The sequence below is a fragment of the Amblyomma maculatum genome, chromosome 6 (assembly GCF_055883805.1).
Source record: "Amblyomma maculatum isolate TAMU_Amacu chromosome 6, ASM5588380v1, whole genome shotgun sequence".
NCBI lineage: Eukaryota > Metazoa > Arthropoda > Arachnida > Ixodida > Ixodidae > Amblyomma > Amblyomma maculatum.
The window spans coordinates 142,032,952-142,105,040 of record NC_139349.1 but is presented as its reverse complement, the minus strand read 5'-3'; the positions used below and the strand labels follow the sequence as shown (position 1 = coordinate 142,105,040).

Here is a 72,089-nt window from a genome sequence, read left to right as displayed (position 1 = left end):
ACAAAGCGGCAAAGATATGGAGCAGAGCATGCAGACCCTTTTTTTAAAGTGCTTCATATGACTGCTGAAGTTCATGACACAGTTGTACCCACCACAGGTATAGAACTCACTCAGTAACATCTGTGTAAAGTCTTTGCTGCAGACTGGTTCTTCGACCGTATGGACTGAATTTTATCTTTTAAGAATCTTAGAGAAATTCTGGTAACCAAAATCTTTTGTTTGTGGCGGTGTAGCACATAGTGCAACAGAGGGTGGACAATGTTATGAAGGGCACCTATTAAAATGTTTTGACTGTGAATATGATATTTTATGGCCCATTCGGCATGATACTCTGTTACTCATTAAAGATTAATTACTTCTGCCATTTCAACACCACTGTCGCTGATCTAAAAACCAATGGTTATAATGCCACAACCGCCTTACCTCACTATTATTTTTCTACCTTTATTCAGCGTGGACCAAAGAGCCTTCGCACCCTATAGGTAGCATGCCCAACTTGCAATCTGAAGGTCCTGTGTTAGGTACTCACACCAACCAAAATTTAAACTCAAATACACTGTTGCTTCACTTAGTGGTCTGGTCCCATGCTACTGCAGCTGATCATGATGTATTAACTTTGACGTGCCCAGGGCAATTTGTATTAAACTACCTAGCCTGCTCTTCTGCTCAGTGCAAGATGCAGCCGGCATGAAAATCAGCAAATGGCATGTCTTATGTCTCATGCTATCACTTTAATAATACATCACCAAAAGGCATGCTGTGGGCTACACAAGCATTTTTTTTGTGTATCAACTATAAGGTTGCAAGATCTGTTTCGGGGACATTCTCGAAGAGCTACCCACTGCAGCAAAAACAACAGAAGGTGCACAATTTCAACAGCAAACTGGCAAGACCGGATGATGTAGCGAATTTTTGCCAGCTCTAGCATATACTTTGCATTTTTGTCCTTAAGAGCACACTACAATTAGTACATTTCAAAAGAACAAAAATTTACCTTCTCTGCCTCCACTTCCGGAGTTTCCAGCCTTCTGGTTATTTTTCTTAAATTTTTGACCATCTTGTATGAATCTGAAGAAAAGAGAAGGGGTATTAAACTTCCAGTAGACACAAACTCAATCAGTGAAACATTACAGGAAATCACTCCCAGGTGGAGTAGTTTGAAAGCTAGCAAAAAGATTGGTGGCTGAAAAACAGAGATGTGACATAAGTTAGAAGTGCAGAAATAAAAATGCTGTAAAGAAAATGATGACTTTATTTACCTATTGATTACAATGATAAAGTGAAAGGGGAGAAAAAGCCGAGCATGGTGCAAATTGCCACCACCCCATTTCAAAGGGGACGCTTATATTCCACACAAGTAATTCCCTGAGTGCAGCCATGGGACTACAAAGAAAGCTTTTCTTTGTAGCCAAATGACTATGCTCAGGTGGATGTTATATACTAATTGCCCCTGATTCAAGTGAATAAGGCTGATGTCTTAACCATGCACTGCAGTTTTTTTTACAATGACTGAATACAAAGATTTGGTAAATACAGGAGGAGGTCCCAAAGCGATGGCTGCACAGGGGACCTCCTTTTACAAGCATGCAAAACAAAAATGGTTCAGTGCAAACAACAGCGGGTGAAAACTGCAACTGTTATGTAATATAAATGTAGAACACAAAGAAATACAAGATGTCATAAATGTAAACAGAACATAAATTGGGAACATGTTATATAAATGTAAAACAGAGGAAACAATTGAATGTGGGTTAAGTATTTCTTATCAATGAAAAAAAAAATTTAGCGCGATAGCAGAAAAGTACGAAAACTACGCTTAAAAGCATGAATGTTAGATGATTACTTTATTGTGAATGGTAATGAATTCCACAAAAATAAGGCAAAGAAATTAACTGTGGATTTGGAAGGTATCCAAAACAGGAGAATGAAGAATGATGCTAATCTTTATCTGAAACTGCAACTTGTGTTTTTTTTTCTAGAGCAGTACAATGGCAGTGATCAAGACGATGCAAACCTAAATGCACAGGTTGCAAGTGGACAGTTTAACTAGTTCTCTCTCAAGGCATTTATAGGTGATGAATGAAATGATAAGGAAATCTAGAAGTGAGCAGCGAGACAACAATAGTAGGTGAAGCCTTTCATGCATCACTTAAAATCGATTTACAAGATGGGCCAAATCACGAAATCCGAGAGTGGACGAAGCGTCACGTGACTTATGCTAGCAGCCCTGCAATGGCCCCGCATTTCCTCTCGCAGATTCTGGAGAAAGAATGCTGCATTTTCAGAAAAACTAAACTTTTCTGTGCAGCAACAACAATCTACAGAAGAAACTATGCGAGAAAAAAGGAGGAAACCAGCCTTTGTACTTGCTATGAGTAAAGCGGCCTATAGACATTACGCACTAGTGATGGCATGTAGCGACCGCCGCATGCGTTTCTGCCGTGTTTGATTGTAGTTGTATTGAGAAACGGCATAGTATAGGGTTGTGTGGCTAGTGGATTAATGCTCGCTGTCGCCGATAATGGTGGCATACTGCTGAGTCTCTTGCTGTGCGCAAAACTAAAATAAGGTTTTTCTCTTGTAGCCTTGTGTTAATCTGTCACATGTTTCTCAAGCTTAAGCGCACTTTCGAACAACGTCTCACCTAAACTGTAAAATGGTATCTTATTTAATCTGCTTTTAAACATTCCAAATTTGGGCTCGATGTCAGGCAAAGTATATCCCCTATGGTGTTTACATTTGTGTGTACACGGATTTTGCATAGCATTTTTGTGTAAACGGCCTGATAGAGTGTTTGCTTATTGTGCCAAGTCATCCCATGTTTTACTGCTTCGTGCAAACAAGCTGTCAAGAGATTTTTTACGTATGTCTATGCATCCAGATAGAACACTTTACGCCACCTCAAAGGTGTAAAACTGTTCTGTTAAATTTGATTTCGTTTGTGGGGTTTATAGTCTTGCAGCGACTCAGGCTATGAGACGCCGTGTGGAGGACTCCAGAAACTTCGACACCCTGGTGGTCTTAACGTGCACTGGCACCGCAAAGCACACGGGAACCGTGCTTTTTGCCTCCATCAAAAAGTGGCCGTCGAGAGGATTCCATCCCGCATTGCAAAATTTCAATCTATTTACACATTCGATTCACCAATGAATTGAATATCCTCGACTATGTCTGGGCTTCAGCTACTGATGTTTATATCCTGAACATGTTTTACAAAAAATAAAGAGCAGATGTATCCATGGCAGCAACTGCTTCTGCCAGTTAGCTACCCTCGTCTAGCGCAAGTTCATGATTGTTGATGCACTGTTAATTTTTTTTTTTCATTAGTGCAAGATTTTTTTCTCTGGGTTATATAAGATAAATCGAAAAGGAGATCCAATTAAACTTGGGCCACGCTGGTTTTGTTTTCTGCCATCAATATCGCTGAATAATGCACAACTTTTTTTTTCGGTTTACTTTCATGAAACTGAACCAGTGGCCACTATCCACAGAGCAATATCGCTTGTAGCGAACCTTATTGCGCTTACCAGTAGATGTGATGTTTGCTATTGCAGTTATCTTAGCAGGAGAAACAAGGGTTAGCGCACACATGCATCTTCTAACTTTATTTTGTCTACAATACCCAGCCCTAAAAATGCATGCATGACATTTTCTATATGCTCATGATGCTAGGTACACTCTACTACTTCACTGAATTGCTGCTGTCAAATAATGTTTGCTGTTGTGCAACATGTGCAAAAAAAAAAAACACTGTCATGCCCCACAACTGCACAGTGATTACATTTGTATTCTTTCAGTTTTCAATTCGACATTAGCACCGCATTCCCGGTTTATTCAGACTTCACAAAATATTCTACATTATATGGCCTGTATGTGTTCGCTACTTTTTAGAAAAAGATTTAGTGAAGAATGTTGCTAGTATCGCATATTGGATGACAATGCAGTGCAATCAGTTTTTGCATTCAAAAACTTCAGAACCTCCATCCCCTCCCAATTTCCGAGCCACTGAAAAGAAAAGTCAACTACTTTCCAATGCTAGAGACTGGTACAGACCCCAGTAGGCTATAATGGATGATGCCTGTCACTATTGAGCCCATTCATGACATGCACAACAAGGAAAAGGTTAAAATACTTAAAGCTTAGGATTAAATAAGACCGCCTGAGGTTCTTTGACGTGCAGGCACTGCGTGGCAGATCAGTTCAAAACAAAAACAGCATCAGTTTTCATTTCAATCTGTGCAGCTCACTTTCCACTATAAAAAAGTTCAGTTTGAAATCGTTATAAAAATCCTCAGTAAGTCAATCCCATGAGAAAGAGCCAAGTGGAAGTGACCGTTGACTCAATAGGTCATTAAACCCAATATGATAGGGGTTAAAATCATCAATTGAGGAACGCAACATAATAAGTACAACTTGGTATACAATTTACTGTGCAATAGTGGCTTTTGCATTTTTTTTTTTTTTCAAAATTAGGTTGTGTATGCCAATGATGAAAGCAACCGTAGAAGGCATGATAAAAAGGGCTTCAATTTATAGTATAAAAGCCGTCCATACCATAGTTGTTCTCAGCCACTCCCAATTTTCTTCAAGATTTTCTATATATACCCGAAGCTGCCGCAATTCTTCTGCCGCAGCACAACTGCAACCAGGCACCTACAGAGGAAATAACTTTCATCAACTTTTTTGTTTGTTCTTTTCATTTTAAAGCAACTCACCAAACATTACTCAACTACACTAGTACTGACATAGTGGATCACAAAGATAGCATGAATGCCTAGGCGTGTCGAGTATTGAGTGCTAAATCCGAGACCATGCTAGTGTGTGTCAGTCACCGCAAACACCCCATGCAGAATAACCTCGTGCTAAATTGTAAACTGACAACTGTAGTAATGTTAATTTTTCTCAAGGTAATCTGAACACTGCCATTTTTTTATTACTTGGATGAAAGCCTGACTGCAAAAAACCAGTGTCCTATAGGAAGAAACTAGTATTCTTTTTTTTTTTTCACGGCGTTTTTGGCTGGGGTTGCCAGTGGTTGGCTTGATTCATTGGAACTGTGATGTGAAGACACTGCTTCTGCTAATATAATTGAGGGGAACACTGGAATTTCCTTTAGCATGCTGGTGTGCCACTAGTACATACCTCATGGCTAGGAATAAGTACTTTACACATTAGGACTGCACTTGTTCCAGTATCACATTGCAAATAGCCAGCTGTCCACAAAATTCAGCCAAATTAAAAATACTGTGCAAGTGTTCTTTTTTTTGGAACTCAGTTAACTTTCCACCCAATAGAAAATGATGCCAGTTTTTTGTTCTTTCGAACACTAATATGAACGAGTCAACAATTCTTATGTGCCCATCCTGCAGCATTGTACTGGGCCCAGAATCAGATATGATGCTGAGATGCTTGACTGCAGTGACACTGGGTTTGCCAATGGGGAGTGGCAGCTAGTCACAAACAAGTAAGTGGTAAGGCCACAATTAGAATGTGTGACAGCAGAACCACAAAAGGTTTACCTGGTAGACAAGTTAAAAGAATACAAAACAACACAGCAACGTTTATTTAAAAACAGTACTCAAGACATGTCAGCATAACTGGGATTAAAACATCAGATTAGAGCCCTTTCAGTTGGATAAAGCAAAAAATTGAGCAAGGCTTAAACCTTTGCACGGAATATACACCAATTAAATGAACAGGCAGGCACTGTAAAGCCGAGATACCTCCAAGCACCCCCTATATTTCAAACAGAAGATCGCTCGTTTGAAATAATCACCTTTAAAGCATCGACTCACCCGTTGCTTCTTTTGAGCCGGCTCATCACAAGTCTGAGGCTGCTCCACATTCTTCGGGCCTGTGTCGTACAATAACCAGATATAAAAATTCGAGGACACTTTACCGACTAAAGTGATGAAAGGCCTGAGTGCTGCATTCTGCTGCGCGACTGTTACGCATGTAGCGATGAATGTTGCTACGAGTAGAGCGCGCGACTACTCTTTCACATTCTGCAAGTGCATTTGTTCAGTGAATTCTGCTTGAGAGCGACGAGATCGCGCTCCGTGTATCTTCGCAGTTCTACGATTACTGTTGTGAGGCTGATTTTACTGGGTGCACGGCATTAATTAGTAATAAATTGTTTTACATATGCATTTTGTCATAATGCTAAATTTTCTTCATTGTAATAGCATTTTCTTCCAGGAGCTTATAGCTGTATATGTGACCAACTGTACTATAAATAAATGTGCATAAAACAACATGCAAGAAAAAAAAGCCAAAATTAACACGTCAATTTTAACTGTACACATATTTTTCTTATCTCACCGAAAAACAAAAAACGATATTTCGTTGGAAGAAAATAATATTAACCGAAAAAAACCCGAAATTGTGTTTGAAAATAAACACCGGAAAAAAGTGAACAGAGTTCTCGGAAAATAAAAACCGAAAACTCTAACCCCTAATATTTGCTTGTGCATATGTTTAGCCAGCTAAATGTACTTGTTTCACGTGTGGCCAATCCCCCTCGTGGGTATGTGCCATTATCTGAGGGCACAACAACAACAACGTAGCGTACGTACTCGTCTCCTCAGCAGGTGCGGCGGGATCCCCACAGCTTTCCAGGTCCTCGCCGCCTGTATGTATGCACAATTGCCAGGTAATCGCAAATTATATACTGTCTTAAACGAAGAAATGCTACCTGGACTAAAGGCACATACCCAAGTTTTTTCCACTTGCGGCAACATTATTGATATTTTCTAGCGATGCCGCCGCTAGTTTTCCTCGGCGCCGCTCCATCGTTTTGTCCGTTCCTGCGCAATACAATTGCTAGCTTATGAGCATAACGTTCCCGTTCCCGAATCCCTGGACGAGCAAATACTTTTGTGACACTCACCGAAGTCCAGCAGTTAAGCAGGCACGGGCGCCTCGCCAGCCTTCCATACGATGTCCGCGACAGTGCCGCAGATTTCTTTGATGGAGTGCGGCTCTGTGAGGAGCCGCACACCAATTCTTGCATCGACAAGTGCGCGCACGGGATAAACATCCCATTTGTTATCTTGCTGCCACTTGACAAGTATGTGTGTCATGATGGTTATGGCACGGACCGTCGGCACAGATGAACAAAATCAGCAAAGCAAGTGCACAAGACGACGATGGCGCTGAGCCTCACCAGTGCGAACTCCTTCAGTTATCGTGCCGAGGGAAAGCGCCGAAGGAAAGGGGGGAGGGGGTAACGAGGTTTGGCGGGTTTTGAGGCAGTGGAAAATCCGCCTTTTGCGCGAGGATGTGGCGCCGTCATGCGGGAGCGGGCGGGAAACACATTGAGCAGCAGTGTAGCAGACGACGCGAGAGCGCACCATACGAAATGGCCACGCCAACGCTGGTAGAAAGCGAAAGCTTCCCTCCTTTTTTGGCCTCGGAGCGGAAAGTAGTGACAGTGGTTGCAGCATATCATGTTCACGCAGTATGGGGGAAGGTAGAGCGTTTTCACAATCCACTCATAACGCACGTACGCATATACTATCTTCGTGTTGTAAGAGCGCGTAGCGCGGGCCGTGTTCGACGTGACAGAATGAGACGCTCTCAGCGTGCAGGTTTTCGGCAGACAGGAGAGCGTGGGGGCAGAGAGAGAGAGGGATCTCAAAGGGCAAAGCAGCCAGGGGTTTGTTGATGCTGCAGAGCTAGGTGGAATCGTCTCCTGTGACTTTGAGCGGCGCATATGCGCGGGGTGTCTTGAGTTACCGAGCACAATGCGGTCACCGCGGCGCCGGCATGGTGCAATGGGCGTCGCTTCCTCCTCGCGTCATCTACAACCGTGCAGCTATAGGATTTCATCCACGAAGATCGGCAGAGAGTCACATATACACACCCCGTGAAAAGGGCATTGTCCCGGCCGGAATGCACACCTGCAGGAAACGCGCTGCATTTTTCTGGCAATGGATGATTCAGAGCTGTAGCCGGTTTCTGGCCTCAGGAGTCAGAACGGATGTGGTCGCAGTGGTGAAAAGGTTCTCGGTGCGCAGAGAATGGTCATTCTGTTGTGAAAGGATCTCCAACGTTCATTTCTGCCTCCGCCGCGATTTCTGCGGAATCAACAACTTGGTGACACATGTGAATCTCCTACATATCGGATGCGCACCTCGGTCAGGAACCAACCCTGTTCTACGTCCAGAGCGATCCACTCTGCAAGTGAACGAGCATGAACCCTCCAGGAGACTCATTTATTGTGCCGGGCGGTTTCCTTGCCGTTGCAAACGGTTGGACGAAGACGACGATTATCAAGCTCCCTAACGAAGTGCATCTGATTGCGTACATTAAAGGAACAAAGTCCGGATGCTTTGGCGTGCACGAAGGCGAGCCTTTAATTTAAAACAAAATACTGTGCGTCGTGCAAGTGCGTCATATGCTCCGAGCGGCAAAAACACAGATACTACAGGTATGTATGCATCTAAGCGAAATAGGCATGATGAAAAGTACCTACTGGAGTTTTCACCCAGGCTGTAGCGCACCAGTGATAGCTGCAATGAGGATTTCTTCGGTGCGTGATTGCTTCAGTTGCACCAAGGCCTGAAGGCGATGTATTTTGTCCCTTCTTATCTTTATGTGCGAAAGGGCTAGGTACCTTAGATATCACAGGCGGCTGTGTGCGCTAGGCCGTAATATTTAGCATGTTTTATCGTGACTGCCACCTCACTAACAAGAAAAAAAATACGGCGTTTTAATGCACTGCCGTTCGCGAGCCTCATGACCAGCTCAACCACTCGGCTCGCTAACGGCGGTGCATCACAAAAAACACCCTTTTTTTCTTCTTTTTAGTCAGGCGGCAGTCGCAATAAAACATGCTAAATATTTCGGTCTAGCGCACACAGCCACCTGTGATATCTGCGCTACCCAGCCCCTTCGCACATAAATAAAACAAACGACAAAATACATCGCCATCAGACGCGCCGAACAAATGCTCATTGCGGCTATCACTGGTGGGTTACAGGCTTGGTGCAAACTCCGGTAGATACTTTTCATCATGCACATTTCCTTTAGATGCATACATACCTGTAACGAAGTGTTTTTCGCACAGTCGAGAGCACGCAGTCGGCTGCCAAGGTCGCCCATTCACGTCTTGACGCTTGGTTGCCCTAATCCAAGCTTCACGCCGTTGCAGGTCGCGGCTCGCCGAAGGAAACCTAACAAAACGCGTCTTGCATCCCGGCACGCCTCGAGAGTGGCAGCCGTAAGCGGCACAGGTGGTTGGCATCGTTTTACCGAGGCTGTGGAAAATTCCACTTACTCCCCGTTGCGACAGTAGAAACAGTAGAGACCTTTGCATCGGGAGAGGGTGTCGGTGAAATTCCTCCTCTCTGGACAGTCGGCAACAGGTTTCGCTGTAGCTTCTACAGTGCTTACGCGGGGTGCACCCGACCGTCCAGTGAACAATATGGCAGCGCTCATGGAGCCTGTGAAGAAATGACGAAAGTTAAAGCACACAATAAGAAGAGGGCAGGGAAGAAGACGTGAGACACACTGTCCTCGTCTTGTTGTGCGCTTTAACTTCCGTCATGTATCACCAACACGCCCAAACAACCATTTTGCTGAGCGTGTAAAGTTCGCTGAACCTTCTGATGTGTCATACGGTCCTTTCTTCCTATCGCTCCCTTCTATACTTCACCTCGTTATCCTCTCTTATCCACTTTTCTTTCCTGCCGGCCGCCGAGCACTTTAGCTCAGGTGCTTCAGATTTTTTAGACAGCAGTTGGCGCGGCCGGCAACATTCTTTTCCTTCTTTTTGATTATTTAGCAATAATAAACCTCCACCACCACCAATGGGCACGACGTGTCCTGGTCACAGGGACTAGCAATTTGAACCGCGGACGCACGACAGATGCGCGGTGCAGCTCTATTGTTGCCGGCGTCACCTGCCGCTGCAGAGCGTTCGTTCCCTTCTTGTCTTGCCTTCCTACCATAGCTGTCACTCCAGCGCGCAGCTTTGGACAGTGTTCAGTGTTGAATGTCATATCGGGAACCAGTGGAATTTTTTTTTTTTTGGTATGCATTCTCGTATTGCTACGTGCGTGTCTTTCCCTCTGCTCAAGTGCATGCAATGGCATACATTGACCATATAGCCATTTTCTCCTCAACCAGGGAGGAGCACACCAAACACCTGCAGGTGGTACTGGAGCAATTCTGAAAAGGGCAGGCTTAACTGCAAACGCTGCCAAATGCAAGTTTGCACAAGGAAAGGTAAAGTTTAGAGCACATCACTCGAGATTTCAACACTCAGACATGCCACTGAAAAGAAAGTACAATCAGTACCTAAGTGATCTATCATGCAATGTTCCAATTCGTTCTAAATACCGTCTCAATGTAGCTGCTCGTGATAATCAGTCACAAGCCTCAACGAACGAAAGGCGAAACAGCTATTATTACAAGCTGCTCTTGATGATTCAGAATCTTCTTCTGAAGACCTGAGCGTCATCAGAGGACCCGATGCAGCGCAGGAAACTCTGTCACCTTGTTCTGCATCTAAATATGATGAAAGTGCATTTCCTGGCCGTGACGACTGTTTCGCTCAAGCGGATGCTGAACCGACCCGGCTGCACGACAGCGCGAACAGTACTGACGTGGATTCATCAGATTTATCAAGCAGCGAGGACGAGGAGGACACAGCCAACGATGCTGTACCGTCGATTGTAGAAAGCGACGATGACCTGGTATGATGGTGCTTTCTTCTGTTTGTCGCACTCCCCGTAAGTTAAGAGTAGAGAGCGGCAAAATAATTGCTGACATATGTTTATTCCTTCTTGGCAGCAGGGAACTATACGAGAAAAATCCTCTCCGCCTCATTCTCATTCGAACTATTTATTTATTTATTTATATGAAGAGGTACCTCCCTATCATCGAGTAATTGGAGAGTAGAATGGACTGAGACCCTTGAATGCAAGCGAACATGACAAGTGAGTAAATGGATCTGGGTCTTTTACTTTACACAATGCATGTTAGCATTCTTGAATAAACAACAGTCGCGAATCAATGTCAATGATGTTATCCCACTCATGTTATCCCACTCTTCGGGTGCCTCGGTTAAAATGAAGGGAAGTGTTGGTTCTGCAGAATAATAGTCCAACCATCATTAAAGCGGGATTCATTCAATGTGGTATGTACTATGAAGAGAAACTAGATTGTGAAGCTTGTTCACTCCTTGCCCCCCCCCCCCCCTTTCTGTTTTGTGCGTGGCAAATATTGTCGGGTGCATTTTGCAGAAAATCTAGTCCACTGACTGTGACTTACGAGGTTTCGGTTCTTCAGTGTAGACTCCTAGGTAGCGTTCTAAATTGAAAAGACAGGTTTTGCTGATAAATCACTGCATGCAGGTTTGTTATGCAGTGTATGCATTCATGTTTGATACTTGCCATTGGCTGTTAAAGAGCTTTAGTGCATGAAAGGTGAGCATTTCATTATGGGCAAAAAAATATGGGGGCCAAAAATGAAATTTTGCTGGATTTGCAAAGCAGTGTCTGAAATTACCCCTTGTAGAAAGGTTATTTCGGTGCAAAAGAAAAGTTACATTGTAATTAATGATAAGCAATTACAAGCATTTGTTAATATATTGACATAAAAGATGGTGCTTTAATCGCGCCAATCATATATCAACCCTTGACCTTGTGATCATATCTTTATTGTTAAAATAAATAACTGGAAAATAAGAAACCTTATATTTCTGCTATGCTTTGGTTTGCATTATTGTTTGAAACTGTTTGAAGGTTTCGCGGCAATAGGGCTTATCATCTCAAAATGTATTAAGATATGAGGGACACTGCAGTGGAGGGTTCCAGATAATTTTGACCACCTGAGGCTCTTTAATGTGCACTGACAACACTAAGTACACGGGCACTTTGCATTTCACCTCTATGGAAAAGCAGTTGCTGCAGCTAAGATCAAGCATGTGTCCTTGGGTTCTGAAATCAGAAGCCCAACCACTGAGCCACTGCAGCGGATTTATATTTTTACTATGATATATGAGCATACCCGCGCTATGAAGAGCCCCTGTTTTTTTTTAATTGCTTACTGTAGCTTGTGTGCTTTATAAGAAATTCAGTTCGAGAAAAAGAAGAATGAGTTTTCAGTTTCTCATGGATGAAAAGAGATGTGTTTCTAGCTCAAGCAAAAAAAAAAACACTTGCACGTTGGAATTCCAGTGCGGCCCTTAATAGATATCAAATTTATTGTGATTCTTTGCAATTTGTGAATAGGACAAACCACTCTACCCGGGCTCAATGATCACAAAAGCTGCAAGCATCTTGCTCATCCTAAGCCACAGCCTTCGCCATGATGCCTCAAAAGAGGCAACTGAGAGTCTTCTACATTTGATCTCCTGCCATCTTCCTGAGAGTACAACGCTACCAACCTCCAAGTACACATTTTTCAAACACTTCGCGAACATGGATGTTAAAAGGACAAGACATTTTTATTGCAGCAATTGCTACAGTTATATTGGAACTGCAGAGGAAGGTGCACAGTTTATGTGCAATGAGTGCAAAGCTGACCACAACAGAAATGCACTCTTAAAGACCTTCTCTTATTTTTATTCACTGGATCTTGAACCACAGATCTCTAATATATTAAAAGCAATGACAGCTATGCCAAGTCAAACCCCTTTGTCTTATGATGTTACAGATATCACAAACAGTATAGGGCATAGTAAGCTTCCACTTGGGGTTGGTGACATCAGCTTGACATTTAATACTGATGGTGTCCCACTGTTTGAGGCAAGCAGTTTTGGGATCTGGCCTCTTTTGGTTCAGGTCAATGAGCTCCCTTATAAGGAAAGGGTTCAGAAACTCCTCCTAGCTGGACTTTGGTTTGGTCCCAGGAAGCCAGCTATGAACACATTTTTATTGCCTTTTGTGCAAAAAGTAAATGAACTTTCTTCTACTGGTATGCTATGGAAGGACAGCAAAGGAAATGAGAGGAAAACAAAAGTCTTTCCAGGTCCATGTTCTGTGGACAGTGTTGCAAGATGCGAATTCATGGGCATGACTCAATTCAATGGTGAACATGGCTGTGCTTGGTGTGAGATCACTGGTCAGGTGGTTGCCAAGGGCAATGGCCACTGCCGTGTGTATGCTGCTCCTGAGACTATCCCTACTCTGCGTACCCATGAGTCATTCCTTTTGCATGCGCAGAAAGCCAGAACAAAGCCTGGAAAGGTAAGTTGTGGCATGAAAACTACCAGCATTCTTACACTACTTACTTATTTCAGCTTTTGTTCTGGCTTTGTGGTGGATTATATGCATGCTGTTTGTTCTGGTTTTGTGAAAAGCACCACAATGCTCTGGCTGAAATCAAAAAAGTGTCGCCACTTTCAGCTTCGAAGTTGTTTTCAAGAGGTAGATGAAAAACTGCTCAGTTTACGTCCTGTATGGGAGCTTTCCAGGCTTCCAAGGTCGTTAAAGGAAGTTCAGTACTGGAAGTATGCTGAATGGCGGAACTGGTTGATGTTTTACTCTCCTGTTGTACTCTATGGTTACATTCCTACCAGAAATTACAAGAATTGGGTAACATTTGTTGAAATTATGCACTACCTGCTGGGTGAACGTATTTCATTTGAAAAGCTTAATCTGATGAGGGCTGAAATGATAAGATTTCTGAAAGAATATGAAGATTTATATGTGCTGTGCTACATGACGTACAACTCACACTTGCTGCTTCATATGTTTGACACTGTTCAAGAATGGGGACCTCTATGGGCGTGCTCCATGTTTTCATTTGAAGGAATGAATGGAAAACTGGGTAAATTCGTTAGAGGGACAAGGTATCCTGAAAGACAAATTGTTGACAAGTTCTCCCTTATGCAAACCATGCCTACATTTTGGCAAAAAGTTACTGGGAAAACTAAGGACGTTGATCAGGTTTTTAGGTCTCACATGAAAGGGTACAACTTGAAACGACACTTTGTCCACAATGGAGCCATTACATTCTATGGAAAAGGTACACAGAAGTCCAGTGGCTACCATTACAAAAAAATGAGTATAGATTCACTGACCTTCTGTACTTCTCAACTTGATAAATCACGAAGAATGAACTCTTTTGTTCAAATGGGCAGCATTTACGGACGCATTATTGATATTGTTGCGGTCTGTGATCGAGGACATCAGGTGTGCAAATGTGTGAGAGATGTTGTGCTCTGTCTTGAAGTGTACAAAGTATGCAGTAAGCTGTTCAGCACAACTTATGAGGATGAGTACATGGTTAAGGTTGAAAGCACTGGTGAAAACAAGAATGTGCCAATGGCCTCAGTTCGCAAATGTGTGGTACTGGACTCTGGATCAGCCACATATTTGTGCGTATTAAATGAAAAATATGCTCTTGAAGCTACATAAAGAAAATTATTCATCATAAAAGTAACATGCAAACAGTGAGGCATTGCTGTACAGAATGAAAATAGGGAGAGCACCTGCCTCGGCACAGCATTAGCGACCCATTTTGGCAATGAGAAATTATAATAGTTGTTTAAAATTGATTTTCTAAAATAGCTTGCCACATTGCTAGGACAAACTAGGGTAATGACTTTCTGAATAGCTTGCCACCTGTCTAGGACAAGTTAGGGTAACTTGATCGAAAGCACTTTTGCTTTTCAAAAAGTGTAGTCATCAAACACAATGTGGGGGCATTTTCAGTTATGACTGGGGCGGACAGTGTCCCTTGACTATTTTTGTCGTAGTGTTTGTGCCTGTGTTTCAGAACTATCACTGAGGTTCATTAGCATGAGGAAACAACTACATTTAGCTCAGCGAAGTGTTTGGCTTAATCTGTTATCTTTTTTTTCAATCTGCATGAGATGAAACCAAATGAAGTTCATCACTAACTAGAACAAACATGTGAATGGGTGTGAAAAATGGTTCACTCTGTGGTGTTATGGTGTGAGGAGGCATTCATTATCTGAAATCAATGGCATGACTGCCTTCTAAAGTTATCTGGTACTATTGTGTTCAGCTGTTTTGTTCCTTTTCTTGCTGTGAAATCATTTTTGTCCTTCCTCTTTTTAATATGTCATGCTGAATTGTCTTGCTTTTCATTTCTTTATTGTGGTGAACATGATTGTTGTTTTCTTAACATGCAGCTGTTGCCTTTGATTATGTTGCTTGAATATAGCCTATGATATGTTGTCTTCATCTATCATGTACTTCATTTGTCATTGTGACTAACATGATTGTAGTTTTCTTTTTTGTAACATGCGGTTTTGTAATATAAATAGTTTTTTTGATGGTGTATGCATTCATATATAACATTTCTGCATATGTTTATTTCTCTCAGTGCTGTCATGTATAGGTACCTATAAGGCTGTATGTGTCTCCTTACTTTAACTTTAAGGTCCCGAAGGAAATAAATATATTTATGATTTTATATTCCTTGAATGCTATGCTTTTCTCATATTCTTGCCTAATTCTAGGCTGCAAATTCACAAATAGATATTTTTGATCTGCTACTGATGGCCTAATTAACTGCATACTACTGTGATAGTTTCACATAAAGAAAAAAGTTTGGCAGTTGAACTGCCAGTCTAACTCAAATTGAACTTGACATCTGATTTTATTCTTATGCGGAGGTACAATGGTATTTTGAGTGATTACTTTGTAAACATAGCATGTGAGAAAGGAAATGTAAATTATATATTCCTGTCAAAGGATCAATTTAGTGCTTAGTTTTGAATGTAAAACAATGTTTCAATCATTTCGGGCAACCTGCCTGTCCTGTAGAAATGCAAGGGCATGTAGCATTCATTAAACTGGCTGTTTTAAAAATATGCTGTTTCTCAACAATTATGCATACATCCTCCAAAATCTTCAAGCAGTAATAGTAATGCACATGTAGTGATCATTGTTAATAATTTCTTTCTATATTGAACTGCTCAAGTTGCACTGTGTTTCAAATTGAAACACACTGTGTTCTCTCAATGAGTGGTAGCAATGACCGAGAAAACACATCATACTTCCTGCTGACTTTTCACATTCTGTGCTTACACATTAGGAGTTCACAACAAAAAAACTTTCATTTTCAACACAAGAAACAATAATGTGAAATGTCAATTGAAAATGTGGTTTATGGCTGTTGCTAAAACACAGAAGGTATTGGATGTCTGTTGAGTTTCTTTGTACTCGTTAGGAAAACATTAAGACCAAACCAGAAACTCAAAATTCATTTTCATAAGGGTACTCCTCTCCAATCCAATCTAATTCCATCCAATCAAGTGGAATCTAATCTAATCTAATCCAATCAAAACCAATCCAGTGTAATCATATCCAGTCAAATCAAGTACAGTTGATTCCAGTCAAATACAAATAATCCAATCTTGTCCAAGTCAATCCAATCCTGTCCAATTCAATCCGACCTCGTCCAATTCATCGTGCTCAATGCTGACTACACGCTCCCCCGAAGTGCGCCGCTCACGAGCCTATCATCACTAATATAACCTCACGCTAGAGGAGAATTAAGATGCGCTATTCCCGATCCCGGGCGTGGAATCATGTGTTCGTCAAGGAGGTCGACTGTCTCCATTGTTGTTTGCCTTAAATCTGGAACCCACTGTCTCAGTATAATTAACAGCGCAGCTATTCGTGGTTTCTCTCTGGCTCAATGTGAAGCTAGGATTTTAGCCTACGCCGATGACATCGCCCTCCTTTGTTCTGACAAAGAGTACGTGAGTGTAATTGCACATTTCTGTGATCTGTCAGGCGCGGCTCTTAATTTAGATAAATCTAAGGGCTTTTGGTTGGGCCATTGGGGCACCAGGACCAGCAATTTTGGGGGCATACGCTGGGACTGTAGCCCTCTTCAGTACTTCGGGGTTCCGCTGCACCAAGTTCGCAACAGTGCAGCCTACTGGGTTTCACAAATTGCATCTATGCGGCGACAAACACAGGCTTGGATGGGCAGGGAACTCTGTGTTTGCTAGAGCACATGTATGTTACAAGTCCTGCATTGTACGAGGAGGAAGGTACAAGTAATGCACAGAATATCTGCAACATTTGTGCGGCCTATGCGGCGTGACAACTTCTTCCTTCCGTTATAGTCTGGTGGAGTGGGCCGTGTTCACTTGTTTGTGTGTCAACTTGTTTACCGTTTTTTCTTTTTAAAATTGGCAAACCACCCGTTTCTTGTAGCTGCGCTCATTAGGTGTCTTAGTCCTCATTTTTCTTACTTACTCGCAACGACTGGGCAGGCTCGTGAGGGGGTTGCCGACACTTTCAATCTTCTCACTGTGCGTTTCTCTTTACATTACCTATATAGCCTCTCGTGAAAGCAGATGACCCAGGTTCTCACGAAGCAATCTTATGCAAGCAGAGACGACTACTTTGTATAACTACTGTGGGAAATTAGCTAATTTTTAGGATGTCAAGCTAGCCGCAGTAGTTGATTGCAGTTAAATCGAGTTTGTTTTGGGGCAATAAAATGCGAAGAAGAAAGTTGCAGTTGTAACCGATTACTTTTCTGCAATCTTCGGTTACTTTTCTGGGGCAGCAATTGATCACGTATTTCAGTTATCAATGACAAGCAGTATTTGAAGTCGTAATCAGTTACTTTTCTCTGTAAGAGGTACAACACTGAAGGGTGCGCATCGACATTACTCCCTCCACAACTGGAGCGCCCTGTTTAATGTGGACCCTAGGTGCAAACAAAATATCATTGCGATTGGCAAAAATGCTGAACGTAAGTCATTCCAGTTATGGCGTGTAACAACACTGGCACTCCTACTGTTAAAACGAAGATGCTTTCTATCGCAATAGCCACTCAACAAATACAACGAAGTAAATGGCGGCCAGAGTTTTCCTAAAGTTGAAGTGGACCAAGGAAACGCATGCGAATGAAGCAATAAGTGCACATGGCGCCAAGTTTCTCGCTGCTCACCTGAAGAAATGGCCTATCCACAGGCGAAATTTTCTTTTGTGCCACCAGGATTAAACATTGCGCATGTAGTATACTATCAGTCCCGAAGTATAGCTCTATACGTAGTCTCTCGGTACTCACCTCTTGACCCATTTCGGGACAGTGTTTCTCGGCCTACATGGCGGCGTTAGACGGGTTGCTCGTACTGTGGCTCCCGTCCGCGGTTTTTCGTGTTTGTGCCGCTTCTCCTTCTTCCACTCGTTGCTCGCGATCGCCAGGTCCATAGTATTCATCGGCGTCCGCGTTCTGCATGTAGGATGGCGCAGTTCTGAACTATGGCATTCTCATTTGTTTTTGTTTCTTTGTTTTTTGCATGCGGACATTACCTACGTCATTTACCTGCGCCATTCTTTGGTGAAAAACGAAACAGGTAAAAACGAACTGAAGCGAAAGTTTTCAATGAAGGGAAAGAGCTCCACTGAAGACTATGTAACAGGAGCTGGTTTCGCATCCCCGGCATAATGTAGACAGCGGATACGTATCGTATCTAAACTTCGGTTCCTATATTAGTACTGAAAATGAAGTGAAAGTAAATGGTAATCCTGTATTATGTATTATTTGGTCAAATTTTAAATAAACCCAGCGAACTGCGCAGGTTTTTATTTCTTTCAATTATCTTGTTACCAAAAAGGGTTATTGGGACCGGGCGCCCGTTGTATGGCGCCACCGTCGATGTATGGATGGATCGAATATAGGAGCGTCCCTTTTGAAACGGGGTGGTAGCAGCAGCTATCATGCTCATTTTTCTCCCTATATCTTAATTATTGATTTAGATTAGTTAACTAAACCATCATTCCATTTATTGAATTTTTGTTTCGAAATTACTAACATTATGTCAATATGTATTACGCCATGGCCTCCGAGATCACCCTCGCGAGCGTGTTTCTCTCCGGCCGTTCCAATCGGCGCGCACCCCAGCCAAACGTTGTAAGTTTGTTAGTTCCTCCAGGCGCCACCAGGCGGCAGTGCGCGCCTATGCGTCGATGCGTCGAGTTGAGAGTTGACAGCCGTGTGGTGCGGACGCGTGTTCCATCGCTCCTCCGATTGCACGCGGCTACCGGAAACGGACGGACTGGCGACAGCGGGAACTTCCGAAGCGTCAAATAGATGAGTTCTAATTCCCTATATTTCCCATAATTCACTCCTGCTTACTCTTTTAAAATGTTCTGCACTATCAATCTCGTCATGGTCTTTAACCAGCCCATGTAAAGGCCTCTCAAAAGCGGAGATGCGGCTCCTGCTCCAGCTCTATACTAATAGTTTGCTGTGCCCGGCAGCCGTGAAACACGGTGACCCTTCTTGCTCGGGCTGCTGTCTAATGTGCGAAGAAGGCTTCGGACATCTACCACCTAGTGTGGGCCTTCACATCCCACCCGGCTATTTCCCCTAACCCCAACTCCACCCGGGAGGACTTGGAGGCGACCCTGCCTGGCTGATTTGACCTACAGACCCAAAGGCCTTGGCGGAGCGTGCCCGGCCCAACGTTACTAGAACCTGCTTCAGTTTCAAAACTGCCCGTGTGTGCGCGCGCATATGTGTATGTGTGTCGTGCTCTACATCTTCGGATGTTTATTTTCAATTCGATGCCTAAATAACTAAAAAGTTGGCAGCAGTCTCCACGACTAAAACCATCATGGGACGGAGGTACTCACCGCAGGCGGACTTCCATGCGGCGACAGTGCTCCCACCATTTATACTAAGGTTGTGACACAATCCATTGGTCGTATAGCATTGCGATTGATGTCATACGGTTCCTCGTTGCATACAGCACACAACTCCTAGACAAGCTAGAGGATGAGTAGCACGAGGGATTCGAACCGACGATATATGTACCTTCTTAGAAGAGTGTATGTCGATTGGTCTATAGCTTTTGGTATACACAATATTGTATAGCCAGCTAAAGCAGCTTATATGGCTTGCAGTCTGTATCTTTAGAGGCATTGACATTTATATAGACAGCTAAAGATAACTGCATGACTAGTTGCTGTATGACTGTATGCTTCTGTAGCTTTGGGAGCATACAGTTTTTTAGAGCCAGCTGAAGCACCTTATAGTTTTGCAGTCTGTATCTTTAAATGCATCGGAATTTCTATAGACAGCTAAAGATAACTGTATGACTAGTAGTCTATAGCTTTGGGAGCACACACGTTTCTATAGCCAGCTAATGCTGCTTATATGGCTTGCAGTCTGTAGCTTTACAGGCATTCACATTTATATCGAAAGCTGGAGATAACTGCATGACTACTAGTCTATAGCTTTAGGAGCATGCAATGTCCTATAGCTTATATGGCTTGTAGTTTGTAGCTTGAGGCATTCAAATTTCTATAGACAGCTAAAGATAACTGCCTTACAATATTCTATAGCTTCAGGAGCATAAAGTTTTACATAGCTTGCTAAAACTGATTGTATGGCTTGCAGTCTGTACCTTTAGAGGAATTGAAATTTCTATAAATATCTAAAGATAACTGTATGACTAATAGTCTATAGCTTCAGGAGCATAAATTTTTCGATAGCTTGCTAAAACTGATTCTATGGCTTCCAGTCTGTAGCTTTAAAGACATCCAAATTTCTAAAGAAAGCTAAAGATAACTGTATGACTAATATTCTATAGGTTGCTAAAACTGATTCTATGGCTTGCATTATGTAGCTTTAGAGCCATTTCCATCTCTATAGACTGCTAAAAATAACTGTATGATTAATAATCAATAGCTTCACGGACATCTATAGTTTTCTATAGTATGGTTTTCTATAGTTAGCTAAAGATATTTTGTATGGTTCAGAATCTATAGACAAAGTGGTATAGATTTTTCTATAACCGCCTATAAATATTCCAATGGCACTCTATAGCTGACTATTAAAGTCCATAGATAGACATAGCTCCATCTCCAACGTTTCCATTGAAGCACATAGAGCATTTTTGTATGGGTTTCTTAACCGCCGTGTACGGAATGTGTGTGCAGAATGTGTCCGCAGTGGCTGTGTCGCTTATGTATTGATGATTCCACTCGACTAATTGTAGTTCTTCGTTGTTACCCTTTCATTAGTTGTTTGCGACTATATTGAACGCTACATCATTAACTAACACATTGTTGGATTGTTTTGTATAGTATGCTTTCACTGGACTAAGCGCAGGACTTATTCGTAATTTATTACTTATCCGTGATTAAAATATATACCCTTATGCTTTAGCATCAAATCCTATATCGTTAGATAGGTTATAACTAATATAACTGCACTTCTGTATCGATTATCGTAATTAGTGAATTGTGATTAAATACGAACGCTACGCTACAGCATCAAATCATATATCTTCAAGCAACTTTTATCGACTACGACTGCACCATTGATTGCACTAAACATGCTTCCAGGCAAGTTGGTGTTTCATTTTGATGCGAATAGAAAACGAGGCAAACTGGAGACGGATTGGAGGAAGAAGATGAGGAGGAAAGGCAGGGAGGTTAACCCGCAAAAGAAACCTGTTTGCTACCCTGCACGGGGGAAAGGGGTGAGTGGATATAAAAGTTATGAGAGAGGGATGGGTGAAGTTTGTAGAGTCACATCACAGGCATGTCACATCACATCATGTCACAATCATATCACGCAACATAACAACAAACTCATAGTCTTCGGATTAGGCCTGTGCTTTTCATAAAGCGGAGCCGTGCCTGGGAGGCCTTCACCGTAGAAGATCGCCATGTTCAGGGACCTAAAATCTCAATTTCAGTCAATGGGCGTCTATCTAGATGCTCCAGCGCACTGCATAGACACTGTCTTTCCTCACTGTATATAGGGCACTCGCAAAACATGTAGCCTGTAGACTCGTCGCACCAACAGTTTGTACATGCAGGGCTGTTTGCCATGCCTATCATAAAAGAATACGAGTTTGTGAATGCTACACCAACCAACAGGCGCACAGCAAAGTTTCTTCGCGTCGGGGTAGGCCAGGTGGAAGCCGGAGCTTTAGGTCAGGGTCCAGGGATTTTAGGCGGCAGTTCGCAAACTGGCCAGAATTCCACAAGGACAGCGTGTGTTCCCGCGCAAGTGCGCGAAGCCTGCCCGCCGCGTCTGCCCTGGAAATAGAAATCAACACACAATCGCAGCCTTGGTGGGCTGTTCGTGTGACTTGGTCTGCCCGAAGATTACCCGCTATGCCGCTGTGTCCTGGAAGCCACTGGAAGATGATGTGATGTCCTCTATTAATTGAACAGTGATGAATTTGTCGTATTTCCGCAACGAGTTGTTCATGAGCTTCACGGCGAAGAGCCGCTTTTAAGCCTTGCAGGGCTGCTTTTGAATCTGTGAAAATAGACCACCGCTGAGGACTCTGCTGACTGATATGCCTAACTGCGACACGAAGAGCGGTTAGCCCAGCAGCTGTTAAAGAAGTCTGGCGAATTGTCCTAAATTTTATTTCTATATTAATTGTGGTTATGACCATGGAACCTGAAGTCTCACGGCATTCACTGAACCATCGGTGTAGACGTGCAAACGATTTGCATGGTGTCCATGGAAGTATTCAAGAGTGATTTGTTTTAATTCTCTCGGCGATAGCTCGACCTTCATCCTGATGTCGGGTATTGAAAGAAATACGTGTGATTTATGCAGGCTATTTATCCATGGTGGAGAGGACGGTCAAGATGCGGGTGTAAACTGGGACGGCAAAATAGCGCGAGGCGCATTGGTTGGAGCGTAGACAAACGCAGGCGACCGCGCTGCGTACGTCTTCTTTTTTTTCATCTTCACGTTGTCCCGCTAAGTTCTGCACACCGCGCACTGACGTTTTTTTCCCCCGGAATTGTCGGAATGTAACGGGCCCGGTCAGCATGGGGGGGTCTTTGAGCGCGCGCTTTAGTCGTGCATTGATTGACTGTGCGTTGTATCACGGAGAGGGACCTTCAAGCATGAAAAGGACTCACGGACATACGCACGCTTTAAAAATGAACTTGCAGGAAGGAATAATAAAGTGGTTCGTTTTAGAGCACCACATGGGCTCGGGGTGGGCCTGAAAATGGCTGTTTTTCCGTGCCCGGGCCGGGATAGGGCTTGAAGTTACGGACCCGGCCAGGCTAGAGCTAGCTGTGCAGTCTTCATACGGAAATAGATGAATCCCCGCGTTCCAATTGTTCAAGCGATGTATGAATAAACCACTAATTGCACATTTGCTAACGTCGAATGAGGGAAATGTCAACCACCTCCCGCAGCCGAGACGGGCGCTCGACCCTGGCATGGGTGTCCGCGCCAAGCAGAGCGAAAACGGGCGCCATTACCTGATGTATAAATAAACAGTTTTGCTTGTTACACCGGCTACGTCTTCCACATGGCGGCAGCGGCGGGATAACCAACGCAGCGTGACACCCAGAAGGACAGCGAGCCCAACGTAAGCGGCCGCAGCGTCATGCCAGACACTCGCGGCGCGAACGAAGAGCGCGCGAGCGGCACTCCGAGAATAACGTTCAGCCCGCTCACCGTGGAACTGCCGACAAAGCTCGATTTCCTCAAGCCCGAAGATTGGTCACGATGGCACCGCAGGTGGGAACGCTACCGACTCATCTCCGGTCTGACAGGACACACATGGCGCAAATAAACACATTACTCTACGCCATGGGCGAAGAAGCGGAGGACGTGCTCGCTGCTTTGAAACTGACAGACGAACAGATGGCATCATACTCCGCCGTGGTGAGTGCTTTTGAAAAGCATTTCCTACCTCGAAAGAATGTCATCTGTGAGATAGCGCGATTTAGTTCTCAGGAACAAGAGCAGCGAGCTGTTCAAGATGGCCTAAAGATGCGATTACGGAACTCTCAAAGACGAACTGATTCGGGACAGGCTCGTGGTCAGCTTGCGAGACGTAAAACTCAGCGAGAGCCTGCAGCTTCACGCAGAACTCACTCTCGAAAAAGCAATCACAGCTGCGCGCAATTCAGAGAGCGTGAAACTTCAACACAAGGAAATTCGCTCCATCGAACAGCCAGCTCTCGACATGGGAGAAGTTCGCGGCCAGAAAAACGTCAAAACTCGCCGGAACGAAGCGAAGGTGCCTTTCAAGTCGCGCTCTCAACGTACACACAAGACGGGAGACGAACGCTGCAAGGGGTGTGGTGGTGTGCGTGACCACACGAAGACACAGTGTCCCGCGATAGACAAGACGTGCAACCAGTGTGGGAAAAAAGGCCACTACGCCCGCGTCTGCATGTCTAAGCCGAAGGACGAGACCTCTAGTATCCGACAACGACCAAAAGATCTCAGAGAGCTATATCTACGCGAAATCAAAGTGGGAGTGAACACGTCGTGGAGGATTACTGCTACCGTGAACAACTTGCCTTTTACCTTCAAGGTCGACACCGGAGCGGATGTGACGGCAATCGCACACGACCTGTACGACAGAACCGTCATGGGACCCATCAAGTCAACGCAATAGCTGTTGATAGGCCCAGGCGAGACAGCGATAGCCACTGTTGGCTACATCGATGCAACAGTCACCTGGCGCAACACTGAAGTCCAAGGAGCCGTCTTTATCATCAAAGGATTAAAAGAACCGCTGCTCAGTCGACCAGCTATAGAATCACTTGGGACTCTTCAGCGCCCTCTTGAGCTAGACGAAACCCTCGCACGATCAACTGATGTCCCCAACATCTTGGCGTCATACCCAAAGCTTACGTCTGGGGTTGAAGTCATGAAGACTGAGTACCGCATCAAAGTCAAAAAGGATGCTGAGCCATAAGCAGTCAGTTATCCTAGGCGCGTGCCTCTTCCACTGCTCCCATTTGTGAAGAAAGAACTATAAAGGATGGAAGACTTGGGAGTCATCCAGAAGATCGAGCGAGCAACCGAGTGGTGTTTTATAATGGTTGTCGCACGAAAAAAGAACAATGAGCTGAGCATCTGCGTGGACTATGGTCAACTCAACCAACAAATAATACGCGAACGTGTGCTCATGCCTACGGTAGACGAGTGTCTTGCAAAATTAGCAGGGGTAACAGTTTTCAGCCGCCTAGATGCACGAGCAGGGTACTGGCAGGTGCCACTGTCCAAGGACGCTCGCGAATACACAACCTTCATCACACAAGTTGGCAGGTTCCAGTTCCTGAGGCTTCCCTTCGGAATCTCCCCAGCGCCAGAGTTCTACCAACGGGAAATTCTCCGTGTGCTCGAAGGACTAGATGGTGTGAGTTGTCTACAAGATGACATCATTGTCTCAGGGAAGACAACTGAGGAACACGACACCAACCTACTGCTAGTGCTGAGCAAAGTTGGAAGATGCAGGTGATACCCTCAACATCGACAAGTGCTCCTTTCGACAAACAGAAGTAACATTCTTAGGACACGTCGTAAACTCAACAGGAGTCAGCGCCGACCCGGAAAAGGTCAGGGCCATAGTCCAGCTCGACCCACCATGTGATGTGTCAGAAGTCAGGTCTTTGTTGGGCTCTGCAAACCACCTAGCGAAATTTCTTCCAGAGCTAGCAGACTTTACGAAGCCTCTCAGAGACTTGCCCCACCAAGACGCCGACTGGCACTGGGGCCCAGCTCAGCAGCAGAGTTTTGACAAACTCAAGCAAGCTTTAAGCAGGATTCACCACGATGCTCAGTCGCCTCGCATAGTGTCTGTGGATGCTTCCTCATACGGTCTTGGGACTGTACTTCTGCAGCAGTCGCACGAAAAGCTCCTACCTGTGGCATATGCATCACGCTCCCTTACGGATACACAACGAAGATATGCCCAAATCGAAAAGGAGGCACTGGCAATCACATGGGCTTGCGAACACATCCGCAAATACCTGCTGGGATCAACCTTTCACGTGGAAACGGACCACAAGCCGTTAATACCGCTGCTGACGACTAAACAACTTGGCGAGCTGAGTCCTCGCCTCCAACGTTTCAGGATGCGCCTTTTGGAGTACGACTACACCATGTCCCACACTCCGGGCAAAAAGCTGTACACAGCTGACCTTCTGTACCGGACGCCATCTGGGAAACCAGCAGACAAATAACTCTCGAGAGTGCAGTGCACGAGTTTGAAGAATTAGCACTTGAACAGCTCCCTGCTTCAAACCAAATGCTGCACAGAATCAGGGCAAGCATCCAGTCAGACGAAACACTTTCCAGGATGGCTACCTTCTGCACTACATCATGGCCAACTGTGCATGGGCTGTCAGCTGACATGAAAAGGTACGTCGAGATGGCTCGTGAGATTTCGCTCATGGATGGTCTGCTATTCAAAGGCGACAGAGTAATCATCCCGCCAGACATCAGAGTCGAGGTTCTGGAAAAAACTCCATGCCGGCCACTTGGGCGCAATGAGGTGCCGAGCGAGGGCAAGAGAATTCATTTCGTGGCCAGGCATAGGCAAGCACATCGAAGACTACGTGGAAAAGTGTCCAACTTGCCGAGAGCACATAAAGCCAGAAACAGAACCCCTGCTTCTAACCCCATTGCCAGCACACCCTTGGGACACAGTCGCCATGGATTGCTTCATGCTGGAGGGGAAATAGTATGTTGTAGTAGTAGACTACTACTCCCGATTTTTCGAGCTAGAACAGCTGCCGAGGACAGCTACAAAACACATAGCTGTAGTCTTGGAGCCAATGTTTGCACGGTACGGTGTTCCACGTACCATACGCACAGACAACGGGCCGCAGTTCACTTCCACAGAGTTCAAAGAACTAGTGCATCACTGGGGAGCCTCACACACAACCTCAAGCCCTTAATTCCCGCAGAGCAACGGTATGGCTGAGAGGGCTGTGCAGACAGCAAAGCAGCTTCTGAGGAAGTCTTCCAACATACACGAAGCGCTGCTTGCCTTCAGGGCCGCAACCAGCGTGGAAGGGTTTTCACCAGGAGAACTCTTAAAGGGCCGTCGTCTGAAAACCACAGTACCAACCACGTCGAAGCTGCTAGCCCCGAAGTGGGACGACAGCGAATTCACACAAAATAATGAAGCCTACAGAGCTCGTGCAAACTGGTCATACGACACCCGGTACAAGGTATGGAGCCGAGGGCGCTTACCAGCAGGCACAGCGGTGTGCATCCTCGCTGGAGCTGGATCACATGGCGTGGTAACACAGCCAACGTCAGAACCGAGGTCCTACGTTTTACAAACCGACAGAGGACAAGCAAGATGTACAGCAAGACACCTGCAACCGTTGCAGGACACGAGCACCACAAGAAGTGAACGTGTTTTTAAGCGACCAGAACGCCTGGACCTGTGAGATCCAACCCTTCAAGAAAGGGGGGTGTTGTGGGCGCCGCTGACAACAGCGCCCCAAGCGGCAAGCTAACCAGGCGGGCCTCCGGGACACCCCGACATGGGCGAGCGCGCCAAGCAGAGCGAAAACGGGCGCCATTACCTGATGTATAAATAAGCAGTTTTGCTTGTTATACCGGCTACGCCTACCTACCATAGGGCGCGAACGCCTGCTCAACGACACAAACGAAAAAGTTAAAACGAAAAAGCGCGAAGCCCCGCGTTGCGCTCTACTATGGTATAGGCCTCATGGACCGCTGCAATGCAGAACACAAGCCTCGTTTATATGTGCATGCGCCTACAACAATGGGAATTTTCAGCAATCAGTGAGCACCAAGGAGATTATATAAAACTATATTTATTTATCTTGAACACCTCAAATTCCCTTGTTAAGGGGTTTTACATCAGGGGTGGGCCTTAGGCAATGCAGATGAGTTTTTCAACGAAGTGCTTGAAGTGGACGTGATTGCAATGGCTAACAGCAGCAGCAGGAAGGTCATTCCAGTCCTTTAATGTCCGTACACAAAACGAGGACCGAGGGCTGATGATCGGGCTGAAGGTGGGTGTACGATCTTGTCATGGCTGAGTTGAGTGGTGTGGCGGTGCGCTGGTAGAATGGCAGATTTTCGAGGGGATTTATAATATAATTTATGGAAGAGAGAGGGGCGGGTGACTGTGACGGTGAATAAGGTTGAGGAGGTTAGCTTTTCCTTTGAATTTGGTAGTAGTGGACATGTACGAGTAATCAGAAAAAATAAAACTCGCTGCTCGGTTCTGAACAGATTCCACCAAGTTAATGTGATTAGTTTGGTAGGGGTCCCGATAGAGCATGCGTATTCAACGTTAGGTCGAACGAAGGTGCAGTATGTTAATAAATTTACAGAGCGAGGGAATAATCGAAGGTTGCGGCGTAAGTAGCCGAGGACACAGTTAGCTTCATTTGTTAGCGTAGTTATATGATCGGTCCATGAAAGATCGGCGGATAATTCCTAACTAGGTAGTTACGGAGCTGAGGTCGCAACCAAGAAGAGTGTATTTCCGGGCAGTAGGGGCCTGTCTTCAATGGAAGGTAAGAAAAGCTGATTTCTCAATATTTAAAGACATAAGCCATTTGTCACACCAGGATTGAATGTGGTCGAGATCAGATTTAGGTGCATTAACATAGGTTATGTTGTTAATAGGGCGATAGATCACGCAGTCATCTGTAAATAAACGGACTTTTGAGGAAATATGATTAGTAAGGTCATTTATTTAGATTAAGAACACAAGAGAGCCTAGCACAGTGCCCTGCGACCTATGACCTATTAAAGGATTTTGCCTTCAAAAAGAAAGCGTTCGTGCTGCTGTGTGTTTTGCTCGCAAGACGGCTGAACACTTGCGCTCTTTCAGCTCCGCACTCCCACGGCCAAGCACCTGCTTTCATCCTTCCAAACACTGACTTTCTGAGATGTGTTGCAGCTATTCTTTCACGCCTTGCAGTGAAAAAAAAAAACACATGCATTATACGCAGAACTGACGTATCCCCAAGGTCACGTTTGTGTCATGTGATCGCACGCCCAGGACACTCCAAAATGTTCTCCCGGGTTTAGCGGCCCCTGCATACACCTCGTCTGTTCTAGCACCATTAAGGAAGGAAACAACTTAGGAGAGGCCCTTGCCATTCCCAATGCATTGGAGAAAGTGTGGCGGAAGTGACGTCAAACTTTAGGGTTAGCCAAGTCGGGCCATTAGCAACGGCGACGCTGTTGCTATGAAAACTCGGGCCACTAGCAACAGCGTTGCTAAGGGCCCTAGGTACGTGAGCGTCGCGGAGAAAGAGAGTGCGGAGGGTAAAGCAGGAGGAGAGACGTGGCAGCGTCCGGTCGCGGCGCGGCCGCGCCGGCTTCAAAACAATGACGTAAGGGGCCTCCCCTAAGTTCTTTTCTTCCTCAATGTCTAACATTCTGTGCCCTCCTTACCGGCCTTTGTCTCACGCTATAGGAGGTGCTGCGGCGCTTTATTGGCGCAAATGCGCAAGCGCCATCTGTTTTGGAAACGGCGCATTACGCCTTGATTACTTGTGGTAGGCGCCGCATGCCAGCGCTCGTTTTCAGGCATCTTTTCCTCATTATTACGGGCACGGTGACGGCGATGCCTTTCGACCAAAAGACCTGGCTACGCTATCACGTAAAAGATATTTTCTTGAGGTCAGTATATAACCTTTTGCGTTCCTTGTTTCGCTACGCCGCTGGCAAGAGAGAGACTAGCTTTTTGAAAGCCATTTGCCTTTGTAGGGTTCCAATCTCAACCTTGCCGTCAATAAAATTGCGCCCTTCGTGTTGTAATAAACGTCGCAAAGCAGAAGTAGTTGGTGTGTTAAAAGAAGTGTTTTTTCCGTTAGTAGTTCTCCTTATCCGGTCTCCAGCAAGAGACGAAAAATGATAAAACGAAAAATGGTAAATAACGATGATAGAATCGCAAGCCCAAGATTTACACGTGTGCTGAGGAAGAGCGTCAATCCTTTATTTTCTTATAGTAGCTCGGGCGCTCTACTTGGGTTATACTTGCAGTGTGCAGATAACGTAACCAGAAAATGAAAGCAATAATATCACGTATATTTATTATCAAACTCGTGCTTTAATCGTTCGCTCTGCAGCGTTTAAGGCGCGTTCACACTACACCAAATTTCCGGCGAGCGAAGCGGATTCGGCCGCTTTTGACGCCGACGAGGGCGGAAAGCTGCGCGGCGAGGGCGATCGGTCCGAGACCGATTTTTCCGCGTTCGCCGTGGAAGCGACGATGGGTCGTTGACGTCATGTCCGCCCAAAATCCAGTATGGCGGCAAGCACTGCAGCGGAGCGGGCCGGCGCCGTTTCTGCGGAGGTGCTGTCTGATGCTATAAAGGAGGCCCCAATCCAAGCGACATTTAAAGTTGAAGGTCCTGATTTACAACGAGGACCTGTGGGAACATATTCGCAAAGGACTGGGAGTGAGAGGTAAGAACAATTGCTTTTATATCTTGCATCACGCCAATGCTCGCGATAACTTTTCAGATGCCGGTACAAGTGCGTTTCGCTCTGTTCTCGCGCTACTGCTAGCTTTATTCTATGCATGCGTACCTCGCGCGATCGTGTACGACGCATGTATTACGTACTTCTAAACCAGCGCATTGATGACCATTTGGCTCATGCCGCTGTTTGAGAACTGTCTTTTTTTTTCGAGTGCCAGTGCGGTATGCTTCGCGTATCCAGCCTTGGTTGTGTTCACGCTGCTGCTAACTTTCTTTTATCCCATGCAAGCTGACCTCGCGCGATCGTGTACGACACATGTGTGCTACGAAGCGATAACACTGATCATTTCGCTCATTCCCGCTATTTGCACCTATTGCGAGCATGCGCAGCTAGAGCGAGCATGCACTACGTACTTTTTTTACTTTACTTGTGCTGTTGTGGGTTCCTGTGCCGTGAATATTCAGCTCGTACGAATATGTTGGAGCGTATAGCATCACGGTAGCGGCGCTGCGTGCTCCGTGACAAGCTCTAGGGCTGACCGCGAGCGTGATGCGTTTTTAGAGACTTATTTCTTGTGGCGAAAGGCTAATCCCGAGTTTTTCACCTCTTACAATAGTGACCTTCAGATTTCGTGCATTTAAAAACTAATATTGGAGTGGTCATGCTGTGCTGGAGTGCTGTGCAGTTCAGATTAAATATTTACAGTGGCAACGCTGAAGAGACCGATAGAACATGTGAACAGAAAATAAGCAAACGCCAATTCTTTACTGTGCTTGATAACCAGTCTTTTTTTTTCTTGTAGGGGCCATCTGTCAGAAAATTATTTTAAGAAATTAAAAGACATTTTTTTTTTCAAAATTGAAAACCAAATTAGGTCCAGTATGAGAGGTGAAGCTGGAGCTGTCAACGTTCCTACTGTGAAGTGGAAGCACTTCAAGCAAATGCAGCCCATAATGAAGCATGTGTCAAGAGAACCAACATAAGTTGCATATTTTCTCAGTATGCATTAGTGTGCCCTCTCAGGGTGCTCATTTCATGATTGTAGTATCAAGCACAATATACAAATTTAGGTGTACTATTATAAATGTGATATAGTGTTGTGTTTGTTATATGTGGCTGAATATTTTGCATACTGTTTAAGCGTTCATTTCACTCAGTCTCAAGAGTAAGTTTTAAAACGGTGTGCAACTTTTCATTCTTCACAGGTTGTAACCTCATTGCCCATGACCCACGCCTAGAAGTCCTGTTCAAAGGATTCAGGTGTGGGTTGAGTTAAAATGATAAAAAGATCTTGTTCAATTTATGGTATTGGTTATTTATTGATTGGAAATAGATCTGAGGAGCAGCCAGATGCCACCACTCAAGTCGCCGTTCCAGAGCCTGCAGTGCCAGGAATATCTGGCTTGTCCTTTTGAGTCAGATGGGCCATCCATTCCACACACAGCTACAACTGAAAGGTAACCATCTGAGAATGTAAGGTGTGCACTTGAAGTCAATGAAATTTAGTGCATGTCTCTGCCCTAATATTTGCAGCCAACTGGAAAGCAGAGTAGAGGACTGCGATTCAGGCGTGGAAAGATAAATCTGCAATACGACATCCCGCCGTTCATCTCTCTTGTAATGCATGCTTACTTGAACCCAACTAGTGACTGCGGTGCTTGCGTCTGAAGTGAATTTAACTTTCTCTTCACAAACATTCCAATTTATAGAATGCCAAGGCGAAAGAAGAGCGGCTACAAATTGACGACATCATGTATTTTCAAATTACTGACAGGAAATACGTAAGGCATATACTAATGACATATATCATGCCTATTTCTTTTTGTTTCTTCTCTGCATACAGGACAGCAAGCACGTTTTCAGGACAATATTAACTGTGAACTACAAAGTATGCTATAAGTACAAATCAAAAATAAATGTTACCATTGTCTTCATTTGACTGCCTCTGATCATTTTGTCCTGCCACACGAAAGTTTGCTTGGCTGCTTGCAAGCCTGAATGTGCAAGCCTGAAAGGAGAGAACATGGAACATTAGAGAGAAAGGGCTCTCTTTCCAAATCATCAAACTGACAGCTTTGACTCCTAGTTATAAGCTCATTTCGATGAGTTAAAAGTAACCTGCAATTCAGTTTCTCTAAGCTTATTTGCCAACAGCATGATTACATGGCTGGGTGACAACTTAAGGCTGGATGAGGAGTTAGCCTTCCATTTCCCCTCTCTTCTACCTCCAGGTTCCAGCGATCAGCTGCCCTTGCCAATAGTATGTGGTGCTGGGGGGGGGGGGGGGCAGTAGACTGCACGGAAAGCTGGTTTCTCCTCAGACACCATGAAGTTGTGCAGTGACAAGCAGGATGTGATAATGCGACTGATGTTCTCTTCCTTTGTCTTGAATGGCTGACGTAAGATGAGCCATTGTTGGGTGAGAATCCAGACGTTTTCTACGGCACGCCTCACTCAACTCATCGGTGACTAAATACTCGTTTTGCATGTATTTGAGAGAATTGGCTGGGTGCTCCTGCAGCTGACTGGTCATCTAAACCTCAGGACTAGAAAACTAGGAAGGGAGATTTGCAGAACAACAAATTAGGTTTAATTTGAAAATAAAAATCAAATGCAGTTTATTCATACATTAGTTTTGGCATACTCAGTGTATATTGTTTTTTTCTGTGACAATCCCAGGCTGAATGTTTAATTCCAATCAGAAGAGGGAGGCAGATACTGCCTTTCATTTGCAACCAATATCCGTATAGTGGTTGGGTTGGCGGAAGTAAAATATATTTAAGCCTTTGACATGATGCCTCATTTTACGTTCATAACTTTGGCTGGTGAACATTGAACAGCTTCTCATATCAAATGGCGCTGAAGGTGGTGTGACACCAGTTAATCTCAGTTTTAACAAATTGACTTATTGAAGAATACAACAAACTGAATTACTTTTCTTGCGTACGGTCACATGAAGATTTCCAGAAGGAAGGCCTCATCTCCCACAAAGAAAGAAGGCATTTTGCTATTATCATTCAAAGGTACGTCTTCTAAGATGCCGCCCTGGCCTAGCTACATTTTTGAAAAATGTGTTTCGGCCATAATTTCTACCATCAGACTCGCTCCAGTTGTGGCCCATCTCCACCAACAAGAACCTAAATGAACAAATTAAAATTCACTTTTATCTTCTGGTTAATATTAGCCTGAAGGGCACACATTTGCATAAACATTTCACCTGCATGCATAAACATTTCGCCACATTTATTCTTAAGCATGGGTAGCTTTGTCGTAATTTAGTTTACACAAGGGTATCAAATGGCATTACCATTGCATTAGACAACCGAGGACTAACCATAGAAAAAAAAAGCTTGTGCTTGATAGGAAATAAAATTTAAAGGTGTGCAGAGGATAGAAAGGTTATAAGAACCAGTTAACAAAGCAAATATACTTGAATACCTGTAGCAAGCATCAATGACTGCCAGCATAGACTTGCTACATGCATTCTTGTAATTTCGGTCAGCATTTCCTGTGTTGGCTGGACAATGAATGTTGACATGTTCGCCAGACTATGCAGTTACGTATCTGCTCGATTTATTGAAATTCTTTGACAACCTTGGTTTGGAACAGAATAAGAAAAATACTATTTGTTGTTCCTTAAATTATAATTATTATGCTTAAAACAAGCTTGTCAGATAACCACATGCAAAACGTTTCATTTAAAATGAACAAACTTAGCCTATTTGTTGTTGATATGGTAATGACTGGTATGGTAACAAAAGCATTTTTGACGATTTTGTATTCTGTATATGTTGCCCTTCATATTTACTGCACTGGTGTAGGGCATTATTTCCTGAATAATCTTTTTATTAACACTGTCACTAAGCATGCTGTGTAAAATATGCTCAAGAAGTCAAGGACTTCACATGAGGGCTCTACATTACGCTACCGCGGGACTGGGGCAGCACAACTGTAGACAACTCAGCTCCCAAAATAAAAGAGCTCACAAGTGGGCGGACAGATAAAAAAAAAAATAAACGACTTAAACTGCGCAAAATTGGTTTATAATATTAGCACTCCACAATTTATATACACGTTACTATACTGCTCAGGCATGACAATCGAATGCTCGACAATCTCAATAAAAATGGAAATCCAAACCAAAGTATCACGTACCAGAGTCGCTTTGGGACGTTAAACCCCCATAAATCAAATAAAAACAAAAAATCAAACCAAAAGTACAGAAACTTCACCTTACCTGATAACCTGCACCTGACGTTGATCTGGAAGTATCGCCTTACGAAATCGCATGTCTTTTTTCTGGATACGAGGACGAAGGAGCTCTACAAGGGAGCCGAAGCTGCTGGGTGACATATGCAGGCAGGTGCCGAGAAGAGAACAAGCCAGTGAGGTGATAGCGCTTGGCATAATAAAGTCACTACAAAGTTCACATTAACTTACTTTCAGTAATGCTCCACGTCCTAGTCATGAAGCAGCGGCAAGAGGTTGTAGCTTTGGCCCAACCAGGCGCGTTCCTGCAAAGATGGGTGCACCCACCACCGCCTCCGCTGCGAACCTGATTTTTCATCTGCCTTTCGCAACTCTTCCAGCATAATCATTACAAAGTTGCAGAGGAGAATCGAAACGATCTCTTCATTCTCTGAAATGGTCGTCATTACTTATCCGCTACAAGCGCGCAACTGGAAAATAAACGAGAACTGCATTATAACAACGCAAGACAGTATGCAGCCACGCAACAGACGACAGAAAAGCGCGCGAACTGTCTCCGGGGCTCACGCGCGCTCTCGCTTCATTCGCGAACTCCCGATACCGGAAAAGAAACTGCCGTGAGATATCGCTGCTTTCGTGAAAAAGCGAGAAGCAACCACAGTTCCGCGTCGGTTCCGCGGCCGCGGGAGGAGTAGATGAGAACAGGCTACTCTTTTCCGGCGAAGCGAATCCGCTTCGCTCGCCGAAAATTTGGTGTAGTGTGAATGGGGCTTTAGGATGGTATCATGAACTTTCGTTTCCATTTTAATATTCTTCACGTTCATGGCTATGCCGCGATAAGGCTCGAATCGACCGACGTATGTCGCTCTAGTTGTTTACAATTAAATTTAAGTGTAGGCAGAGTCCTTGAATAGTATTCTAGCCATAACTCTTCTCCATACATATTTCGGGGTGCTTAGTTCCAGTTAATGTTAATCTGTATGTTTTATGCAGTGACGGCCTCGGCGCTTTGTAGATTCTGTGCGCATCACGCCGGCAGCAGTGAGGGCTGCTGCCGTTGTATCGTGGGGAGTTTGCGAGCAGTGTTTTAATGCAAAACCATTGCTTACCTCATCAGGGGCTTCAGCAGAAATTGTTTACAGATCATGTCATAGCAAGCATATTATCCTTGCCTGGCGTTACTGGTCCGTTATTCCTTTAATTTTAAACAGGGAGTGAGGTGTTTGCAACATTCGAGCCTTGAAGGACGAACGCACAAAACGCGAATGTGTGGCGGTGCGTTCTTGTAACCATGTGGTTGAAGCACTCTGCTGCTCTCCGATATGCCTTTCCTCAGACATGTTTCCTGCGCGTGTAGGTCTCAGGATATTGCATCATGCTTTGGTTTTACCGTCATATCCACACCACTGGAGCATTTAGAATGAGTGCAGTGCTTCGCCTTGTTACACATCGGATCCACACACCGTGAACATTTACATACGAGACGCTGTAGTAGTATCGCGCTCTGTGGATTAATTTGATTCTGGAATCTTTCGCATTACGTAGAAAAATGATTAATGCGAGAGCATTACTTCTCTATGTTCACAGATTTCTGTTTGCGCACCGCGTCCGACAATTCGTGTCTGCAGCAGTTGTGAGTAATTGAGAAATGGTAGAGGTTAATGAGTGGTGTCAATCGATAGGGGGTGACGTAATGTTATTTGTGAGAAAATGATGAAAACAATAATTTAATTAGGTAATTATTTACACGCAAAAAATGTAAAATTTCTGCAGCAGTTGTAGTTGAGAAGTGGTAGACGCCAATTATAGTGGTGTCAATCGATAGAGGGTTACCTAATGTGTCCGAAAAATAATTAGCTCAATAAGTAATTGGGTAGTTAGAGGCAAAAAATTTAAAAGTAAAGGCGAAAATGGAGTCATTAGCCAATGGCTTGGCACCACATTTGAATGTAAAAAATACTAAAATAGTTAATTAAATAAGTCACTTAAGGTGACATCAAAGATGGGGCGTCACGCAACCTAAAGTCGAGCCAAAAAAGGGCATAGGAAAGGATTGGCGCGCAATTTGAAAGTTGCAAGACTAAAGTAGAGAAAGCATTATTTGATTGATTAAAAATTTGGAGGACGCTTAAGCTTCGCCTTCAAGAGTGGAACGCGATAGCGTTATTGCACCTCGTTCGCACCGCCCACTCATTCGCTCGGTATGCTCTTGAGTCACACAAAGACATAGTTTTCATACTCAACACTTCTAAGTGCACTGTACAACTGTTTTCTAATTATTTGTTCAAACAAGTGCTTCTCACAATCTACATTATCGCAACGGTGAGCGCCGAGCAACGCAGCGTTCGGCGCGGTAACGAAACGTGCGCCTGAGCAAGCGGAACGAACCAAAGAACTCGGTGTCTCGGAGGGAGAAAGCCGGGCAGCGACGCGCCATGAAGGCGGACGCGATCATGGGGCTGACGCCTTGATGGGATCGTCCTCTATCTCGCTTGGGAGTACCATGCAGAAGCATGATTCCTCGGAAGCAGCTCGGCACACATTGCAGGGGACGCTTTCCCAGCAGAGGCGCTACGGCGCAGCGATCACGTCAGAGGCGTCCGGCATCAGACGCAGCACCTAGCAATCGCGCTGTGAGCGGAAAGAGGATGGTGGTGGTGACAAACTTTATTAAGATGAGCCGCCTTAGCTTTGACATCCTAGGGATGGAATGCCTCTTGGGTGCGTGTCGTGGCCGGAAGGTGACGTTTCCCGGCGACTTCCAAAGCCCAGTCCACCAGCTGCCGTTGGGCAACCGGCTCAAAACTGGACACCGCAGCCTCCCATCGCTCGAGGTTTGTGAGTTGCCATTCGGCAGGTGGAAGATGCTCAGGGCAAGAATAAAGAATGTGAGCAAAATCCGCTTTTGGAGCACCACAGAGGGTGCACTCTGGCGTGAACAGTCCCGGGTGAACAAGGGCGAGGTAAGCAGGGAGAGGAAAGTGCGGAATTGTAGCTGGCGCCCCGTCACCTGCTGCAATTTAGTGAGAGACTTGTGTGGAGGTGGATAGGCAAAACGTTGTTCGCGGTAGTGCACAGTGATCTCGTGGTATGTGACCATACGATCTCGAGCGTCACCCCAGGCGTCGGCGGCTCCTGCTCGGCTGACGAAACCTCGAGCAAAAGAATGAGCCGCCTCGTTACCTGGGTGGCCGGCATGGGCTGGGACCCAGAGAAGCTAAATAGGTCGGATAGGAACGAGAGATTGGTTGAGAAGCCGGAACGCGGGTTGGGAAACACGTCCTTTCGCAGTTTCGGATGGCTGTCTCCGAATCAGTAAAAATGAGGGTCGCCGATGTAGTAGAGATTGCTAAGGCTACTGCCGCCTCCTCCGCTTCAGCGGAAGTGGAAGCGATGAGAGGAGCCGCGTCGCCTAAACACCACTGTTCGAGTGACGCACGCTGGATGTTGGAAGGGGAGAGAGCGAGAAAACTTATTAAGCGCAAGGGTATTGGGGCATCCTCGCACCGGTACCAGAGCGGCCCGAAGGGGAGAAGCGGGTGAGCGAAGATAGTGATCTAAAGAAAGGGAAGACGCTTGATTCTACAACCCGTGAGGGTGCACGGCGAAACGTCCGGGGCAAGTGGCGCGCCACGTGTCGGGGCAGCGCCGCACATTGCGAGGAGGGGTTCTTCTGTGTTTGCCGCAAGATGGCTCTGCATGTGCGCAGAGCGCAGAAGAAATGTAGCGGAAACGTACTTCGCTACTCGTGTAACTGCGATTTCTGTAAGTAACATGCTCATAATTACCGATATACACCGCAGTATAACGTTCTACGGCACGTGTCTAAGGCAACACCGCATTCACTAGAAGCGCTTTTGTACCGCTTTCAAGCATCGAACTCGTGGCTGTGTGCTTCTCAGCGTCGATTCTTTCTAAATGAGATTTCACATCTCTTATTTGCTTAGTGAACTTTCCTGGCGCACAGCTTTCCATACACAACAGGCACTCAAGTTGTCCATGAAGTTCCTTTTCTGTTTCTTTCTGTTGCACAGAGCCGCGGTTATACGCGCAAGAAGCGATAAACGTTGGGCTGGCGAGGCGCCGACAAAGCGAGCGCTATCAGATGAAAAAAGGTATGCTTGCCAGAAGGAAATCAGGCAAATAAGACATGAAGGGCAGATTACAAACGATGCTAAAGATATAAAGTGTGCGATTCTGAAGCATTTTGCTGAGCTTCTGAGTGATACGCGCGAATATAGTGAAGGGTTTCTAATAGAATATTTACGGCTAATGCCAACGCTCGAAGATCGTGTGAAAGAGAGCCTTGAAATGCCTATTACAATGCAAGAGATATAAAAGGCCATAGATGACCTCCCATGTGGGAAAGCCCCTGGAACAGATGGGCTGAGCGCCTCCTTTTACAAAGCATTTAAAAACCATGTTTCCAGCCTTATGTTGGAAGTGATAAGAGAAGCCTACGAGCGCAAACAAGTGCCATTATCATTTACTACGTCACACATCGTACTTATTCCAAAACGTGATGATCCAGAGAAACGCCTGTTGGTGAAACCCTATAGGCCAATAAGCCTGACAAATGTTGATTACAAAATCTTCATGAAGGTTTTAGCGAAGAGATTGCAGAGTGTAATAGCCAAATTAGTCGTGCCGCACCAAACGTGCGGCATAAGAGGTCGCAGCATCGCCACAAATATACATGTGGCACGAACCGTACTGGAATGTGTAGACACGCTTGGAAGTCAGGTTGCCATGATTCAGCTGGATTTGGAAAAAGCGTTCGATCGCGTATCACACGACATCCTTTTCTCCATTCTAGAGCATTGTAACCTGGGCTCGGTAATCGTGGAGGGAGTGAGAATGGCGTACGCAAACTGCTTGACGCGTATTATAGTGAATGGCGATCTCACTGACAGTCTCGCAGTGCGTTCTTCGGTGAGGCAAGGATGCCCACTCTCTCCTCTGCTTTTTGCAGCCTATCTCGAGCCATTATGCTTGGCCATTCTCAATAATGAATGCATCTCGGGTTTCAAGCTTCAGTCGGCGCATGTTAAGCTACTTGCATACGCGGATGACATTGCAGTATTTTGTAAAAACAGAGAGAGCATTTGTGAAGTGGTTAACGTTGTTGACAAGTTTTGTGACCAGACTGGATGTCGGGTTAACTGGGAAAAAAGCTCCGGATTTTGGCACGGCTTATGGGATGCTGAACCGTCTTCTTTCTCCCGATTGCAATGGTCTTCCTTGCCAATGCAGTATCTGGGTGTGCCCCTACAATGTTATCGCGATCCTAGCTTACACTGGAAGGAAGAAACAATTAGAGTGCGAAAGAAAGCGGAAGCATGGCAGGGAAGGCAACTGTCAATCATTTCACGCGCCTTCATCTGCAATGTGTTTTTGATTTCAAAGATATGGTATGTAATGAATGTTCTATGTGCGGCACGAACTGCCATTCAAAAAATTCATCGTGTGTTTGCGGTTTTTCTTTGGACTTCGACCTGGGAAAAGACGAGGCGAACGAATTTATTTTTTTCTTTAAAAAGCGGAGGGGTCGGTTTGATTCATTTGTTTCTGCGCCAAGTGGTATCGCGGTGGCCTTGTGGTAGAGCATCCGCCTCGCATTCGGGAGGTACCGGGTTCGATCCCTGGTGCCGCCGGGTACCCACCGGTTATAAAATGGGTACAAGCTATCCCCCGGCCTGGTGCTCGGCTCTTCTGGGGTGAAATGCTTGGGAAAAGGGGTCACGGCCCAAATAAGAACAGTACAAATAAGAACACCTTTTTAAGAACAGTCATGCAAGTGCGGCTTAAAAGGCTGTTACCCGGATTTGTTGTCTCCTCAAGAGAAAACATGCGTGGTGCTGTCACAGGATATTTGCGCGAGGTAGTTCTCTCTTACAATTTGTCAGAAGTGCGTTTTTCCCGTGAATATTTGTACAGTGTTTGCAAGAAAAAGCTGTATAAGGACATAGTGGAAATCATGCTGCCGGCGCCTTTGCATCGGGAGCCTTACCGTGGAGGCCCAGGGCAGGATATTTTAAAACGAGTGAAGAGGATGCCAGTTCGACCGGCTGCCAAAACGTTCTTTTTTAAGTTGCACTCGAACACTCTACCCGTCAAGGCCTGGCTTCACGAAAAAGCAATCTATGTCCCTTGGACGACAAACTGCCAGCTTTGCAAGAAGCCAGAGACAATTGAACACATATTCTTAGACTGCTGCGATGCAGTATTTCAGTGGGACGTGCTACAAAGAACAATTAAAAAAGAGCTGCCACTAAACCATTATGGCATCCGGTTTTTACCGCTGGAGAACGAAGACGTACCCTATGATTTAATAATACTTCTGGGCCTCCACAGCTTGTGGAAAACCCGAATGCAAGTAAGACATGAAGATATTAACATTCGCAGTGTACGTGAAAATTTAGTTGAAAGTGCTGTTTATCTACGGGAATGTATCTGCGCGCTCCCCGACCCACCACAGTGGGCAGAAGTTCTGGATGACCTGGTAAAATTGAAGAAATTTTAACCTCACACGCGTCAGCTCAAGGGCAGCTGAAGTGTTTTATTAAGTGTGACCATTTGTTGTTCATGTATACTTCGGAAATAAAGAAAAAAAAAAAAAACTCGTGGCTGAGTGGTAGCGTCTCCGTCTCACACTCCGGAGACCCTAGTTCAATTCCCACCCAGCCCATCTTGGAAGTTGCTTTTTATTTATGAAATGCATGCCGGGATTTATCGCTCAAGGCCAACGCCGCCGACGACACCGGCTTTTCTGCGACACGAGCTCCTTAACGCTACCGCGTTAAAACTTTAATTTCCACCGATTTAGGAGGCCCCCTACTCCCCGCTCCTGGCACGCAGGCCTGAGCCCAGGAACGGGGGCTAAAGCAGTCAGAGTGACGTCAAGGATGTGACGTCACGCAACTGGAAGTAGAGCTGACAAAAGGGCACAGGAAGGGATTGGCGCACAATTTGAGAGTACCGAAGACTAAAATGGCTGAAAGAGAACTGAATTAATGTGACGCCAAGGATGTGACATCACGCAACCGGAAGTAGAGCCGAAAAAGGGCATAGGAAGGGATTGGCGAGCAATTTGAAAGTACCGTACCAAAGGCTATTATTGTGACGTAGAGGACGTGACGTCACGCAACCAGACGTAGAGCCGAAAAAGGGCATAGGAAGGGATTGGCGCGCAATTTAAAAGTACCGATAACTAAAATTGGTAAACAAGAAGTAAATTAAGCAATTAGAAGCAACCACAAGCAACGAATAGCAGCATCCGTGCTTTCGCATTACTCTAATGCAGATTCTGCAGTGCTCTTTCATTTTCGAATAGGGTTCACCATTGTGTGCTTTATTGAATATTCACATCAGGACTATGAATTGGTGCAAAAACAATAATCGTCGTACAGAACTGAAGCGGTATCTCATGCTCTTTATTAAAAGCAAGCTGCCTCACGTTTTCCGATGTTTCCGATTTTTATGTTCGGATGCGAGGCTTTGCTACGATCGATAGGCTGAACTGATATCCACTGCTGAGCTAGATTCAAGTTCCATTCATGAGTTCCAGCCGCAAATGAAGCAGGTTGCTTCAATATAGCGTCTTGCAACAATTCCCTTTTTTGCTAAGTCCGCACACCTTTCGCAGCTCTTAGCGTACCAAGAATATAAACTATAGACACAAAAAAGGCAGAACATCAAAACGCAGCAAGATGCTAAAATATGTTTTCAAGTAAAAAGTCACAAGTTTGTTGAATCATATGACACAATATGCGCATGTTTATCCCGGTTAAACCTAACTATCTGTGAGTGAGCTCTGTATTGTACACGGTCACACATTAGCCTGACGTCCCCGCCGTTGTGTTGCAGTGGTTATGGCGCTCGTCTTCTGTGGCGAAGAAAAGTGGGATCGAATCCCGGCCGCGGCGGATGCTTTTCGATGCAGGCGAAAAGCTAGGCGCCCGTGTGCTGTGCGATGACAGTGCACGTTAAATCTTTCCAAGGTTTTCAAAACTTTCGGAGCCCTCCATTACGGCCTCTCTCACAGCCATAGTTCGAAACTTCCAGAGCCCTCTGTTACGGCATCTGACGCTAATGCCGAAGCTTTCACGCACTCTCTCCAGCACGCAACCAGATTTCTGTATAAACATGGTAATAAAATTCCAATTAAGAAAGGAGTTAGCCTGGAGACACAAGCTCCCTAGTCCTGATTACAGCTTGCTTAAATGACATATTTAGAGATATAGAATGTTAGCTCTTAGGTATCAATGTTGATGAAGACTATCTCAATAATCTGCGATTCGCTTCGACATAGCCTTGTTAATTAGTTCAGGCGAACAGCGGCAACAAATTATTAATAACCTAAAGAGAAGCAGACAGGTAGGCTAAAGATTAATATATTTAGAAATCTTTAAAAAATATTGGAGGTCCAGGGAAAGGAACAGGCGCTTAAAATATGTAGTGAATCTTCAAGGTACACTGCGCACACAAAAACAAAGACGAGAAAGGTACACAACAAGCGCTTGTTATGCACCTTTCTCGTCCTTGTTTTTATGTGCGCAGTATACTTTGAATATATGTTTCACCGACTCGCCCAACAACGCGCTCTTTTAAGGCAGTGAATCGCTGGAAGTGGTAGGCGAATATGTGTGCTTAGAACATGTAATAACTTCGATGCGGACCATAAAAGGGAAATAACTAGGAGAATAAGATATGGACTGCATTTGGAACGTACTCTCACATTATGACTAGCAGCTTACCGGTATCGCTCGACAGGAAAGTATATGACTTTCGCTCCTATGGGACTGAAATGTGGAACCTAGTAAAAACGTGTTCCAATTAAGTTGAGGACAACACAGAGAGCTATGGAAGAGAAAATGGTATGTCTAGCCTAGAAAGATATGAAGCAGGCAGAATGGATAGACGAAACACTCAACTTGCTGATATTCCAGTCGACATAAATGAAAAAAAAGACATGGGGAAGACAGGTAGTGCGAATGAGGATAACCGGTAGTCGCTAAGAGTAACAAATTGGATTCCAAAGGAAATCATATACTGGGTCGGCAGAAAATTAGGTGGTTGGATGAGGTTAAGTTCGCAGGGATCAAGTGGGCAACGCACTAAATTCGAGGAATGATATTGTTACATATATGCCCTGCGCCTCGCTGTATGTTGAAGAAGAGGACGATAAACAGTAGTGACGCGAAAGAAAGACGAAGCTGAAGAAACCGTTGGGACTTGCCTGAACATTTCCTGTTTCTGCTCTACTGTGCTGTGAACGCTTGCCCATCACCTGCTGTGGTTTCATGTGCTAGCCTTCTGCCCCGTATCATCTTGGTGGAGGTGCTGGGTAAGCATATCCTCAAGGGCATTGCGGATGATGCGTTCAACATCCTGTTCTGCATGAATTGCTCCACCGTCGACGCAGTGCTTCAAGTCTGTCGAAAATTCTAGCAGGCTAAACAACGACGCCTCGTACATCGCTTTGAACGCCTTCCAAACACCGCAGCTACATCATCCTGCGATGATCTGGCCCCTTTGCAACAGCCTTTTCATCCCATGAACATGACTCGTATCGTACGGAGAGAACTCGAGGCCTCAGCTTCTACACCACTCATGTCTCCGCTACCCGCTACCCGATACCGTGGCCATGATACAGGCCATAGTTCACCAAGAACTTGAAAACGTCGGCCTCTCCTCCAGCCCCGTGTGTCCCACGCCACCATCCCACTCTGTTCCTGTAGTGGCTGCTGCTACTGCCAGCCCACCCTCCACACGTCACTACCTTAGTCGCAATCCTGCAGAGTGGCGCACCTCAGACGACAGGCCAATTTGCTTCATTTGCTGTCGCGCCGGTCACACATCGCGTTATTGCCGTAGCCGTACCTTCTTCGCTCCTCGTACCTATTACAACGCCGACCGCCGATACTACCAAGGACCTCGACGCTTCCCTGTCCACCCAGAGGAGCTCCGTCCCGTCTACGATGGACCAGGACATTATCTTTCTCAACAAGATGAGACTCGAAACGAAACCGTCCCCCCTGCCCGTCTCACCAGCCGATCTCCATCCCCACTGACTCGTCGATCCCGTTCACCGGTATCTCGCCGCAACTCCTCCCCATCACACGCCGGTACCTACTCGGGAAACTAGCGAGTGCAGCACCCTGGAGTGACGCTGCATTCCCGACCCGGAATGTCAACTCGGAACTGACCCCCGCACCTAGACGAAACCTCATTGATATTCTTGTGGACGGAGTCTCCGTTTCTGCCCTTATTGACACTGGAGCCCACATTTCTGTTCTCAGTTCCTCGCTCCGTAGACGCCTCAACAAAGTCCTCCCGCCTGCTTCCTCGTCTACCGTTCGTGTTGCTGATGGCAACACAACTACTGTCATTGGTATGTGTACTGCGAGAGTTACCATTGCCGACCGCCACATCCCTGTGCTATTTACAGTCCTCACCAGTTGCCCTGATGAAGTTAATTAGGACTCGACTTTTTGACAGAACACTCCGCTCTCATTGACTGTTCTTCTGGACTGATTCATCTAGACGTGCCGCTCTGTCCTGACAACTAAGCTCCTGAAACTTCAACGCTCCGTCTCCGCTCCGCTACATTTAGTCGCCTACCACCAGAAGCCGCAGTGTATGTGCTGATGTCGCCTTTTCCCTCCGTTGCGGATGGCGACTACGTTGTTTGCCCCATAACTGACGTGACACTTGAGCTCTACCTCACAATATAGTGCATGTAGTGAATAACAGCACTTGTATTCCGGTCCTTAACTTCAGCTCTTTTGTGTAAGTTCTTCCTGAGGGCATTTCTCTCGCCGAACTGACCCCATTGTCGGAGTTTATTGTGGCTGCTCTTTTACGTGACCTTATTGCCGCAGTGCCGACACGACCTGCCCCGTTCCCACCTCAGGAGGTCCGTATATCCGGCATGGTTGCTCCTGACTTGCGCCCTGATCGTGCTAAAGTACTTATGACCCTACTGACATCGTACAGTGATATTTTTGATTTTGGTGACCGACCCTTGGGTTAAACGTCCCTCGTTACACATCGCATCGATACCGGAGACGCCAGCCCAATTCACAGACGACCTTACCGAGTCGCCATTTCTGAACGTCGCCTCATACAAGATGAAGTCGACAAGATGTTGGCAAGGAACATTATAGAGCCTTCCAGCAGTCCCTGGGCATCACCTGTCGTGCAGAGACTTGCCCCACCAAGACGCCGACTGGCACTGGGGCCCAGCTCAGCAGCAGAGTTTTGACAAACTCAAGCAAGCTTTAAGCAGGACTCACCACGATGCTCAGTCGCCTCGCATAGTGTCTGTGGATGCTTCCTCATACGGTCTTGGGGCTGTACTTCTACAGCAGTCGCACGAAAAGCTCCTACCTGTGGCATATGCATCACGCTCCCTTACGGATACACAACAAAGATATGCCCAAATCGAAAAGGAGGCACTGGCAATCAAATGGGCTTGCGAACACATCCGCAAATACCTGCTGGGATCAACCTTTCACGTGGAAACGGACCACAAGCCGTTAATACCGCTGCTGACGACTAAACAACTTGGCGAGCTGAGTCCTCGCCTCCAACGTTTCAGGATGCGCCTTTTGGAGTACGACTACACCATGTCCCACACTCCGGGCAAAAAGCTGTACACAGCTGACCTTCTGTACCGGACGCCATCTGGGAAACCAGCAGACAAATAACTCTCGAGAGTGCAGTGCACGAGTTTGAAGAATTAGCACTTGGACAGCTCCCTGCTTCAAACCAAATGCTGCACAGAATCAGGGCAAGCATCCAGTCAGACGAAACACTTTCCAGGATGGCTACCTTCTGCACTACATCATGGCCAACTGTGCATGGGCTGTCAGCTGACATGAAAAGGTACGTCGAGATGGCTCGTGAGATTTCGCTCATGGATGGTCTGCTATTCAAAGGCGACAGAATAATCATCCCGTCAGACATCAGAGTCGAGGTTCTGGAAAAAACTCTATGCCGGCCACTTGGGCGCAACGAGGTGCCGAGCGAGGGCAAGAGAATTCATTTCGTGGCCAGGCATAGGCAAGCACATCGAAGACTACGTGGAAAAGTGTCCAACTTGCAGAGAGCACAGAAAGCCAGAAACAGAACTCCTGCTTCTAACCCCATTGCCAGCACACCCTTGGGACACAGTCGCCATGGATTGCTTCATGCTGGAGGGGAAAGAGTATGTTGTAGTAGTAGACTACTACTCCCGATTTTTCGAGCTAGAACAGCTGCCGAGGACAGCTACAAAAGACATAGCTGTAGTCTTGGAGCCAATGTTTGCACGGTACGGTGTTCCACGGACCATACGCACAGACAACGGGCCGCAGTTCACTTCCACAGAGTTCAAAGAACTAGTGCATCACTGGGGAGCCTCACACACAACCTCAAGCCCTTAATTCCCGCAGAGCAACGGTATGGCTGAGAGGGCTGTGCAGACAGCAAAGCAGCTTCTGAGGAAGTCTTCCAACATACACGAAGCGCTGCTTGCCTTCAGGGCCGCAACCAGCGTGGAAGGGTTTTCACCAGGAGAACTCTTAAAGGGCCATCGTCTGAAAACCACAGTACCAACCACGTCGAAGCTGCTAGCCCCGAAGTGGGACGACAGCGAATTCAGACAAAATAATGAAGCCTACAGAGCTCGTGCAAACTGGTCATACGACACCCGGTACAAGGTATGGAGCCGAGGGCGCTTACCAGCAGGCACAGCGGTGTGCATCCTCGCTGGAGCTGGATCACATGGCGTGGTAACACAGCCAACGTCAGAACTGAGGTCCTACGTTTTACAAACCGACAGAGGACAAGCAAGATGTACAGCAAGACACCTGCAACCGTTGCAGGACACGAGCACCACAAGAAGTGAACGTGTTTTTAAGCGACCAGAACGCCTGGACCTGTGAGATCCAACCCTTCAAGAAAGGGGGGTGTTGTGGGCGCCACTGACAACAGCGCCCCAAGCGGCAAGCTAACCAGGCGGGCCTCCGGGACACCCCGACATGGGCGAGCGCGCCAAGCAGAGCGAAAACGGGCGCCATTACCTGATGTATAAATAAGCAGTTTTGCTTGTTATACCGGCTACGTCTACCTACCATAGGACGCGAACGCCTGCTCAACGACACAAACGAAAAAGTTAAAACGAAAAAGCGCGAAGCCCCGCGTTGCGCTCTACTATGGTATAGGCCTCATGGACCGCTGCAATGCAGAACACAAGCCTCGTTTATATGAGCATGCGCCTACAAAAATGGGAATTTTCAGCAATCAGTGAGCACCAAGGAGATTATATAAAACTATATTTATTTATCTTGAACACCTCAAATTCCCTTGTTAAGGGGTTTTGCATCAGGGGTGGGCCTTAGGCAATGCAGATGAGTTTTTCAACGAAGTGCTTGAAGTGGACGTGATTGCAATGGCTAACAGCAGCAGCAGGAAGGTCATTCCAGTCCTTTAATGTCCGTACACAAAACGAGGACCGAGGGCTGATGATCGGGCTGAAGGTGGGTGTACGATCTTGTCATGGCTGAGTTGAGTGGTGTGGCGGTGCGCTGGTAGAATGGAAGATTTTCGAGGGGATTTATAATAGAATTTATGGAAGAGGGAGGGGCGGGTGACTGTGACGGTGAATAAGGTTGAGGAGGTTAGCTTTTTCTTTGATTTGTAGTAGTGGACATGTACGAGTAATCAGAAAAAATAAAACTCGCCGCTCGGTTCTGAACAGATTCCACCAAGTTAATGTGATTAGTTTGGTAGGGGTCCCGATAGCGCATGCGTATTCAACGTTAGGTCGAACGAAGGTGCAGTATGTTAATAAATTTACAGAGGGAGGGAATAATCGAAGGTTGCGGCGTAAGTAGCCGAGGACACAGTTAGCTTCATTTGTTAGCGTAGTTATATGACCGGTCCATGAAAGATCGGCGGATAATTCCTAAGTAGGTAGTTACGGAGCTGAGGTCGCAACCAAGAAGAGTGTATTTCCGGGCAGCAGGGGCCTGTCTTCAATGGAAGGTAAGAAGAGCTGATTTCTCAATATTTAAAGACATAAGCGATTTGTCACACCAGGATTGAATGTGGTCGAGATCAGATTTAGGTGCATTAACATAGGTTATGTTGTTAATAGGGCGATAGATCACGCAGTCATCTGTAAATATACGGACTTTTGAGGAAATATGATTAGTAAGGTCATTTATTTAGATTAAGAACACAAGAGGGCCTAGCACAGTGCCCTGCGACCTATGACCTATTCAAGGATTTTGCCTTCAAAAAGAAAGCGTTCGTGCTGCTGTGTGTTTTGCTCGCAAGACGGCTGAACACTTGCGCTCTTTCAGCTCCGCACTCCCACGGCCAAGCACCTGCTTTCATCCTTCCAAACACTGACTTTCTGAGATGTGTTGCAGCTATTCTTTCACGCCTTGCAGTGAAAAAAAAAAAAACACATGCATTATACGCAGAACTGACGTATCCCCAAGGTCACGTTTGTGTCATGTGATCGCACGCCCAGGACACTCCAAAATGTTCTCCCGGGTTTAGCGGCCCCTGCATACACCTCGTCTGTTCTAGCACCATTAAGGAAGGAAACAACTTAGGAGAGGCCCTTGCCATTCCCAATGCATTGGAGAAAGTGTGGCGGAAGTGACGTCAAACTTTAGGGTTAGCCAAGTCGGGCCATTAGCAACGGCGACGCTGTTGCTATGAAAACTCGAGCCACTAGCAACAGCGTTGCTAAGGGCCCTAGGTACGTGAGCGTCGCGGAGAAAGAGAGTGCGGAGGGTAAAGCAGGAGGACAGACGTGGCAGCGTCCGGTCGCGGCGCGGCCGCGCAGGCTTGAAAACAATGACGTAAGGGGCCTCCCCTAAGTTCTTTTCTTCCTCAATGTCTAACATTCTGTGCCCTCCTTACCGGCCTTTGTGTCACGCTATAGGAGGTGCTGCGGCGCTTTATCGGCGCAAATGCACAAGCGCCATCTGTTTTGGAAACGGCGCATTACGCCTTGATTACTTGTGGTAGGCGCCGCATGCCAGCGCTCGTTTTCAGGCATCTTTTCCTCATTATTACGGGCACGGTGACGGCGATGCCTTTCGACCAAAAGACCTGGCTACTCTATCACGTAAAAGATATTTTCTCGAGGTCAGTTTATAACCTTTTGCGTTCCTTGTTTCGCTACGCCGCTGGCAAGAGAGAGACTAGCTTTTTGAAAGCCATTTGCCTTTGTAGGGTTCCAATCTCAACCTTGCCGTCAATAAAATTGCGCCCTTCGTGTTGTAATAAACGTCGCAAAGCAGAAGTAGTTGGTGTGTTAAAAGAAGTGTTTTTTCCGTTAGTAGTTCTCCTTATCCGGTCTCCAGCAAGAGACGAAAAATGATAAAACGAAAAATGGTAAATAACGATGATAGAATCGCAAGCCCAAGATATACACGTGTGCTCAGGAAGAGCGTCAATCCTTTATTTTCTTATAGTAGCTCGGGCGCTCTACTTGGGTTATACTTGCAGTGTGCAGATAACGTAACCAGAAAATGAAAGCAATAATATCACGTATATTTATTATCAAACTCGTGCTTTAATCGTTCGCTCTGGATGGCATCATGAACTTTCGTTTCCCTTTTAATATCCTTCACGTTCATGGCTATGCCGCGATAAGGCTCGAATCGACCGACGTATGTCGCTCTAGTTGTTTACAATTAAATTTAAGTGTAGGCAGAGTCCTTGAATAGTATTCTAGCCATAACACTTCTCCATACATATTTCGGGGTGCTTAGTTCCAGTTAATGTTAATCTGTATGTTTTATGCAGTGACGGCCTCGGCGCTTTGTAGATTCTGTGCGCATCACGCCGGCAGCAGTGAGGGCTGCTGCCGTTGTATCGTGGGGAGTTTGCGAGCAGTGTTTTAATGCAAAACCATTGCTTACCTCATCAGGGGCTTCAGCAGAAATTGTTTACAGATCGTGTCATAGCAAGCATATTACCCTTGTCTGGCGTTACTGGTCCGTTATTCCTTTAATTTTAAACAGGGAGTGAGGTGTTTGCAACATTCGAGCCTTGAAGGACGAACGCACAAAACGCGAATGTGTGGCGGTGCGTTCTTGTAACCATGTGGTTGAAGCACTCTGCTGCTCTCCGATATGCCTTTCCTCCGACATGTTTCCTGCGCGTGTAGGTCTCAGGATATTGCATCATGCTTTGGTTTTACCGTCATATCCACACCACTGGAGCATTTAGAATGAGTGCAGTGCTTCGCCTTGTTACACATCGGATCCACACACCGTGAACATTTACATACGAGACGCTGTAGTAGTATCGCGCTCTGTGGATTGATTTGATTCTGGAATCTTTCGCATTACGTAGAAAAATGATTAATGCGAGAGCATTACTTCTCTATGTTCACAGATTTCTGTTTGCGCACCGCGCCCGACAATTCGTGCCTGCAGCAGTTGTGAGTAATTGAGAAATGGTAGAGGTTAATGAGTTGTGTCAATCGATAGGGGGTGGCGTAATGTTATTTGCGAGAAAATGATGAAAACAATAATTTAATTAGGTAATTATTTACACGCAAAAAATGTAAAATTTCTGCAGCAGTTCTAATTGAGAAGTGGTAGACGCCAATTATAGTGGTGTCAATCGATAGAGGGTGACCTAATGTGTCCTAAAAATAATTAGCTCAATAAGTAATTGGGTAGTTAGAGGCAAAAAATTTAAAAGTAAAGGCGAAAATGGAGTCATTAGCCAATGGCTTGGCACCACATTTGAATGTAAAAAATACTAAAATAGTTAATTAAATAAGTCACTTAAGGTGACATCAAAGATGGGGCGTCACGCAACCTAAAGTCGAGCCAAAAAAGGGCATAGGAAAGGATTGGCGCGCAATTTGAAAGTTGCAAGACTAAAGTAGAGAAAGCATAATTTGATTGATTAAAAATTTAGAGGACGCTTAAGCTTCGCCTTCAAGAGTGGAACGCGATAGCGTTATTGCACCTCGTTCGCACCGCCCACTCATTCGCTCGGTATGCTCTTGAGTCACACAAAGACATAGTTTTCATACTCAACACTTCTAAGTGCACTGTACAACTGTTTTCTAATTATTTGTTCAAACAAGTGCTTCTCACAATCTACATTATCGCAACGGTGAGCGCCGAGCAACGCAGCGTTCGGCGCGGTAACGAAACGTGCGCCTGAGCAAGCGGAACGAACCAAAGAACTCGGTGTCTCGGAGGGAGAAAGCCGGGCAGCGACGCGCCATGAAGGCGGACGCGATCATGAGGCTGACGCCTTGATGGGATCGTCCTCTATCTCGCTTGGGAGTACCATGCAGAAGCATGATTCCTCGGAAGCAGCTCGGCACACATTGCAGGGGACGCTTTCCCAGCAGAGGCGCTACGGCGCAGCGATCACGTCAGAGGCGTGCGGCATCAGACGCTGCACCTAGCAATCGCGCTCTGAGCGGAAAGAGGATGGTGATGGTGACAAACTTTATTAAGATGAGCCGCCTTAGCTTTGACATCCTAGGGATGGAATGGCTCTTGGGTGCGTGTCGTGGCCGGAAGGTGACGTTTCCCAGCGACTTCCAAAGCCCAGTCCACCAGCTGCCGTTGGGCAACCGGCTCAAAACTGGACACCGCAGCCTCCCATCGCTCGAGGTTTGTGAGTTGCAGGTGGAAGATGCTCAGGGCAAGAATAAAGAATGTGAGCAAAATTCGCTTTTGGAGCACCACAGAGGGTGCATTCTGGCGTGAACAGTCCCGGGTGAACAAGGGCGAGGTAAGCAGGGAGAGGAAAGTGCGGAATTGTAGCTGGCGCCCCGTCACCTGCTGCAATTTAGTGAGAGACTTGTGTGGAGGTGGATAGGCAAAACGTTGTTCGCGGTAGTGCACAGTGATCTCGTGGTATGTGACCATACGATCTCGAGCGTCACCCCAGGCGTCGGCGGCTCCTGCTCGGCTGACGAAACCTCGAGCAAAAGAATGAGCCGCCTCGTTACCTGGGTGGCCGGCATGGGCTGGGACCCAGAGAAGCTAAATAGGTCGGATAGGAACGGGAGATTGGTTGAGAAGCCGGAACGCGGGTTCGGAAACACGTCCTTTCGCAGTTTCGGATGGCTGTCTCCGAATCAGTAAAAATGAGGGTCGCCGATGTAGTAGAGATTGCTAAGGCTACTGCCGCCTCCTCCGCTTCAGCGGAAGTGGAAGCGATGAGAGGAGCCGCGTCGCCTAAACACCACTGTTCGAGTGACGCACGCTGGATGTTGGAAGGGGAGAGAGCGAGAAAACTTATTAAGCGCAAGGGTATTGGGGCATCGTCGCACCGGTACCAGGGCGGCCCGAAGGGGAGAAGCGGGTGAGCGAAGATAGTGATCTAAAGAAAGGGAAGACGCTTGATTCTACAACCCGTGAGGGTGCACGGCGAAACGTCCGGGGCAAGTGGCGCGCCACGTGTCGGGGCAGCGCCGCACATTGCGAGGAGGGGTTCTTCTGTGTTTGCCGCAAGATGGCTCTGCATGTGCGCAGAGCGCAGAAGAAATGTAGCGGAAACGTACTTCGCTACTCGTGTAACTGCGATTTCTGTAAGTAACATGCTCATAATTACCGATATACACCGCAGTATAACGTTCTACGGCACGTGTCTAAGGCAACACCGCATTCACTAGAAGCGCTTTTGTACCGCTTTCAAGCATCGAACTCGTGGCTGCGTGCTTCTCAGCGTCGATTCTTTCTAAATGAGATTTCACATCTCTTATTTGCTTAGTGAACTTTCCTGGCGCACAGCTTTCCATACACAACAGGCACTCAAGTTGTCCATGAAGTTCCTTTTCTGTTTCTTTCTGTTGTACAGAGCCGCGGTTATACGCGCAAGAAGCGATAAACGTTGGGCTGGCTAGGCGCCGACAAAGCGAGCGCTATCAGATGAAAAAGGTATGCTTGCAAGAAGGAAATCAGGCAAATAAGACATGAAGGGCAGATTACAAACGATGCTAAAGATATAAAGTGTGCGATTCTGAAACATTTTGCTGAGCTTCTGAGTAATACGCGCGAACATAGTGAAGGGTTTCTAATAGAATATTTACGGCTAATGCTAACGCTCGAAGATCGTGTGAAAGAGAGCCTTGAAATGCCTATTACAATGCAAGAGATAGAAAAGGCCATAGATGACCTCCCATGTGGGAAAGCCCCTGGAACAGATGGGCTGAGCGCCTCCTTTTACAAAGCATTTAAAAACCATGTTTCCAGCCTTATGTTGGAAGTGATAAGAGAAGCCTACGAACGCAAACAAGTGCCATTATCATTTACTACGTCACACATCGTACTTATTCCAAAACGTGATGATCCAGAGAAACGCCTGTTGGTGAAACCCTATAGGCCAATAAGCCTGACAAATGTTGATTACAAAATCTTCATGAAGGTTTTAGCGAAGAGATTGCAGAGTGTAATAGCCAAATTAGTCGTGCCGCACTAAACGTGCGGCGTAAGAGGTCGCAGCATCGCCACAAATATACATGTGGCACGAACCGTACTGGAATGTGTAGACACGCTTGGAAGTCAGGTTGCCATGATTCAGCTGGATTTGGAAAAAGCGTTCGATCGCGTATCACACGACATCCTTTTCTCCATTCTAGAGCATTGTAACCTGGGCTCGGTAATCGTGGAGGGAGTGAGAATGGCGTACGCAAACTGCTCGACGCGTATTATAGTGAATGGCGATCTCACTGACAGTCTCGCAGTGCGTTCTTCGGTGAGGCAAGGATGCCCACTCTCTCCTCTGCTTTTTGCAGCCTATCTCGAGCCATTATGCTTGGCCATTCTCAATAATGAATGCATCTCGGGTTTCAAGCTTCAGTCGGCGCATGTTAAGCTACTTGCATACGCGGATGACATTGCAGTATTTTGTAAAAACAGAGAGAGCATTTGTGAAGTGGTTAACGTTGTTGACAAGTTTTGTGACCAGACTGGATGTCGGGTTAACTGGGAAAAAAGCTCCGGATTTTGGCACGGCTTATGGGATGCTGAACCGTCTTCTTTGTCCCGATTGCAATGGTCTTCCTTGCCAATGCAGTATCTGGGTGTGCCCCTACAATGTTATCGCGATCCTAGCTTACACTGGAAGGAAGAAACATATAGAGTGCGAAGGAAAGCGGAAGCATGGCAGGGAAGGCAACTGTCAATCATTTCACGCGCCTTCATCTGCAATGTGTTTTTGATTTCAAAGATATGGTATGTAATGAATGTTCTATGTGCGGCACGAACTGCCATTCAAAAAATTCATCGTGTGTTTGCGGTTTTTCTTTGGACTTCGACCTGGGAAAAGACGAGGCGAACGAATTTATTTTTTTCTTTAAAAAGCGGAGGGGTCGGTTTGATTCATTTGTTTCTGCGCCAAGTGGTATCGCGATTTTTTTTTCTTCGCGACCAAAATGACACCTTTTTAAGAACAGTCATGCAAGTGCGGCTTAAAAGGCTGTTACCCGGATTTGTTGTCTCCTCAAGAGAAAACATGCGTGGTGCTGTCACAGGATATTTGCGCGAGGTAGTTCTCTCTTACAATTTGTCAGAAGTGCGTTTTTCCCGTGAATATTTTGTACAGTGTTTGCAAGAAAAAGCTGTATAAGGACCTAGTGGAAATCATGCTGCCGGCACCTTTGTATCGGGAGCCTTACCGTGGAGGCCCAGGGCAGGATATTTTAAAACGAGTGAAGAGGATGCCAGTTCGACCGGCTGCCAAAACGTTCTTTTTTAAGTTGCACTCGAACACTCTACCCGTCAAGGCCTGGCTTCACGAAAAAGCAATCTATGTCCCTTGGACGACAAACTGCCAGCTTTGCAAGAAGCCAGAGACAATTGAACACATATTCTTAGACTGCTGCGATGCAGTATTTCAGTGGGACGTGCTACAAAGAACAATTAAAAAAGAGCTGCCACTAAACCCTTATGGCATCCGGTTTTTACCGCTGGAGAACGAAGACGTACCCTATGATTTAATAATGCTTCTGGGCCTCCACAGCTTGTGGAAAACCCGAATGCAAGTAAGGCATGAAGATATTAACATTCGCAGTGTACGTGAAAATTTAGTTGAAAGTGCTGTTTATCTACGGGAATGTATCTGCGCGCTCCCCGACCCACCACAGTGGGCAGAAGTTCTGGATGACCTGGTAAAATTGAAGAAATTTTAACCTCACACGCGTCAGCTCAAGGGCAGCTGAAGTGTTTTATTAAGTGTGACCATTTGTTGTTCATGTATACTTCGGAAATAAAGAAAAAAAAAAACTCGTGGCTGAGTGGTAGCGTCTCCGTCTCACACTCCGGAGACCCTAGTTCAATTCCCACCCAGCCCATCTTGGAAGTTGCTTTTTATTTATGAAATGCATGCCGGGATTTATCGCTCAAGGCCAACGCCGCCGACGACACCGGCTTTTCTGCGACACGAGCTCCTTAACGCTACCGCGTTAAAACTTTAATTTCCACCGATTTAGGAGGCCCCCTACTCCCCGCTCCTGGCACGCAGGCCTGAGCCCAGGAACGGGGGCTAAAGCAGTCAGAGTGACGTCAAGGATGTGACGTCACGCAACTGGAAGTAGAGCTGACAAAAGGGCACAGGAGGGGATTGGCGCACAATTTGAGAGTACCGAAGACTAAAATGGCTGAAAGAGAACTGAATTAATGTGACGCCAAGGATGTGACATCACGCAACCGGAAGTAGAGCCGAAAAAGGGCATAGGAAGGGATTGGCGAGCAATTTGAAAGTACCGTATCAAAGGCTATTATTGTGACGTAGAGGACGTGACGTCACGCAACCAGACGTAGAGCCGAAAAAGGGCATAGGAAGGGATTGGCGCGCAATTTAAAAGTACCGATAACTAAAATTGGTAAACAAAAAGTAAATTAAGCAATTAGAAGCAACCACAAGCAACGAATAGCAGCATCCGTGCTTTCGCATTACTCTAATGCAGATTCTGCAGTGCTCTTTCATTTTCGAATAGGGTTCACCATTGTGTGCTTTATTGAATATTCACATCAGGACTATGAATTGGTGCAAAAACAATAATCGTCGTACAGAACTGAAGCGGTATCTCATGCTCTTTATTAAAAGCAAGCTGCCTCACGTTTTCCGATGTTTCCGATTTTTATGTTCGGTGGCGAGGCTTTGCTACGATCGATAGGCTGAACTGATATCCACTGCTGAGCTAGATTAAAGTTCCATTCATGAGCTTGAATCTATAATGAGGCAGGTTGCTTCAATATAGCGTCTTGCAACAATTCCCTTTTTTGCTAAGTCCGCACATCTTTCGCAGCTCTTAGCGTACCAAGAATATAAACTATAGACACAAAAAAGGCAGAACATCAAAACGCAGCAAGATGCTAAAATATGTTTTCAAGTAAAAAGTCACAAGTTTGTTGAATCATATGACACAATATGCGCATGTTTATCCCGGTTAAACCTAACTATCTGTGAGTGAGCTCTGCAATGTACACGGTCACACATTAGCCTGACGGCCCCGCCGTTGTGTTGCAGTGGTTATGGCGCTCGTCTTCTGTGGCGAAGAAAAGTGGGATCGAATCCCGGCCGCAGCGGATGCTTTTCTATGCAGGCGAAAAGCTAGGCGCCCGTGTGCTGTGCGATGACAGTGCACGTTAAATCTTTCCAAGGTTTTCAAAACTTTCGGAGCCCTCCATTACGGCCTCTCTCACAGCCATAGTTCGAAACTTCCAGAGCCCTCTATTACGGCCTCTGACGCTAATGCCGAAGCTTTCACGCACTCTCTCCAGCACGCAACCAGATTTCTGTATAAACATGGTAATAAAATTCCAATTAAGAAAGGAGCTAGCCTGGAGACACAAGCTCCCTAGTCCTGATTACAGCTTGCTTAAATGACATATTTAGAGATATGGAATGTTAGCACTTAGGTATCAATGTTGATGAAGACTATCTCAATAATCTGCGATTCGCTTCGACATAGCCTTGTTAATTAGTTCAGGCGAACAGCGGCAACAAATGATTAATAACCTAAAGAGAAGCAGACAGGTAGGCCTAAAGATTAATATATTTAGAAATCTTTAAAAAATATTGGAGGTCCAGGGAAAGGAACAGGCGCTTAAAATATGTAGTGAATCTTCAAGGTATACTGCGCACACAAAAACAAAGACGAGAAAGGTACACAACAAGCGCTTGTTATGCACCTTTCTCGTCCTTGTTTTTATGTGCGCAGTATACTTTGAATATATGTTTCACCGACTCGCCCAACAACGCGCTGTTTTAAGGCAGTGAATCGCTGGAAGTGGTAGGCGAATATGTGTGCTTAGAACATGTAATAACTTCGATGCGGACCATAAAAGGGAAATAACTAGGAGAATAAGATATGGACTGCATTTGGAACGTACTCTCACATTATGACTAGCAGCTTACCGGTATCGCTCGACAGGAAAGTATATGACTTTCGCTCCTTACTGGTACTCACCTATGGGACTGAAATGTGGAACCTAGTAAAAACGTGTTCCAATTAAGTTGAGGACAACACAGAGAGCTATGGAAGAGAAAATGGTATGTCTAGCCTAGAAAGATAGGAAGCAGGCAGAATGGATAGACGAAACACTCAACTTGCTGATATTCCAGTCGACATAAATGAAAAAAAAGGCATGGGGAAGACAGGTAGTGCGAATGGGGATAACCGGTAGTCGCTAAGAGTAACAAATTGGATTCCAAAGGAAAGCATATACTGGGTCGGCAGAAAATTAGGTGGTTGGATGAGGTTAAGTTCGCAGGGATCAAGTGGGCAACGCACTAAATTCGAGGAATGATATTGTTACATATATGCCCGGCGCCTCGCTGTATGTTGAAGAAGAGGACGATAAACAGTAGTGACGCGAAACAAAGACGAAGCTGAAGAAACCGTTGGGACTTGCCTGAACATTTGCTGTTTCTGCTCTACTGTGCTGTGAACGCTCGCCCATCACCTGCTGTGGTTTCATGTGCTAGCCTTCTGCCCCGTATCATCTTGGTGGAGGTGCTGGGTAAGCATATCCTCAAGGGCATTGCGGATGATGCGTTCAACATCCTGTTCTGCATGAATTGCTCCACCGTCGACGCAGTGCTTCAAGTCTGTCGAAAATTCGAGCAGGCTAAACAACGACGCCTCGTACATCGCTTTGAACGCCTTCCAAACACCGCAGCTACATCATCCTGCGATGATCTGGCCCCTTTGCAACAGCCTTTTCATCCCATGAACATGACTCGTATCATACGGAGAGAACTCGAGGCCTCAGCTCCTACACCACTCATGTCTCCGCTACCCGATACCGTGGCCATGATACAGGCCATAGTTCGCCAAGAACTTGAAAACGTCGGCCTCTCCTCCAGCCCCGTGTGTCCCACGCCACCATCCCACTCTGTTCCTGTAGTGGCTGCTGCTACTGCCAGCCCACCCTCCCCACGTCACTACCTTAGTCGCAATCCTGCAGAGTGGCGCACCTCAGACGACAGGCCAATTTGCTTCATTTGCTGTCGCGCCGGTCACACATCGCGTTATTGCCGTAGCCGTACCTTCTTCGCTCCTCGTACCTATTACAACGCCGACTGCCGATACTACCAAGGACCTCGACGCTTCCCTGTCCACCCAGAGGAGCTCCGTCCCGTCTACGATGGACCAGGACATTATCTTTATCAACAAGTTGAGACTCGAAACGAAACCGTCCCCCCTGCCCGTCGCACCAGCCGATCTCCATCCCCACTGACTCGTCGGTCCCGTTCACCGGTATCTCGCCGCAACTCCTCCCCATCACACGCCGGTACCTACTCGGGAAACTAGCGAGTGCAGCACCCTGGAGTGACGCTGCATTCCCGACCCGGAATGTCAACTCGGAACTGACCCCCGCACCTAGACGAAACCTCATTGATATTCTTGTGGACGGAGTCTCCGTTTCTGCCCTTATTGACACTGGAGCCCACATTTCTGTTCTCAGTTCCTCGCTCCGTCGACGCCTCAACAAAGTCCTCCCGCCTGCTTCCTCGTCTACCGTTCGTGTTGCTGATGGCAACACAACTACTGTCATTGGTATGTGTACTGCGAGAGTTACCATTGCCGACCGCCACATCCCTGCGCTATTTACAGTCCTCACCAGTTGCCCTGATGAAGTTATATTAGGACTCGACTTTTTGACAGAACACTCCGCTCTCATTGACTGTTCTTCTGGACTGATTCATCTAGACGTGCCGCTCTGTCCTGACAACTAAGCTCCTGAAACTTCAACGCTCCGTCTCCGCTCCGCTACATTTAGTCGCCTACCACCAGAAGCCGCAGTGTATGTGCTGATGTCGCCTTTTCCCTCCGTTGCGGATGGCGACTACGTTGTTTGCCCCATAACTGACGTGACACTTGAGCTCTACCTCACAATATAGTGCATGTAGTGAATAACAGCACTTGTATTCCGGTCCTTAACTTCAGCTCTTTTGTGTAAGTTCTTCCTGAGGGCATTTCTCTCGCCGAACTGACCCCATTGTCGGAGTTTATTGTGGCTGCTCTTTTACGTGACCTTATTGCCGCAGTGCCGACACGACCTGCCCCGTTCCCACCTCAGGAGGTCCGTATATCCGGCATGGTTGCTCCTGACTTGCGCCCTGATCGTGCTAAAGCACTTATGACCCTACTGACATCGTACAGTGATATTTTTGATTTTGGTGACCGACCCTTGGGTCAAACGTCCCTCGTTACACATCGCATCGATACCGGAGACGCCAGCCCAATTCACAGACGACCTTACCGAGTCGCCATTTCTGAACGTCGCCTCATACAAGATGAAGTCGACAAGATGTTGGCAAGGAACATTATAGAGCCTTCCAGCAGTCCCTGGGCATCACCTGTCGTGCTTGGTAAAAAGAAGGACAATACCTGGACTTTCTGCGTTGATTACCGACATCTCAACAAATTACAAAGAAGGGCGTTTACCCGCTCCCCAGGATAGATGATGCCCTTGACTGCTTGCACGGTGCCAGCTATTTTTCTTCGATTGATCTCCGTTCTGGTTATTGGCAGATCGCTGTTGACGAACGGGATCGAGAGAAGACTGCTTTCGTCATGCCTGATGGCCTGTACGAATTCAAGGTGATGCCATTTGGTCTGTGTAATGCGCCCGCAACATTCGAGAGCATGATGGATTCTCTTTTTTGCGCTGTTTTAAATGGATGACGTGTTTATGTTATCTCGATGACGTTATTGTCTTTTCCCCGACCTTCGAGAGCCATCTCCATCGCCTTGAGGCCATTCTTGAAGTCTTCCGAAGAGCTGGCCTTCAGCCTAACTCGAAGAAGTGTAGCTTCGGCCGACGTGAACTCAAGGTGCTCGGTCACGTGGTCGACGCACGTGGCGTTCGACCCGAACCAGACAAAATACGTGCTGTAAGTGCATTTCCTACACCCCGCTGTACCAGTGACGTGCGTAGTTCTCTAGGCCTTTGCTCCTATTTTCGACGGTTTGTCCCCAACTTTGCGGAGACGGCTCGTCCACTCACCAATCTTCTGAAGAACGACACTCCATTTTGCTGGGACCAAGAACAATCTCAAGCATTTTCTGCGCTCATTGCGGCCCTCACCAACCCACCCATCCTGGCACACTTCAATCCCTCAGCAGCAACGGAGGTACGCACCGACGCCAGTGGTCACGGTATTGGTGCCATTCTTGCCCAACAGCAGATGGGTCGCACCCGCGTCATTGCTTATGCCAGTCGCCTTCTTTTTGCGGCTGAGAGGAATTACTCGATCACAGAACGTGAGTGCTTAGCCCTCGTGTGGGCCATTACAAAGTTTCGCCCTTACTTGTTTGGCCGCCCTTTCTCCGTCATCACCGACCACCAAGCCTTATGTTGGCTTTCTACGCTGAAGGATCCTGCTGGTCGCCTGGGGCGTTGGGCCCTCCGCCTTCAGGAATACACTTTTTTTGTCGTCCACAAGTCCGGCCGATTACACGCTGACGCCGACTGCCTCTCCCGCAACCCGGTATATCCACCACCCACCAGCGAGTGTGACGATGACACGTGTGTTGGCCATCTCTGACCTTTTAAACATTCGCCATGAACAGCGCTTAGATCCCAAGCTTTGCAGTATTATCAATCGCCTCAGCACTAATCACCTTGATGCAGCCCTTGCTTTGTTCGTGCTCCACAACGGCACCTTATCTCGGCGGAATATGCGACCAGATGGCGCCGAGCTTTTGCTCGTAGTCCCCGAACACCTGCGCGCCACCGTTCTACAGCAACTGCACGACGTGCCCACTGCGGGTCATCTTGGTCAATCTCGCACGTAGGACAGCGTTCGCCGCCATTTCTTTTGGACGGGCCTCTATCGCTCTGTTCGTCGTTACGTGGCTTGTTGTGAGTCGTGACCGGTGTCAGCGACAGAAGAAGCCATCGGTGGTGCCTGCTGGATACCTGCAGCCGATCGACATTCCAGTAGACCCGTTTTCCCGAGTGTGCCTTGATCTCCTCGGGCCTTTCCCACTCTCTTCGTTGGGGAATAAATGAATTGCTGTGGCCACGGATCATACTACGCGCTACGCTGTCACCCGAGCGATACCTACCAGCTGTGCAACTGACGTGGCTGCGGTTCTTCTCCACGACGTCATCCAGCTCCATGTTGCTCCACGCCAGCTGCTCACTGACCATGGCCGTTGCTTTCTTGCTCGAGTAGTCGACGAAATTTTCCGGTTCTGCTCGATTAAGCACTATTTCACCACCGCTTACCATCCACAAACGAACGGCCTCACCGAACGCCTCAACCGCACGCTCATGGACATGTTGTCAATGTATGTATCGGATGATCACCGACTGGGATGTTACTTTGCCATTTGTAACGTTCGCATATAATTCGTCCCGTCACGACACAATGGGCTACCCCCCTTCTATCTTCTATACGGCCGCGACCCTCCCCTTCCGTTTCACAGCGTACTGCCTCCCACCGTTAATGCCAGCTCCTATGTTCGTGACGCCATATCTCGAGCTGACGCCGCCCGGGCTATTACTCGCCGCCGACAAGCTTCCTCCCAAAATTCCCAGAAACGCCGCCATGATTTTCGTCACCGCGACGTCCACTACTCTCCGGGCTCTCTCGTCTTGCTCTGGACTCCCGCTCGTACGGTTGGGCTGTGTGAGAAGCTCTTGCCACGCTACGCAGGACCCTACCGTGTCTTACGGCCAGTCACTCCTGTGACATAAGAGATCACCCCTGTGCATCCGCCGCAACAGTCCGCTATGCCACGTACCGAAATCGTTCATGCCGCCCGAATGAAGCCGGACTACACCTGCAGTAATTCGACATAATGCGCACCGAGACTGTGCTTTTCGTGGGGGGGGGGGGGGGGGTAATGTTACATACATGCCGTGCGCGTCGCTGTATGTCGAAGAAGAGGACGATAAACAGTAGTGACGCGAAAGGAAGACGAAGCTGAAGAAACCGTTGGGACTTGCCTGAACACTTGCTGTGTTCTGCTCTACTGTTCTGTGAACGCTAGCCCATCACTTGCTGTGGTTTCCTGTGCTAGCCTTCTGCCCGTATCAATATACAGCGACAGAGTGCCGCTCATGGGTATCTTCAGCCTGGTGTATCGAATTACGAAGCATATCAAACTCCCAAAATATTCCATTATAAATCCTATTTAAATCCATAATTATTATATATATGATAGCATATAAAGGACGTTTGGCCTAAAACTGATCGCCGTCGCCTTAGCCAAGTAATGAGGAAAACATGCTGGCAAAACGAGCGCCTACATGCAACGTCCACCGCTGCTAATCGAGGCCTGATGCGTCGTTGACAAACACATAGCGCCTCCGTGTTCGTGCCTGTAAAGCGTCGCCGCTCCTCCCATCACGTGTTGCAGGATCGATAATGAAGGGACATGATGTTAGAACAAAGAGGTGTGTGAAAAACCCCTCCGCACAAAAGAATATCTTTGAATGCAGGAATGAAAACTTGATTTCCACCGTAAAGGAGCCCTTCATATCACGCCTCCGGCACGCAGGCTGGAGGGCGGGTCAGGAGGGCCCCGCAGGTGGAGGTCCCCAGGTGAGGTTACAAGAACTCTTCATGGCATCAGCTGCCAGGCTGGTCGCGTGCCGCTGAACAGTGTGATATCCGTTCCGCAGAAAAATCTCCCAAGCTTCTCTACTGTCAATGTTAACGCCGGCGCCTGAGGAGTCGGCGCATTCCCATATTATATGATCTAGCGTGCCTTTTTGGCCTCAATGTTTACATGTTCGATGTGTGTTATAAAAAACCAGGCCGGGCAGACGTAGTTACCGACTTGTAATCGTCTCCAGATGCGTGCTTCATTGTTAGTGAGTGACCGATCTGAGGGAGGGTAGACTTTTCGATCTAGTTTGTAAGATTCAGGGATCTCATTGTATGTGATAGTGGAAGCTTTAATTCCCTTGCATTTGGGCTTTTCTACCATTTCCGGAGGTAGAGATCTCGGGCCAGCAGGTGCGCAGCTTATGTAGACATATGATGCGGACAACACACAGCAGCCGTCTCGGCAGTAGTAAATGGAGAAGGTGCATCTAAAATTGCGGCCTCAACACGCATCCGTGATATTAGCACCGCTGAAGAGGTCGCAATAGCGCTCGCATGCACTGGCACACTGGCCAAAATTATAATCAGCGACAGCAAAACGGTTGTTTGGAATTTTGCAAAAGAACGGATCCCAGATGAGGCCAAAATGATTCTTCTCACAAATCCCATTACTAGAACCGTATCCACCATATAAAATATTTTTGAATGTCCTGGCCGCTCAATAACGTGACGCAAAAGTTCAGCGTGTCTTGCCGCTGTATTTCTAAATTGCATTTTACCAAAAGGAGTGAAATGTTAGCTTCAACATATCTCTGAAATTCAATGCGCGGGAAGGATGAAAGCAGGCACTTGGATGTCACAGTGCGCTTTCGAGCTCGAGGATGGGAAGCGTCTTGCCGTCCTGCGAGCAAAGCACACAACAGCACGCACACGCAAGCTAGCTTCGTTTTCTTTTTTTAGCAGTGCGGAATAGATGAAAGGAGTGCGAGCTAGTCAATGTAAACAGCGTGGCTTCAAACCAATGACGCCTTGGAGCTGCCCTCGGCAAAGGACGGCAAAGCAGTACGTGCGCGCTTGCTTCCTTGCATTTTTCCCCTAGCAGTGAGGTATGGGCTGCTTTGGACCAAGCGGAAGCGATAGTGACGGAAATGTATCTGTCTATAGACCTTTGCACCGGAAACGTCGAAACCAAAGCGTCAGAAACGGATATCAGGCACCCGGTAGCGAGAGTATAGCTGGCGTACCATGGTTGCCCTCGCTAGCAGGGCTGTCGCGCGTGCGCTTTTGGAGTGCCGCGCATGCGTTTCGCGATCTTAAGCTTATCCGAGAAAGTTATGACAACATCTGGAGAGCACTGCGCTGTGTACGGATGTTTAAACAACCAGAAGAAGCGCAATGCAGCATAAAAGCATGCAGTACTGCAGCACACACAGTGGTCTGCAAGAGGACTGCGGCTGCAACGCGTACCTGTTACTGCAGTCTCCAGCCGACCCCGGCCTGAGGCAGCGCTGGATTAGTGCTGTGAATCGTAAGGATTTCGTCTCTACGATGTCGTCGCGTGTCTGCTCCATTCAATTTGTCGACGGGAAGCGGACATTTCAGAATCCGGAACCGATGCTTCACCTTGGATACGCGAGATAGGTGTGTAGCAGTGCGAGTGTCTCCATTGTCAGCCGCCATTCTAGAAATGCGGTCTAAACATTACACATCAGACGTGAAAAGCTCAATACTTGTCGTTATTTACACCAGAAATTTGTCCTAGATCGTGAAAGGCGACGGCGCTTCATGAAACACGAGATCGAAGCGCCGAAGCGCCGAAGGTAGGTTCACTCGTTGTGCTGGCGATGCCACCGGTAATAAGCGCTCCCCTTTATTTCCAGAATGCAAAAGAAAACCTTTCCCTGCAAGCCTCACGTCCAAGTCCTGCAATGAGTGTATGTATGGTAGCCAAATATTGATTTCTAGATGCATTTTGATTTCTCTATGTATTTTCCGCAGGTGAACGGAACCGGTTCCAGTCCAAGTACTGGTTCGTAACCGCTTTGGTCTCTTCTTTTTCCAAGCCTCATGCACAAGGCTTATTACCGTTGTTATAAATTAGATGTGGTTTTTCAATGCTACTGGAGCCATTGGGATGATTTATTGTCCATGTTTGGCTTCTGTGCCAAAGAACGCGAAATGTAAACTATAAACACATAGCACCGCTGCCGGCACCGGGAACTTTTCGAGGCAAGGCAAGACAAAGTTTGGACATTACGCAGCATTAGCACGTACCTGAAACAATAGCATTGACTTCTGCTCAAATTAATATCTTTCTTTAGACGCTGCAGATAAAATAGGTGCTAATATTGTTATTGTATTTGCACTGCCATCTTTATATTGGTCAGCTACAATCGTATCACATAGGAAAAAAAAAAAAGATAACCATTGTTTATATGCAATTCACTTTTATACTGTGAATCAAAGCTACACTGCGAGATTTAATTCAAAGCGGAAACCACTCCTTATTTGTCAGTGCTGCCTATTTTTTACCCCTTTGGAGTGTGCTTATTAGTACAAAAATATCGAATTTATGTACATTTTTTTTACAGCAGACATCAGATGGCGATTGCGGTTTGGAAGCTGACATGACAATTCACGAGCTGCCGCACACAGGCACAGTATGTTAATTGTTTTCATCCGAAACTGTACGGTACTCTCAAAAAGAATATTTGTACAGTGCTTTCGAACATCCGCCCTCTTTTGCAGGTGTCACTTGATGGTGACGTTATAGAAGATGCAGTGACAATTCTTGAGCTCGAGCAGACACAGTAATCCAGTTGTCGCTTTGAACTGGGTTCACTTGCAATGCGTTGCATTTGTGCAGGATTAACTGACAGTTTGTTTCATGTACAAAATCTATTGCATTAGCGTTTTGTTTCAGACAGCACAGAAAGCATAAACTGCTGCCTTTGAAACCAGATATAGAGATCTACGCGCTGATGCAGTAAATGAAATCATAACCTTATTTCTTTTTTGATTCTGTTGTAGAGAACATTCGGAATTAACTGCAACGAAAGCATTTTTCGAACCACTTTGAGACATGAAAACCACTAGAGGAAATGTTTCAAAAGAAGCATGTGTAAGAGTACTGGAAAGCATCCAAGCATCCTTTAAAAACACAAGAAAGGTACCTGAAGTTTTGGCATCTGTGCGTCTTTAATAGATGGCCTGTGAGCAGAGTAGGTTTCAATCAATTGTGATTTAATGTCATCTATTAAAGATCAACACAGGGAAATTGGCTCATAAGCTGAAGGAAAGAAACTTTTCATCATAAGTGTAAGACTCTGGATGCAACCAGAGGGCAATGCATGCGAAGCAGGGGGAGTTAGAAAGTCAGGGGGCATTTTAGGAATATGTTTGGTACATCTGGTGCAGGACTCCATTATCTGAATAGAAAGGGAAGAGCACTTTGCCCTGCAGTGAGTGTAGTTTGGCTGGATATGATAATGATGATGACTTAACAAATATATTCCCAAGGGACAAAAAATGAAAACATGTTTATTAGCGAAACACTTTACAACAGTATAAACACGATTTTAAAGAACATAACAGCCACAATCAGAACTGTCAATGAATGACAATAGCTGCAGTTGTAGTTATTGTGTATGACATCACTGCAGCGTGGTAGTATGCAATCGTACACTGTGTCCTCCATCCATGTAATCTCCTGAGGAGGTATGGCTTTTCATGCATCATACTTAATGCTAATATGCTGATCAAGAATACGAAGAAAAGACTGCTTACTCCCGCGATGCACTATGAAAATGTATTTTCTGGAAAGTCATCACATCAGGCTCCCTAATTTCAGGTTACCCAGACTATAGTGCCTAGAATATACTGGCTAGTGTGCCGAGGGCACGCGCTGGCGTGTCCGCCGCGGTGATGCCTTCCCGCCGCCACCACGGGGCGGCGCTACCAATAGCTAAGGTGCTATCGCTCCGCGTTCGCGGCCTCGGCAGCATAGGCGGCATATAAGTCCGGATAGCGTGCTGCGCTTTTCACTGCGAAACCTGTCTCTTGACGGTTTAAGCGCACTTTGTGTCTAAAAACAGTCTTGGTGGAAGACATTCATACCGTCCTAGTACTGTGCGGAGAAAATCATACGCTCAAATAGCGCTCGAGGAAGCGTTTAACAAATACTGTCTGGTCCATGTCTGCTATATATCTGTTTTATTTATTCAGCAGAACACATATTGATTTCCTGATATCCAGCGAGAGAAGAAATTTGAGAAAACCACCTAAAGTTGACACGTTGGTTGCAATAGTTTGTTAATCTTTGATTAAACGATCGAGTCCGGGCCGGATTCAATATATTGCTATGAAATATTCCGATGACGATTTTATTTGATCTAGAGCCACTCGATTGCGATCCACGCATCGCGATTGCGGATGTAAGGTATCGTATGCATCTTCCTTCTGAGTGAGCGCTCAGTCAGCCCAGGTGGTTGTCCCGAATTATGGGAACTATATTCTCAATCGCGATCTAACCCGGAACGGATCGACGACGACTGTTATTGTCCGTGTGACACAGGTATCAGAAAATACCCTTAATATTTTACACTGTTCATTAATCCAACTTTGAATTTTATTTACTCTTCGGTCTTTTCTTATGGTCCATGGTATATCGCGATGCCGCAGTCAAGTGCTACGAACGTCAATACGTATACGGGCCTCATGCTTTCGGATAGGTTACGTCGACGTTTCTGCAATTCAGTCATGCTTATTGCTAAGGTGATATATATCAGGTTAGTGACGTTTTATAGCGTCACATATATGCTACAGAAAAGAAGGGCGATCTTGCTTTTTCGTAACGTATATTGCACGCGCGCATGTTTTCAAAGATCGCATATGCGACAATAAACACAAGCAGTCTGAATCTGACTTCAGTTTTTGTTCTTACTCTTTATTCATTTGTTTTATTAGGAAGTCACTTAATTGTTGCTTCATACATAAATGATTATTATGCGGTGTGCTTTCTTTTGTAACAGAAGGAAAGCCAAGAAACAAAAGTGGTGATTGTATCACTGATTCTTTTTTTTTTACAAAGTCTACAATATAGTAAAATTTGAGCAAAAAGGCGCAGCAACAATAAACAAGTAAAAATATAGAAATGCACCGCTAAAGGTTTTGGAGAAAGGCCGCACATATGACACCGCAATAATTTTAAAGTAGTCTGATACCAATTTTTGGTGGTATTTTTTTTTTTTTTCACTTGCTAATGATGCGCTAGATATTCGTGTACAATTCTCCACGTGGTTTCTCGCTTACCACCGCTAAGTAATTTATAATTAATTTTACTTTTTTCACCAGTTTCGGCTTCGCGGTTTCAGCAGCCGAGCGGTTGTTGTACGGTCACAATTGTATAGGTCACGCGCGGGATTAAAAAAAAAAAAAAAAAAAAAGCTTCAACCGCAGACTCACTTATTAGCTCCTCATTTTGCGCTTTCAATAGAGCCACTTGTTCTGCGCTCCATGCCAGTTTTCTCTTAGCTCTTCTCAGAGCGCGAGAAAGGTTGCAGCATTTATTTGGCTAGTTGCATGCTTTTTCCTTCTTTCTGCGCATCTTGTGTAAGCCTCCGCTGGTATTTGCATTAAGCGCAGCTAACCCCTTCAGAGTTGACGGTCAAGCGACACTTTTTCTGCAAAATATATTCCCATGAATGATATGTGCTTCCTGAATCAGCTGGTTGCAGGCCACATTCGGAACAAAGACCCTCCAGTGCACTCTACCTATATAGCTCTATCTTCAGCTTTAGATATTGTTGTATTGTACGCGCTTGTTTTTTTTTTTTTCTTTTCCGAGAATATACACTATTGTGTCCACAGAACTGCGTTCAGGCTTCCAAAAGTTATCACTTTTTCTATGTACAAAGTGACAAAGTTCCTTTTTTTTTTTTTTCTTTTTTCTTTTTTTTTTTTTTAGGCCCGATAACGCGCGTAGGCTACAGATCCAGCAGGTGCTTCGGTTAATTTGGTCCAAGTTGCAGGTATGTAAATTGAGTCAAACGGATCCCGAGGCTCAAAGCTGCACGTCTGCTGCTGCGGGCATGAGTTCTCGCTCGGCTCTTCTGCTGCCAGCTCCTTGGAAGCATTGTCAAACATCCTTGACGGTGCGTGCATGGCTGTCGTCTGCACCACTGGCATATTACGGCACTGCGTTTTTGTCGTTTAGCGGCCGGTTGGTCACAGAGGTTCCAACTTTCTTTTCGATGTCTTCTTAGGCAGAAGATGGTTCGGATAATGGTCGAATAGCGTTGGCACGGTTTCGGGCTTAATTCGTGGTCTATCTCTAGCGAGCTCGTTGACGATGCCGTTTACTGTCACTTTGAACGTTCTCTCGATGTAGCTCTCCTCAAAATATTTTTCGCAGACAACACACGTTGAAGTCAACTTGCGGTCCTGTCTTTTAATCAGCCGCTTCCACTACGCAAGCTGCGCAGGGTCCGATGGCACACCGAACATAGAAACCTAGTCCTGAGTGGTAGCCACTCCGACAGAGCGACACGAAACATGTCTTTTCCCTGCCCTGATGCTTTATTTTTAGCATCATTAGTCGTTGCAAATTTAATTATCTCATATGAATGCAAGAAACAGAACGACTAAAACAAAAGAACAGCGTAGACGCGTCCAAGGCGCTCGCACCCACTGATGGCTCGGCCAGCGCAGCTGCGGCAAATCAAGGGCGCGCCGGCGGCCGACGGCGTCGACGGCACCTTTACGGTGAGCAGCGCCCCTGGCGGCCAAAGTTGGAAGGCATCGCCGGCGCGGACACCTCCTCCCATTGAGAGAGCCCTCCGCACGGCACACTAGCCAGTATATTCTAGGCACTATACCCAGACAGTGTACAGCAGTCCCGTTTTCTGTATGCTGCAGGTCGAGACGTGTTTAAAGATAGATGAAATGAGTTCAGCAATGGATGTGTGAACCTCTTTCCGTGTTTTTAGAATAACAAGTTCGCTGTATCAGGAGATAGAAAAATTGGGAGGGTTTTAAAGAAGCGAAATTGAGTAGGGCGTGCGAAAACGTCTTGTGCACAGGTTGAAGCTGATCGAGCTGATGCTCAGTGCAGAGCGCAAGCGTGTGGAGCAGTTTAATAGTCGGGATGACCACTTATGTAATAGCTACCATGTTCTGCACTTGCTTCCCACACGGAATTCCTGGGTTCAAATATGCTTCGTTGAGTCCATTCCAACTTATTTTTTCCCCTGAACATGGCAGAGGTTTCCAAAAAGACTCGTAGCTCAGTTTGACAGTATTAGGTAGTGGTTTCACGCGAGAACTGGTTCTCTTATAGTTCAGTAGCGTGGCTTTTTGGGCTTCTTGTTACATAGTTCCAATGCACTATAGCGCAGCAAAAGACGAGGACACATGAGACCAGAGACGAACACCACGAGCGCTAACTTCCAAGAACAAGAAACTTTATTCTGCTGAAGCATCACATTTATACGCCAGAAAACTCAACTCACGAGCGATGAATCACGAATGAATCACGTCACATGCGATGAAGGTGTTGTGTATAAAATTCTCTTGTCATGCGGGAAACACTATATCGGCCAGACGGGGAGAGGTCTGAACGAGCGCCTAATGGAACACGCTCGCAACGTCAGAAACGGGCAAGGCGGATCGCTGGTTGATCACATTCTCGCATGCAAGTCAAAAACCTGTAAGCCTTTCTTTGACAAATGTTTGGTAATATGAAAAAGCGCAGAAAGGGTGACGCGCGAAATCATTGAAATCGAAAAGATAAATAGTTCAGGATGCGCGTGTAAAAGCACAGGTTCTATTCTCATCTCAGATAAAGAGCTCGTTTTTCTAAGGAATTGATACTGTTGGCACATGCGATTCCTATTTTTTGGTGTATAAATGTGATGCTTCAGGAGAATAAAATTTGTTGGAAGTTAGCGCTCGTGGTGTTCGTCTCTCGAATCTTGTGTCTTCGTCTTTTGCTGCGCTATAGTGTATTGGTTCTCTTACTTATTTTAGATTGTGCGAGCAACTAGTACTATCAGCGATGTTGAAGTAGGATTGCCAACCACGCACGAAGACAAGGAGGTGAAGAAAACAAACTGAATCTTTTGCTACCGAAGTTTTATAATTGTGGCTAAACATTTATGACCAAAAATGTTATTTCAGGGTACGCACACCATCGCTGCTACCGAGGTCGGTGACACAGAAGGACCCGATGTACCGCGCATAACGAGTGTGAGTGCGACAATGCATTCCACATTTACCCAGTATCACAAAGAAAATACTGTGCCTTCACAAATGTTATTGGCCGCGTCTGGCAAAAGTGAAATTGACTGAGTGTTACACATCAGCACCTTTTAAAACAATGCTGTGTGTTGCGACATGTGTAACGTTTCGAAAAAAATTTCACACAGCTCACATCCACCAAAAAACTGCACAATCTCTTCAACACAGACAGCGGTTCTTGAGAACCATACCTGCTGCTAGCAAAACAATTTGCTGTAACATTTGAGACGAACGAACCATTTAGATTTTCCATTAGCATTGCATTGAAATTTCTTTGAATGGATTCCCTTAAGAATGTGGATGAAGAGTAACATACTAAAAGACACCATATGTGTATAGCTATGTCAGCAAATATT

The 72,089-nt window shown here is 46.0% G+C and overlaps 2 protein-coding genes and 2 long non-coding RNA genes across 5 annotated transcripts in view; 2 read left to right on the top strand and 2 right to left on the bottom strand.

The window, feature by feature from the left end:
• Positions 1-6,846, bottom strand: part of LOC146186918 (uncharacterized) — a 9,530-nt gene extending 2,684 nt beyond the window's left edge. The window contains exons 1-5 of the mRNA XM_084607497.1: positions 6,714-6,846; positions 6,576-6,629; positions 5,796-5,854; positions 4,555-4,653; positions 995-1,068 (exon numbers count right to left, since the gene is read on the bottom strand). Coding sequence (XP_084463623.1) covers positions 995-1,057 — 63 coding nt within the window. The 5' untranslated portion in view covers positions 1,058-1,068; positions 4,555-4,653; positions 5,796-5,854; positions 6,576-6,629; positions 6,714-6,846. The remainder of the gene's footprint in view (positions 1-994; positions 1,069-4,554; positions 4,654-5,795; positions 5,855-6,575; positions 6,630-6,713) is intronic.
• A 302-nt stretch (positions 6,847-7,148) lies between these two features.
• LOC146186917 (uncharacterized) lies at positions 7,149-14,369 on the top strand. The gene is made up of 3 exons (XM_084608143.1): positions 7,149-7,167; positions 10,438-10,700; positions 12,240-14,369. The coding sequence occupies exons 1-3, from the start codon at positions 7,149-7,151 to the stop codon at positions 14,367-14,369; spliced, it is 2,412 nt and encodes an 803-aa protein (XP_084464269.1).
• A 15,633-nt stretch (positions 14,370-30,002) lies between these two features.
• Positions 30,003-32,057, top strand: LOC146186916 (uncharacterized). The gene is made up of 3 exons (XR_014707881.1): positions 30,003-30,153; positions 31,502-31,625; positions 32,012-32,057. It is a non-coding gene; the product is annotated as an uncharacterized LOC146186916 (long non-coding RNA).
• LOC146186915 (uncharacterized) lies at positions 31,480-34,960 on the bottom strand. 2 transcript variants are annotated; one of them, XR_014707880.1, is made up of 4 exons: positions 34,609-34,960; positions 34,406-34,510; positions 32,092-32,176; positions 31,480-31,618 (listed from the first exon to the last, which is right to left on the bottom strand). It is a non-coding gene; the product is annotated as an uncharacterized LOC146186915 (long non-coding RNA). The 2 variants fall into 2 exon arrangements; XR_014707879.1 differs by having other exon boundaries at positions 34,406-34,507; positions 34,609-34,959.
• Positions 34,961-72,089: the final 37,129 nt, after the last annotated feature.

Coding starts and splice junctions, on each gene's coding strand:
- LOC146186917 (XM_084608143.1), top strand. Junction 10,701..12,239: donor TAGAAAGCGACGATGACCTG/GTATGATGGTGC, acceptor ATTTGTGAATAG/GACAAACCACTCTACCCGGG.